Source organism: Aegilops tauschii, chromosome 3, assembly GCF_002575655.3.
Source record: "Aegilops tauschii subsp. strangulata cultivar AL8/78 chromosome 3, Aet v6.0, whole genome shotgun sequence".
NCBI lineage: Eukaryota > Viridiplantae > Streptophyta > Magnoliopsida > Poales > Poaceae > Aegilops > Aegilops tauschii.
In genome coordinates, this window is record NC_053037.3 from 586,806,013 (window position 1) to 586,878,101 (window position 72,089).

Here is a 72,089-nt window from a genome sequence, read left to right on the forward strand (position 1 = left end):
TTTAAATTTCATGAACATTCTTTGAATTAGATGAATGTTTTTTATATCAGTTAAAAAAATGTTCACGATTTTAACAGAATCACAAAAAAAAGTAAAGTAAATGAAGAAGAAGAAAAAAATAGAAAAAGAAAAGAAACTAAGACGAAAAAAGAATTGAAAAAAGCAAAAAAATATTAAAACATAGAAAAAAAGAAAAAAAAACCGGTTTGCCAAGGTGCTAGAACCTTCGCAAAACCGGACATGATCTACCTGCGCCGGCCCACTTATACGCAGAAGGGTGTGGGGGGTACCCACGTCGTTGGTTCGCGGTGAGCTGCGCGCCGAATAGGAGTGGCCCTCCTAATTAGCGCCTTAAGCACTATTTTTCGAAACCGGAGGTCACATGAACAACACCTGGGCCAAACAGTTAGGATAGTAACTCATCTGTGCTCGTCCACTCCACCTCATTCCCTTCTTTCCCTCAGAAAAAAAAAATCTCTGTCGCTCCTCACTGTCCAGAAAAAAAAACCATTACCTGTTGGTTCTGGGGAAAACATATATACTTTTTTTTGGAAATTCATGAACAGCTGGTTTTCAGCAGAAAAATTTGAAATTTTGAAAAAACAATCAATGAATTTGATTTAAGTTCATAGTGTAATATATTTCATGAAATCTAGAAAAAGTTCAAGATTTTACCATGAATTTGAGTAAAACTTAGGAATTAAAAAACCTTAGTTTTTTGGAAAAATAGTTCGCAAAGTTGAAAATTTTCATGGATTTTGTAAAAATGTTCATCAATTTTGAAAAAAAAATGAATTTGAAAAGAGGACACCACTTTTGTCAAAAGAGTTAATGAAATGTCTATCGATTTTTAAAATAGGTTAATAAATTTTGAAAAACAAAGTCCACGAAATTGAAAAAAGTTGATCAATTTTTTAAAAAAGTTCACAATTTGCAACAGAAATCATTGATTTTTTATAAAATGTGCATGGGTTTGATAAAGGTCCATGCATTCTTTTAAAAAAGGTGCAAAAAAAAAGAAAAAACTTCACTAATTTTGAAAAAGTTCATGAACTTTGAAAATAGTTAACTAGAGAGTTAGCAAAAGAACTAAGAAAAAGTTCCTGGTTTGAAAAATGTTCACAAATGCATTTGGAAAACTCAAAAAAAAAAGAAAAAGGGAAAAACAAAAGAAAATGAAAAATAAAATAAAATAGAAAACCGACTAAAAACCTGCCAAAATACCAAATGAAAAACACACATATTGGAATAAACGTGCTTATTGATGTGTTAATGATATGCTATCACGTACAAACATTCTCTCTTCTACTATTCGTCATGAACTGCTTGGTTTTGGTTTTATCTGTCCTTCCCTTTCTCTGCATTTAAAGCATGAAGAATTGCTAACTCAAAAGTTTTATTTCTAAGCAGGCCACAATAATATATGACACGTCAATTTTAATGTGTGGCCAGAGTTTAGTTTAGACTCAGCATGTCATATTTAGTCATAGATATCAAATGTGAACTTATTGAACTTCGTTTTAGTAGGTAATCAACTTACCGACTCATTTCTCAATGTTGGGCAATGCCATATAACCAGGTTGGTCTACTCAACTTACCTTATTGTACTTGATTTTCCATTTTTATTTTCTCTAATTATTATTTACTATTTCATGCCTTCCTCTTTGTTGTGGTGATAATTTGATCAAATTGTAGGTATACTTCGGTTGTAGAGGGAGTGAAACCGGTTTCTGGATACATCCTTTACGTGAACATTTTATCAGCACCTATTTTTTGAAATGTGAAGTTACAATACACTCATATCTCAGAAGCTTTGTACAAAATTGACAGATTATGTGCACTGTGAATGTTTTAAATATGGTCTTTATTCATTCCATAGCTAGAATTACAACATGCTCTTGGCTGGAGAGTGCTTGGTGCATTTAGAAAGCAGACCATGCATAATATCATGAAATGGTCGGCCGCTACCATTCCAAAAACCATATAATTACGCCTTGGGCAAATGGCGGGGGGACGTGCCATGAAGCTATAATCTTCCTAAACTTTTGTTGAGGGGTTTTCTGTCTCACTTCTCATTGTTTGATGCCAAAATTTAATGAACAAACTTGTCATACATTAAACAATTGAAACTCCTTGTTCACAGACAAGAAGAGATGATGTTCGAACCTTTAGAGATGGCGTCTTGACCATGATGAGATGTCAATGGCCAGAAGGTCCTCATCAGTGCCACCGGATTAGAGGGATGGCCTGACTGGGGCATCAATGCCCCGCCTCGCTACTGGCAGCCGTGGACTATAGTCGAGATGCAAATTAAGCTTCTGAATTGGATTGCACATGTAGGAGACAGAAGGGAAGAATGGGTGAACGAAGAGATGGTAGCAACAATGTCTTCTTTATAGTTGTGTGCATCAGTCGATGAAGATGCCGGGGGTTATCTCCTTTTTGAGAAAACTAAAAAGCAATTTCCTTTTTTCATGTAGCAAGGAAGAAAGGGTTGCATTTCAGTGCTTGAAAGAAAAGAATTTGTCAGATGGATTATTTCCATATGCCCTGGTTTGGCTCCTAGTACTAACATACTTTGGAAGCTTCAAGAAAACTAATAGAGGGGCAATGTGTCCGTTATAAGGGCAAGTCACACATACACCTTGGAAGGTTGGTGACCACATTAGCTATCTATCCAATAAATTTGAATTAACATCTTGTAGGGAAAAAATCACAACATTAAGGTGCTTCGATTTATGGTCTTTGCATAGAATAAATATATAAAATAGATATCCATCCATGGCTTACCTTGGCAGAACCTCAAATTTTAAGGTACCTCCCCACTCAGTTGTCAATAACATAAATCATGTTCTGCATCTGACTTAGTAAACTAATAAATGTATCCATCTGCAACATAGTTCAAGGGGGTGTTTGGTTGGGATTAACTTTGGTTTATAAGCCAAAAGGAATGTGTTCATTGGTCTATTGCCTTTGGCTTTTGGTTTGTATAAGCCGAAGTTAAGCCCAACCAAACACCCCTACATATGCAAAACACAAAGCAAAATTGCCAGATTAGGAATGGAACCTGTCCAACACAAACGTGTAATTTTATTGACAGGAAAGTAGGATCCATCTTGCAAATAAAATGTACACTACACACTAAACCAAGAAAAAACATGAAGAACCAAAACAACACGACATACAGATGCACCTTTTGAATTATAGAGGAAACATAACCAAGCATATTAACCAGATCAATTATCCACATGAAGAGAGGAACTAGAAGCGCAAATTGCGGAAGGATAACACCTACTCTTTCTTTGACTTTCACCTAGGGCACCGCCCTAGCGCCATGCTGGCAAAGCGATGAAGTTGTGTCCCTCAACCTCTACCTTCTACTCCAACGCTCGTTGATAGTAGGCGCCTCCCCACGGTTGTTCTTGGTTGGTGCGGAGTTGGAGTCAAATGATTGAGGTGACACACTGCCATCATGGACGTGCAGACTGCAGAACTCCACCCTAACTACCGTGCATGTACGCTATGGGGCTCATACCGACTCATCCACAACCCCATGACAATGGATATCAACTATGCTTAGTATTAGAATTAGGGCTCACCGAATTTGGAAACGAAAACATTCATCGTTAAGGTTCGTGTATGTTCCTTTTTTTCTTATATGTTAAATGGTTGTGTTGGGTCATAATGAGTTGGAGTTCTTTTAAGCTAAATAGGCCAATGCCATGCGTTGCAACTAGGACACATGTATATATGGGTGTGATACATTCAGGAGATGTTATAAAGAGTCACCTCAACCAAAAATTTGTCCGTGCCTTGTAGGGATGACAGTTTTGCCCATCGGTATGGGTACCTATGGTTACTCTACCCAAAAACAACAGGCATGGACAAGACTTGGCAAGATTTTGTACCCATGGGTAATGGGTATCCATACCCGCAAAAATATGTGAAGGGCATGGGTATGAAATTGCGTCCATGGGTAACCCAACGGATACCCAGAAAACTTGAAAATAACGCATATGACATGTGAGGTCAACATCCAACTCCGATGGCCCAATGCTCAATCCCTTATTCCCTAAACCAACCATAGCTCATAGGCCCGCAACCACCAGCTCGCCACTCCTCCTACGTCCTATGTTACTCCTCGAAACGATCTAATCTCGACTCATCACCAACGGATTCTTGTCCAAGTCTCGGACCAACGACCCCTAGTTCCCACCGTTGCCTCGCACTGTGTCGGGCTACCACAAACCGCTTATTGTACTCCCTTGCCGCCTCCAGTAGACCTCCCACCGGAGGAGACCACGTTGGTGTACTTTAATTTTAGAATCATTTCTCTATTTTATCAAAAAGTAAATGCTATATATTGTACCAATTGGATACCCATTGGGTATAGCATACCTTATGGGTATGGGGATCAGTGTCAATTTATGCCAATGGGTATTGAAATGGATGGGTATAGAAAGTTTTCATGGTTATGGGTTTGGGCGGAAGAGGGTTGTACCCACCCATACCCTACCCACTGCCATCCTTAGTGCCTTAAAACGGGAGAACAAATTATACTCACACTACTAAAAGAATACATATGCAAGGCATGAGAATCAATCTTTGCGGATGTGGTAGATATAGAAGAACTTCGGAAAATTCTTGAGCGCAAACATCGGCCTATCTTCGTGTGCTTTTGCTAGGCAACCGGTATGAGCTTACACGGAAGTTTCACTAATTCAGTTCACACACGTGTTGCTTAGCGTCGGGCGAGCAGTCGGGAAGCCGTGGAGTGCGGACGAGCATAAGTGGGCGCTGCATGCGGATCATGGCAGCTTGTTCGGTCTTGTGCTGCCAAGGTCATAGGCTGTTGAGTTTGCGTGTGCATGCAAATTTTTAGTGCTGATTGGTTGTAGCTAGTTAGCTTGGTGCATGTAGATAGAAGTAGTTAGTGCTACTTGCATAAGTTGTTAGCCCCGTGGTGTACTCTAGAGAGTTTCTAGGAGAGAGATGGCCGTCGTGTGTGCATATAGGTAGCTAGTTAGTTGGGCTAGCTAGTTAGTGCGTCGTGTGAGTCCTTGTAATGCTATAAAAGGGCGTGTGGTGTGTCCCAGAGTATGGAGCAAGATGTAGTCTCCCTCGGGACCATGGCGTGTCGCCGGCCGGCAGGAGAGCTTCTCTGGGTAGTGTAACGGTGTGTTGTTGAGTTTGTGTTGAGGAAAAATAATGTCGTTCGTGTGGCGCGGTGTTTGCCACTGGAAAAGCTTTGTGTCTAGTGAGAGTGTGTGTGTGTGTGTGTGTGTGTGTGTGTGTGTGTGAGAGAGAGAGAGAGAGAGAGAGAGAGAGAGAGAGAGAGCCAGAATCCGTCCTGGGTCTATCCCAACATGGTCCCCATGCGGAACTTCCAGCTGCCAAAGTTCACCGCGTCGTACAAGATGGAGGCCTCGGGCTGCGCCTGACGTTGGACATAGCGTTGACGACCTCTCAGAGATGCTGGAGGAATCGACGGGGTCCCTCGTCGTGTCCAACGTCTACTCCCTGTCCCTGTTGGAGGTGAACGAGGAAAGGACCGAAGCGGCTGCAACGACCGTAGTAACCTGTATTACTGTTACCTGTCTCGCGGTGATGAGCAAGCCGTTCGAATGCTTGTCTTCGTCGCCGACCACCCTTTTGTGTTCTTGATCAAGGAGGATCTCACCGGCATCGTCGTGTTCGCCGAGCAAGTTGTCGATCCTTCGTCGTGATTTCAATGCTGGCTCGTATTAGCCTTTAGAGTGTGCCTTTCCCTTGTACGGTTGTACCCACGGTGATGAGCAGGCTGGTCGAATGCGTAGACTTCGTCGCCGACTACCCTTTCGTGTTCTTGATCAAGGAGGAGCTCACCGGCGTAGTCTTGTTCGCCGGGTAAGTTGTCGATCCTTCGTCGTGATTCCAATGCTGGCTCGTGTTAGCCTTTAGAGCGTGCCTTTGCCTTGTAAGCGCGGTGACTTGCATTACATATGTACTTATGGTGAGCTGACCATGGTATCTAAGTAAATTATGTGGAGTAAAAAATTTGATTTGGTGAACTCTCTTTTGAGCGAAGCTCGTCCGTGTGTTGGAAATATTTTTAATGGACAACTAATAAAGTGCTACCTCTACTCATAGATTAAAATCATGGGCGAAACAGTTGCTTTCGGGGCGTGATCCTCGTTTTGAAACGGCCACGTGATCTGCATGGCTTACGGAATCGCGTGAGATCGCAGTACTTTCGCCGAAGATGACGCCATTCCTTCCTTATCAATCACAGCCAAAATTTCTGCCGCAAATTCTGTTCGCCCGTGATTTTAATCTAGGAACCTGATAAGTGCACCCACACGTGTGGCACGAACACATGGCAACTTTGAATATTTTTATGGCAATTTTAGTGGCATAAGGATGACAATTTTAGTTGTCAGGCATGGCAATTTTAGTTGTCAGGCATGGCAACTTTCTTTTCGGATGACAAGTTTTAATTTTTTGGGTGTTTATTTTTTATTTTTGGATGGCAATTTTAGTTTTAAAAAAGATTAGGGCCGGAGTGCTTTGTGGCACACATGCGGCACGAATCATTTGGTTTAATCTATGCCTCTAATCCTAAATGAACATAATTCTATTAGTTTCCTAGTGAAATATTTCGAAGTTAGAACATCACAAGTGAACATCAAGTTGAGATGAATAGATTTTCATGGTATATGATTTTACTATACTTTAGGAAAATAGGAGATACGTTGCCCTCTTCCTTTGCATGAGAGGAAGAAAATATTCAGGATCAGACTAAGGTGCTACTTCACGAGACCAACATTACAAGTCGGCAATGGGCAAAACGATCAGAAAAGCACAAAAAAGATCAGCCAGCCATCAAGCAGCCAGTGATCGAGTATGAGGCAGCAGGATCTGCCTCTGTTCCTCATCTGAGCCCTCCAAAGTTTTTACGTTTATCTTCGCTTTGCGAGATGATTTATTTCCACATGCATCCCATTCACACCATTCGCCCCATCACAATTTGAGCTACGTGAAAAATAGAATTGGTGCAATACATCTTTTATAATGGGCAGGGCAGGTCACGTTTAGAACAGGGCAGGTTGGTGACAACATTTGCTCTCCATCTATTGAATCCATAGACTTAAAGTATAGTAGAAAAGAAAATCGAAACATTAAGGTGTTTCGATTCATCTCAACATAAACAAATTAAACATGCCAAAAAAGATAAAGCACGAAACCTTCGCATGAACGTGTTGCGCCCTGTCCAACACACATACCACCCTGGTGCAACCTCGTCGTTGTCGCTCCTCATGGTTGACCGGTCTTCGGACTCTTCTCAAAATCTACTAACAATGGAAAAAATGTGCCTAATAGTTAGCAAATGCGAACGTTTATTATGAGGCATGCTACGAGTCGGTAGGCTAATCTTTTGAAAAGACCGTCCGGGCTATGAGCCATCCGATCTACGATGATCACCATGTGATCGTACTTTGTGCTCTTAATCTCTGTGTTCCCTCATTGCAACAAGAGCCAGAATTGCAACAGGATCCTTGATACAAAAACATCTCCGCCTCGTGATTTCGGTAGCCACTGCAAGACGACTCTTCTGCGGGGCTGAGCTCGATTTGGTAGGGAGGTCGAGCGCTAGACCTCACCGTCGCCACCAGTGTCTTTGGTCAACCCCTCGGTGCTGCGGGGCATCTTCATGACGAGCCCCACAACCTCCTGTCACCTCCCGTCGTCACCCTGCTACGGCAGCCACTGTTGTGGGCCAAGCCATCGTCCTGGAGCTCCCCTTCCACCCCCATGTGGACTAAAAGCTCCATCGTCCCCTTCTCCCGCTCTTCTGGCAAGCACCTGTGGCTGGGACGACGCTGGTGAGGACACGAGTGCGTTCGTGGCACGTACCCAGTGCACACAAACAATGTGTTTGATGCATTCTGTATGAGAGGAGGAGAAAGGAGAAGAAAAAAAAGAAATAGTCAACATGTGCACGTGTCATTTTCTTCCCAAGTCAGCTCCTGACGAGCATGATGTAAAATATAATATGTTGGGAACTGCTCGACACCCTAAACGGTGTGTGGCTCTTTCATTATATAGAGGTATCCACGGGGTACAATACAATGTTACAATATATCTGTACAGAGGCTACGTATATACAGTCTAACACCCTCCCTCAATCTAAACTGTGGCCTGAAGTACAAAGCAAGTTAAGATTGCGCCTACAGCCTACAAACTGTGGTTGTGGAAGAGGCTTCGTGAAGATGTCAGCAAGTTGATCCTTGGGTGAGATAAACTTGATACAGAGTAGCTTCTGTGCAACACGTTCCCGAACAAAATGATAGTCAACCTTAATGTGTTTTGTTCGGGCATGAAACACCGGGTTAGATGACAGATAAGTAGCACCGATGTTGTCACACCACAAAACTGGAGGCTGAGCCGGAGAGACACGCAACTCTCTCAATAGAGACTGTACCCATATGATCTCAGCAGTTGCATCAACAACAGCTTTATACTCAGCTTCAGTACTACTGCGAGAGACTGTGGCCTGCTTACGAGCATTCCAGGCGATCAAGTTAGAACCAAGGAATACCGCATATCCCCCCGTGGATCGCCTGTCATCAGGACTACCATCCCAGTCTGCATCAGAGAAAGCGGAGAGCTCACACGACGGTGCAGGCTGAAGAAGCAAACCATAGGAGGCAGTAAGACAGACATGCGCAAAATACGCTTCACAGCTGACCAATGAGATGTCCCGAGGGCATGCAGAAACTGACACACACGATTGACTGCATAAGAGATATCAGGCCTGGTAATAGTAAGGTATTGCAGACCACCAACAAGACTGCGATACTCAGTAGCATCATCAGACGAGAGAGAGTCTCCATCAAGGGCAGACAACCGATCAGTGTCAGACATCGGAGTGACAGCATGTTTGCACTGAAGCATTCCAGTACGCCGCAACAAGTCCAGGGAGTACTTCTTCTGAGTAAGAGTCAGCCCAGCAGAAGAGCGGGAAACCTCCAGACCAAGGAAGAAATGCAGAGCACCTAAATCCGTGACAGCAAAGTTATCACTGAGAGCAGTCACAAGGCGATCAGCAGCAGCATCAGAGGAACCGATGAGAATGATGTCATCAACATAAACCAGGAGATACATCGTAACCTCAGGACGCTGGAGGAGAAACAATGACGTATCAGCAGTGGAGGGAGTAAACCCAAGAGCCCGAAGAACAGATCCAAGGCGAGCATGCCATGCTCGAGGGGCCTGCTTGAGTCCATATAGCGCCTTAACCAGTCGACAGAGATGATGAGGACGTGCCGGATCAACGAAACCAGGCGGCTGACGCATATAAACCTCCTCCTCTAGAATGCCATGGAGAAAAGCGTTCTGCACATCAAGCCGACGAAGGAACCACCCACGAGTAACAGCAAGAGACAGCAATAATCGAATGGTAGTAGGCTTGATGACTGGACTGAACGTGTCTTCATAATCAAGACCATACCTCTATTTGAAACCCTTGGCGACTAGCCGTGCCTTGTATCGTTCGATGGAACCATTAGCATGTCTCTTGACTTTAAATACCCACTTAGAATCAATGATATTGACACCCGATACTGGAGGAACAAGACGCCAGGTGTCATTCTTGTGAAGAGCCTGAACTTCCTGTTCCATGGCAGCACGCCAGTGAGGGATGCTCAGTGCAGCCTGAAAGTGATGAGGCTCTGCAGTGGCATCAGCAGTAGTATGGGCCATGCACGCAGCAAGCCATGCAACCGTACCATCCGTGCATTCCTTCGGACAAAAAATGTTATGCTGGCTCCGTGTTCGAGGACAAAGAGCAACCGCAGGCTGCGGCGACGAGGCCGGCGTGGGACCAGGCGAGTCCGACTCGGAGGAGACCGAGACAGAGCCTGTCGGCGAACTGGAGACGGAAGCAGGGCTGGTCGGGGCAGGTCACAGCACTGCCGGGCCAGTCGAGGCGGCGGCCGGCGAGCCCAGCACCAGTCCAGGTGAGGCGGCGGCCGGCGAGCCCAGCACCGGCCCAGGTGATCCAAGCGAGGCGGGCGCACGTGGGTCGGGCGAGGCCAGCGCCGGCCCAGGCGAGACGACGACCCGCGAGCCAGGCGCGGGCGCACGTGGGTCGGCAAGCCAGGCGCAGGCGCACGTGGGTCGGGCAAGCCAGGCGCGGGCGCACGTGGGTCGGGCCAGCCGGGCACCCGCGAGGCAGCCTCCACAGGCGAGGCGGTAGCGGGTTGGCGGGCACCACCCGTCATGCATGGCGCATGCATGTCCGGAGCGGGAGTCACGTCCATGACCTGTTCATCGAGAAGCTCGAGACGGGCGTCGCGTCCAATACCTGCAGCATGATTAGGAAGCAATGCAGGGGCATATACAACATCCACAAATTGATCAGGCGAAGGTAGACACAGGCACTGATGATATAGGAGTGGTAGAGTGAGTCAGAAGTGCATGAAAGGGGAACACATTTTCATCAAACACAACGTCACGAGAAATGTAGACGCGGTTTGTTGGAACATGTAGGCACTTGTACCCTTTGTGGAGGGAACTATACCCGAGAAAAACACACTTCACTACTAGGAAAAGGGCTATAGATGATATGGCCACTAATGGCGCACCAGACATGTGGTGTGCCATTACTATATACTAATGGCGCACCATGTGTTGGTGCGCCATTAGTAATATATTACTAATGGCGCACCTGGTGTTTGGTGCGCCATTAGTAGTTTTGAAAAAAAAATTATTACTAATGGCGCACCGTGGTATAGTGCGCCATTACTAGTTGACATAGTAATGGCGCACCACACCCACCGTGCGCCATTAGTAGTTTTGAAAAAAAAATAAAAAAATTTGTTAGTAATGCCGAGCCCTACCTCCCCTCGCCCCGTCACCCCCTTCCCTCGCCGCCCCCTTGCCCCACCTCCCCTCGCCCCGTCGCCCCACCGTCCCAACCACCACCCGCCGCCGCCGACGCCACCCTCCACCGCCCCCTGGCCCCACCGCCCCTTGCCCCGTCGCCCCCACCACCCGCCACCGCCCCGGCGCCCCGTCGCCCGAACGGCGCCCCCCTGGTGCCCCGCCGCCCCCACCACCTGCACGTCGGCCCCTGCGCCCGCGCCGCCCCGGAGCCAGGCTCGCCGCCGCCCCTGCGGCCGCCGCCCCCGGAGGCAGGCTCGCCGCGGGCCCCCTGCGTCCGCCTCGTCCCCCCCCCCCCCCGGAGCCAGGCCCGCCGCCGCTGCCCTAACCGCGGCCGTCCACCACCACCTCCTGCCCCCGGAGCCAAGGTGAGCATTTTTTTTGTTTTTTTCTACTGTTTTTCTTTGCTGTTTAGGTTTAATTAGGTTATTGATAGGTTTAGGTTAGTGGTTGGTTTAGGTTAGTGCTAGATTTAGGTTTAGATAATTAGAAGAAGAAGAAAGTTGAAAAAAAGAAGAAGAAGTAGAAGAAGAAGAAGAGGAAAAAGGAAAAAAAGGAAGAAGAATAAGAAGAAAGTTGAAAAACAGAACAAGAAAGGAAGAAGGAGAAGAGGAGGAGGAGGAAGGAGAAGAAAGAAAAAGGAGAACAAGAAAAGAAGAGAGGTGGAGAAGAAGAAGATGGAAAGGAAAATGAAGAATGCATAACCAAGAAATATAACCAAGAAATCATACAAAACATTAAAACAGTGGAAACTACGGCAAGGTTTTGACATCATTAAACCCACCCACATGATTGAAATAAAAAAACATAACTCTGCATATGCAAAGACAGAAGGCATAACAGAGAAAAAAATCATTATAAAGAAACTAGTTGCTGACATTAAGCTTGCACATTCAATAGGTCACACCTTTACTGCTGAGCCGGATATAGCGTTGGAACTCTGTTTTGGGGTCACTGCCATACTCCATGACATCATTAGGCTGATGGTTCTGAACCTGTAGAAAGCAATATAATTCATACAGACATGAAAAAAAGGCTCAAGCAGCACTCCAGAATTAATTGAACATGGGGAGGAAATTGTCAGGGCCAACCTTGGGTAAATCAGATATTGCATCTTCGAGGACGAGAGCTTTTTTCAAGTGTTTATTTGTTACTTCCTCATAAGCAACAAGACATCTCTGAGGACAGAACATCATTTTAGTAGGATGTAACAATCATTAGTCTTCGAGAAGAATGATATTAAATAACATAGTGGCCTGTGATGTATTTTCGTACCGAAAATGCATTTGGCACTAGTCCTCGCTTAACAAGATCATGGGTGGGAAGCGGGAACTTCGGAAGTGCATTGGTGTAGTTGATTATCTTCTGCTCAAAATTTATGCTGCTATAATGTTGTATGATAATGTTGTAAGGGTACTAATTGGTCTCTTCTGCTGCTTATCAGAGATGGGGGGAAGCAGCCACCGCCGCTCTACCTCACCGGAGTACGAGTTGGATGCTTTCGAGTTCTTCAATGTCATACTTGGGACTTCAGTATCAGCCACGAGGCAGGTATATAAAACGAGAGATCTCCCCTTCACCCATCTCATTATGATAACTCTGTTGTTTGCTACATCACTCCTTGTCCCAAATTGCAGAGGCTGCCTGACACTTTTATGAACATGCTGGGTGAAGATCCGCCAGATAATGTGAAGCTCCGACAGGCCGGCAGCGGGGTTCGCAGGCTGTGGGACGTGGAGTTGGTGATCGAGGAGGGCCACATGTACCTGTGTCGTGGCTGGGAGAAGTTCTACAGTGCCTACGACCTGCGGACCGGGTACTTTCTTCTCTTCAGGTACGACGATGACGCCACAATGCTCATCGTGAAGGTTTTCAACACGACTATGTGTCGCATGCGCTACGCTGACGACGAAGATGCCAGTGCGTTCTGCCACAGGCAATGGGAGCAGCAGCAGCGACACTGGCTATAGCCAAAGCAGCAGGGATTATGGCTGTAGCAAAAGCAACAGCGATTCTGGCTTTAGCGAAAGCAGCAGCGATTCTGGCAGCAGCAAAGACAACAAGAAGGATGATCCGGACTGGAGTGGGGGAGAAGATGAGCAGAGTGGGGATGAGGAGCTGCAGGATGACGACGGGCATCAGGCTGAGGATGACCTAGCGCTGGTGGTGGCTGACCAAGGGCAAAAGATGGTGGTGGCTGACCATGGGCAAGAGATGGTGGTGGCTGACCATGGGCAAGAGATGGTGGTGGCTGAGGATGACCTAGCGATGGTCGTGCCCGTCCTGCCTGAAGGTGGCCTCGCGATGGTGGTGGTGCCTGACAATGACCACGCACCGGTGGTGGCGCCGGCGATCCCACAGCTGGGCGACATGACCACGCCAATTGTGGTAGAAGACTACATCCCACAGCTGCCTCCACCGCCTCGCCGCTCTTGGCGCATCAGGCTGAGGAAGGAGAAGGAGAAGAACAATGAGAACTGAACTATGTCAGGTATGTCAGATCTCCAAAATGATATATATATATATATATATATATATATATATATATACTTAGTTACCTATGTTATCTCTAATATGCTTAGTTTCCTATAGGTTAGCTCCAAAATTACTTATGTTAGCACAAAATGATCAAGTTTACATAATAAGCTTATAGTCATCTTCTTATTCTTCTTCTTTTCCAAAATGACATGTGTTAGCTTCATTTTACCTAAGTTGGCTCTAATATGCTAACTTAGAGCTTATATGCTTAGTTTCCTATAGGTTAGCTCCAAAATTACTTATGTTAGCACAAAATGATCAAGTTTACATAATAAGCTTATAGTCTTCTTCTTATTCTTCTTACTCTTCTTCTTTTCCAAAATGACATAGGTTAGCTTCATTTTACCTAAGTTGGCTCTAATATGCTAACTTAGAGAGCTTATATGCTTAGTTTCCTATAGGTTAGCTCCAAAATTACTTATGTTAGCACAAAATGATCAAGTTTACATAATAAGCTTATAGTCTTCTTCTTATTCTTCTTATTCTTCTTCTTATTCTTCTTCTAGTATTCTTCTAGTGTTCTTCTTCTTCTAGTATTCTTCTAGTCTTCTTCTTCTTCTTCTCTTCTTCTTCTTCTTCTTCTTCTTCTTCTTCTTCTTCTTCTTCTTCTTCTTCTAACTTCTTGTTTATCATTTTGCAGATTTGATTTAATTCACGGAAGCTTGCATGGATGGAGTGCTTCTTTTCCATTTGTGTTTTTATTTTGTATCAATGTGAAACTTTTGTGAATTGATGGATAACGGTGTTGGATGAACAATGTGAAACTTTTGTAATATGTAACGATGGAACTATGTGTTGGCTATGTATGTATATATGATGAAATTTGTGTGTTGGATATGATTGTTATATGGATGCTTGTTGTATATATATGTGTTGGATATCTCATATGTGAAATAGTGACCTGAGATTAAGAAAAAACGAATTTTTTTAAAAAAAATTGTTACTAATGGCGCACTTCCATGTGGTGCGCCATTAGTATACCAGATACGACTGGCGCACCTCTGGGATACTAATGGCGCACCTGTGGTGCGCCATTACTAAAATATTCTAGTGGCGTGGTGCTAGTGGCGCACCAGTAGTGCGCCATTAGTAGGCAAAACTGGTGCGCCACTAGTAAGCCTTTTTCTAGTAGTGCTTCTTAGACCGAAACTCTAGCTTACGCTTGTTATATGGACGGAGGTGAGGCCAACATGCACACCCAAACACTTTGAAGAACGTGTAGTCTGGGATTTCATTGAGCAAGAGTTCAAGCGGGGTTTGCATTTTCAGAAGTCGTGAGGGAAGCCGATTAATAAGAAAACAGGCTGTGGAGAAAGCATCACTCCAGAACCGAAACGGAACGGATGCATGAGCTAGTAAGGTTAGGCCAGTTTCAACAAGGTGACGATGCTTACATTCGGCAATTCCATTCTGCTGATGTGTATGAGGACATGACACGCGATGCGAAATCCCAAGTTTGTTAAAAACGAGTTGAGGTTGTGGTATTCACCACTCCAGTCGGATTGAACATGGATGATTTTCTGTTTAAGGAGACGCTCAACGTGTGCTTGAAACTGAATAAAAACATCGAACACAGCAGACTTGTGCTTAATAAGATATAGCCAAGTAAACCGACTATAAGCATCAATAAAACTGTCATAATAATTGTGACCACTAACGGATGTCTGGGCATGACCCCAGACATCAGAAAACACAAGCTCAAGAGGATGTCTCACAACACGACTAGACTTTGAAAACGGAAGTTGGTGACTCTTGCCCTGCTGACAGGCATCACAGACAGTTTCGGCAGTTTTATTGGACACAACTGGTAGCTCATAATGATGCAACACATGACGAACTATGGGAGCTGCAGGATGACCAAGGCGTGCATGCCAGTGAGTGGGCGACACACGGACACCACTGAACGCCTGAGGAGAAGACTGCATGGAGGGTGTGCGCGGCGCATCAAGTGCGCACAAGCCATGGCGAAGAGGACCGCTAAGCAGAACGGCCCTCGTATCCCGATCCTTGATAAAGAAACGAAAAGGGTGAAACTCAGCAAGGACATTATTATCACGTGTAAGTTGAGGAATAGACAACAAACTACGCGTAGTAGAGGGAACACAAAGGACATTGAAAAGATGTAGTTTGCGAAATTGTGTGCAATGAGAGAAGCCTGACCAACATGAGAGATGCGCATACCTGCTCCACTGGCGGTGTGCACCTGATCATGACCACGACATGGCTCCTGAGTAGAGAGCTTGCCCATCTCGCCGGTGAGGTGGTTAGTAGCTCCGGTGTCCATATACCATGTCGGATCAATGGAGTAGGACGGAGTGCGACCATGATCATGACTCGTCACGGCGGCGGCGGCCTGCTTGCCGTTCCCTCTACCATTGTTGCCGAGACCCAGAAAATCTTGCTTGTAGCGACGATGACAGCGAGAGGCGATGTGGCGCTCAAGGCCACACAGCTGGCAGGCCTGCGGGGCACCGCAGGAGGAGCAGCAAGCAACCGGCCAGTTGCCACCCGTGATGGATGGCGCATTGCCACGCGAGGCCGGCTGTGAAGACGGTGCCAGCTTGCCACCTGAAGATGATGACCGCAGAGGTTTGCCACAAGTCGCGGCATTGGCGGAGTCGAAACCCGGTGAGACACGGCGCGCCTTGATGCGCTGTTCGCGGCCAAGGAGTCGGGCATAAAGCTCGCGAGGTGGAAGTGGATCATCACAGCCATGAATGTTCTCAACGAGATTGTCATAATCATCATCAAGCCCGTTAAGCACGAAGGTGGTGAACTCCTCGTCCTGCAGAGACTGGCCAATCGAAGCCAGTGTGTCGGCGAGGCCCCTCATCTTGTTGAAGTAGTCCGTAATGCTGAGGTCACCAAGCTTGGTCTCACCTAGCTCGGTGCGGATAGAGTGGGCATGTGCCTGAGACTGAGAGGCGAAGCTGGTGTGAAGAGCCGCCCACGCCTCCCGTGACGTAGCGGCGAAGATGACCAGCGACGAGACGCTCGGAGCGAGCGAGGACTGGATGGCGGAGAGGATGGCTTGATCCTGGGCCACCCATGCATGATACGCCAGGTGCTAAGGGGCGGACACGGGATGGATCCGTCGACGTAGCCCTCTAGGTAGCGACTCCGCAGAAGAGGCAACACCTGGGCACACCAGGACAAGTAGTTGTCCGGCGTGAGTTTCACCGGTAGCAGGTGTGAGAAGTAAAACGGCGACGGCACTGCGGCCTGATCACTGTGAGCATGCGGCGGTGCGTAGAAGCCCATCGACTAATGTGCAGCCGGTCCCGAGTAGGACGGATAGAACCCGACAGAACCAGCCGTCGGGGCGCCATAGGACGCCACAGCTGGCGCCCCATACTGTAGGGCAGCCGCAGCCACATGGGGCGGCTGCGATGGAGCCGGGTAGGCTTGGGGCGCCACAGGGTAGAGGTGCGTCGGGGGCACCGAGTAGGGCTGCATAGCAGCAGCAGCCCCATGAGGCGACGGCGACGACACCGGGTAGGGTTGGTGTGGCGCCGGGTAGGGTTGGTGGGGCGTCGCGCCGTAGTGATGGGACGACACGTCGTAGTGGTGCGGGGCAGGAGGCGCATCGGAAGGCGGCGCCATCCAGGACGACGGCGGCGGCGGCCCACCATGAGCCGTGGCAGGAGCGCCGCACGAGAACAGATCACCCGCCGCTACGTTTGGCGGGGCGACGTGATCGCCAGGGAGGCCCGATCCGATCTGGGGACCAGGCGATGGAGGAGCGCCATGGGCCATCGCAAGGGGGCGCGAGGCCAGGAACGGCGACCCAAGGGCCGGCGCAGCTACGGGGGGCGGCGACAGAGGTCGGCGTAACGACGGCGGCGCCGACGGTAGAGGCAGCGGAAGCCATCTTAAACTAAACTGATACCATGTACAACATAATATGTTGGGAACTGCTCGACACCCTAAACGGGGTGTGGCTCTTTCATTATATAGAGCTACCCACGGGGTACAATACAATGTTACAATATATCTATATAGAGGCTATGTATATACAGTCTAACACATGACCCATCTGTTCAAAAAGTGTTCAGACGGGCAAATCGGCCGATCAGTGTTTTCTGCAAATCAATTATGCAATACATGGAGAATTTTGCCAAAACTTAGTGACTAGATATTTTTCTGGAAACCTATCCACAAATCTGATAGTGACTTGCAATTAACTCAGGGAGGTGATATCAAAAGGCCCGATTGAGATAGGTGAGAAGAGTGTGATGAACAATTAGATGGAGGGAAACAGGGATAATGATGCAGTGGAGGGACTTATTGAGGCGGAGGGTGGGAGCTTCTCTGGGAAGGAGATGCTGGACTTACCATCGCCTTCAAGTTCATCATGAAATTGTCGCTGGCACAACTCAAGCATGCAAGTTCATGATAATTTGGCAAACTATAAATTCTTGCATGTGCGGTAGTGCGCGCACAATAAAATAAGGTCCGTGGGTGGATTTCAGGGTGGACACGGTCCGGGCCGGTCCGGTCCCTCACCGAGCTGCCGGCGGTCCGGACCGGACCGGACCGAGCAGCTTGGCGGTCCTGTTTTCAGGGACCGGACCGGCGGCGGCAAAGCCCGGGCCGGACCGAGGGACCGACCATGCCGAGGTGGCAGTGACCATGGCGTCGGCAACGACGGCGAGACGCGGCTATGGGTACTAATCAGAGGGGGAAAGAAAGGGGAAAGCTGCGGTGACTCACGAAGAACTCGATGGCGGGGTCGGGGTGGCCGGGGAAGCAACGACGGAGAGGAAATCAACGACGAAGGACGGTGCCCGAACATGGAGTTGGAGGATAATGGCGACGGCTTCGGGGCGAATCCAGTCGATTCCTTTCGCGGGGAAGTAGATCTCAAGGTTGCGGATCTCCTGGACAAGGTTGTTCGCTGCGGGGAGGCCGGTGGCCGTGCGTGCTGTCCGCCGGTGGCCATGCGTGCTCTCTGCTGGTCACCTGTGTGCACCCAGCCGAGCGTGCGCTGGTGTCCAGCTCGAACGCAAGGCGGCACCGGGATGGGAGGGGAAGGATACGGACGATGGCGACGCCGGAATGGTAGGCAGGGAGGGGGAGGAGGCGGCCAGCAGCGGCGCCGGATGGGAGGAAGAGGCGGCTTGGGGATTGACTAAGCGAATACTAAAACAGAACGACACCCGCAAAAAAGGAAAGAATAAAACAGAGCGTACTCGTGCGTGCGTGGGGCTGGGACTTTTCTCGGTCCGACCGAGCGGACCGGTCAAAGCCCGGACCGGACCGACGTTTTCTCGGGCCTAATTTGACGGCCCGGACCGGCTGCTTTTTTTACCGGGCCTGGACCATTCGGTCCGGTCCATAGCGGGCCGCGAGCCGGGCCGAAAGACCGCTCGCTACGTCCAGGCTGAGGTGGATTTGTCAATCGATTTCATAGTCTTGTTACAGTTGGGGCTTGGGTCATATCCGAAAAGAACTGAGACGGACGACGCGGGAGGCGATCTCGATCCAATTTCTCTGCAACCTTCCTCTCCGATCTCCCTCCCTCGCCGCTGCCGGAAGACGCCGCGGGGCAAAGGCCGACGGTGGCAGCGGGAACCTGGTGGTCCGCGGTGGCGGCGAGCAGTGAGCAGCAACGATGGGAAATTCAGGGCGGCACATCATCAATCTATGAGCAAAGATGGATGTACGTACTGCTTGCAACGGCTGTTGCAGACTTGTAGTAGCGACAACAGGCAGCAGCAGTACACAAGAAGTAGCAGCGGCCACAGCTGGGCGAGGACCACCGGACATGGGCGTCATTGCAATCTGGAAGGCGGTTCTCGTTGCATCGTGTTGCCACATCGTGTGGTCAGGGCAACGCACCACTCGCCGGCAAGATGGAGCGATTCCCTTGCTGGAAGTCGGCGAGATGCACTGCTTGGCAGCAAGATGGAGTGGAAGGCCGCGTCGCCGCTCGCCCGATGGGATTCGATCTGGTGCACGCGTGCAGTAGCGTTGCCCCCGAGCGGCACACCGGTGGCTTCAGGCACGATGGCCGTTTGGGCCACACACGCGTCTGTGGTGTTGGTGGTGTCTGCTCCTCCCTAATGCGTGTTGTAGCTGTACTGGCGACATATTTCTTTTTGATAAAGGGTGAATTTTATTGACTCAAAATGGAACATCAAGAGGATACAAACAAATGAGCACACATTCGGCATCTGCATAGCTAAGATGCACATAGCCAACGCCAACGCACGCACAAAAAACACGCCGGCAAATAGCGAAGTCATACAAGACCAAAGCTATGCGTAGGCGAGGAAAAAAGAAAAAAAAGCTCCAAAGCGATCCGAGCACGATAGGCAAACTATAACAATGACCATATTTGCACCAACAATCTCATGACACCACGCGGACGATGACGTTCTTCAACAACAATACCTTAAGGAAGGGAGGGACACTCAAGTGTCACCATCACCGGATCCAGCCATCCAAGACTAGAATCTAGGTTTTCACCCTGAAGAATCAGTCTGAGCATTCCGAACAATGCCTTCTACAAGATAACGACGTAAAAACATCACCATTGCCAGGTATACCGACGACATACTTGACAGAGTTAGTTCACGTCAGAAGCCGTGATCCCTTGATTTGAGGTTTGTCAGTGTCATGGCAGCCATCCGTATACCCGTGAGGCGGTCCTTTGCTCAGACTCGCGGGTGGCGTGCTGTGAACCTACACTACTAGTGAGGGTGGCGAAGCAAGAGACGGCGTATGGTGGTGTCGTTTGATACAGATCTATCACAAGCTGCCACTTGTGACGACGGTGCGGTGCTGCCAGAGCGTCCAGAAGGATTTTGGCGATGGCGATGACCTTTCACCTTTGTCAGCGATATTATCGCGCGTGCAATGTTGCTGGAATAGCTGAAAGTGGAAGCGACAACACAAGATGACTTCGGTCTTGGTGGTGCTTCTCAGGTACCCGGTCTCGAGCTCCGGGTTGAAAATCCTAGGTGTGACCCTGGTCTGTTATACCTGACAATGGCGATGGTTTCCATTGTTACTTTGTTGAAGACATTGCTTGGATCATGTTCGGACTTTATCTCCAGGGTGAAAGCCCGTGATCTAGCCTTCAGTGGTTGGAGCAGGCGACGGCGACGCTTGTGGGTCGTTTCCTTTCTGAAGTTGTTGCTTTTGGAGAACATTTATCGTAGTCCTTGTGTTGTTAAGCGGTGGTTGGTGCCAATGGCCGTTTTAGTCTTTCCTCATTCACTGTTTTGGTTGCTTTGTTTTTTTTTTCTTCATCCTAGGCATAGCTTTCGTCTTATATGATTTTGCTATCTGCTAGCAGGATTGTGTGTGTCTGTTATAGTGTTGGCTGTGTGAACCTTAGTTATGCAGAGGCCGGGTATGTGTTCATAGTACATGTATCCCCTTAATGCTACATTATGAATCAATAAAAACCTCACCACAGCTACTGTCCAGAAGAATTTTTGGCTGTGCTGGCCGGTGAGAGCGTCTTCTTAGGCCGAAAAGGAAGGTAGCTCCGGACCCCAGTGGCTGTTCCGATTCCGGTGAACCAGCCGGAGCTAACCTCCCCAGCTGACATGCGGAGCTCCCTTCGCTGGAACGAACACTGAGAATGGAAAAAGAGGAGCAGGGCACCACATGCAGAACACCAGCGAGGAGAGCACTGGGAGGAAGGTGGGAATTTCAGTGGCCTTTCTTTGATGTGGTTCTGACTTGTGAGTGGGGAGGGGCAAGTGAGTTTGCAAGTGGGAGTCCAGTATATGGAGATCCAACGAGGGACGATGTGTAGAGTAAATAAAAAGTGCAGACGACTCATCGGTTACATCATTAGTTTCTTCCGTATTATCCACTTCACATTTAGTTTTCTGCGTGTGTGGTGGTATGCTGGGGGAGGCGAACAAAGGCGAGCAGCGGAGGAGACGAATAGTTTTTTTTAGTACAACGAAGAAGATTAATGGATATTATTTTTAGAACTTAGAAGATGAATAGATACACGGAAAATTTAGTTACATGCACCAGCAGCGTAGGAAGGTTCTGGGCTGGCACTTGCGCTCCATTTCTTTAGCCCAGATAATACACCGAAGGAAACTGAACAGGGAGGTGGAACAGAAAGTTGAACGCCGTGTACTAAATAGCGATGTCATCGTGAAAACGTTTTTTCATGTAGGACTTGTTTCATGATTTGGATACAGTGCATGTGGAGATAAATAGGATAGTGGGAACGAGTCTTTTTTCTTTTTGAAATTCGGAACGAATCTTTTAGGTGTATAGGATGAGGTATTCTAATTTTGTTATGTAATTCTTTTTCTCGTGAGTGAAAAAATGATTTGGTGAAATATCTTTCGAGGGGAAACTATCCGTGTGTTGGAAACATTTAATATAGACAATTAGTAAAGTGCTACCTCTAATCCTAAATGGACATAGTATATTACTTTCGCCAATAAAATATTTTGAAGCTTGAACTTCACAAATGAACATCAAGTTGATAGTAATATATTTATCATGATCAATGCTTTTACAAATTTGTGTGTGATGTGAATTAATGGCGATATATGATTTATTTATTTTTTGAAAACGACAAAATATAATTCAAAAGCATGTATCAACTTCCTGACTGACTTAAAATTTGATTGTTGTGATAGAATAGCATACAGTTACATTTGTTCTTTGTAGCCATTGCACGGTATTTTATTCATCCTCATTTTCCCAATTAACCCCGAATGTGGTTGCCAAGATAATGATTTTGGTGATCAATGCGGCGGCCTACACAGGTGAAACCTTACACTATTCCCCTTTACTTTTATTGTCAAAACCTAAGTTTTGATTGTGATTTTCAATGAACCCTCACGTGTTTTCTTCTAAAGTTATGTATGTATTTTTTTTTCTTGTTTTGCTACTATGTTGATCCTGCTTCTACTGCTATCCTCAATATGGTGCTACCTTACCGCCTAAAAAAATTAGCAAAATAGAGATGTTCGTAAATCTAGTTCACAATGGGAGGGGAACTTTTGGTCTATGAGTATTTATAGACCCTATATGGAAAAATATTAGTAATTATAAATAAAGCCAAAAAAATCTGAAAATATTTTTAAAATGAATTTGACCTTCCATTGTACTTGTAAGAAAAATTTCCCGAAAAGAAAACCCCCTATTGACTTCTTTTAAAAAGATGAAAATTTCGCCCAAAATAGTGTGACTAGTGACCTATAATACCCAATAAATTTTTTTGCCCTGAAGTCAGTGGTAGGTTTTTGTTCGCGAAAAGTTATATACTAGTGCAAAATAAAGTCAAGTTTATTCCAAAAAAACTTCTAAACTGTTTTGACTTTTTTGTATTTCTAATATTGTTTGTCATATAGGGTGTATATTCACCCAGGAACCGAAGGGTATTTCGGGTCACAATGCTACAATAGTGTAGGAAAATAGGAGCCATGACACCCTGTTCATTGCATTACATCAGAGAAAGAAAATGTTTACAACTAGTTCGAGTGCTACCCCTCACCATGTCGGAACCGGCAGAGCTTCCATCCATGCTACTGCTCTTCGTGCTACGTCGCAAGACTAACATTACAAGCCATCAATGGCCAAAACGAACAGAAAAGCATAGAAAAGATCAGGCAGTCATCAAGGAGTATTGGGCAGTAGGATCTGCGTCCGTTCCTCATCGTAGCCCCCCACAGTTTCTACGTAGGTCTTGTGTCAGCGAGATGGTTTGTTTCCACATGCATCCCATTCACACCTTTCACCCCATCACAATTTGCATTGCTCCCTTTCTCTATCCGTGGGTTGGCTATTAGTATTAACATATTTGTGAGCTACGTGAAAAATAGAACAGGCGCAATGCGTCTTTTATAATGGGCAGGGCACGTCACGCTTAGAACAGGGCAGGTTGGTGAGAGCATTTGCTGTCCATCTATTGAATCCATACACTTAAAGTCTAGTAGAAAAGAAAATCTCAACGTTAAGGTATTTCGACTCATCTCAACATTTAAGAACTAAACATGCCGAAAAAGAAAAGTACGCGAGGATGGCATGAATGCGCTGCGCCTTGTCCAACACACACGCCACCCTGGCGCAACCTCGTCGTTGTCGCTCCTCACGGTGGACCGGTCTTTGGCCCCTTCTCGAAATCTACCAACGTTGGAAAAAAATGTGCTTAATAGTTAGCAAACACGCACGTTTATTTATGGAGCATGCTATGAGTCGGTAGGCTAATCTTTCGAAAAGACCGTCCGGGTTATGAGCAGTCCGATCTATGATGATCACCATGTGATCGTACTATATGTTCTTATTCTCTGCGTTCCCTCATTGCAACAAGAGCCGCAATTGCAACATCACCCTTGATGCAAAAACATCTCCGCCTCGTTATTTCCGTAGCCACTGCAAGACGACTCTTCTACTGGGCTGAGCTCGATTAGGTAGGGAGGTCGAGCGCTAGACCTCACTGTCCACTCCAGCATCTTTGCATCAATGCCCCGGTGCCACCTCTCATTGCCACCCTACTCTGGCAGCCACTGCTGCGCGCCATCATCCTGGAGCTCCCCTTCCACCCGTGCATCAATTAAAAGCTCTATCGTCCCCTTCTCCCGCTCTTCTGACAAGCACCCGTGGCCCGGGTCGACGCCGGCGAGGACTCGAGTGCCTTTGTGGCACGTTCCCAGTGCACACAAACAACGTGTTTGATACATTGTGTATGAGAGGGAGAGAAAGGAGAAGGAAGAAGAAATAGTCAACACGTGCACATGTCATTATTTCTTTCCCAAGTCAGCTCCTGACAGCAGGACCCACCTGTTGAATAAGTGATCAAACGCGGCAGATCTGCCGATCAGTGTTTTCCGCAAATCAATTACGCAATACGCGGCGAATTTTGCCAAAAATTAGAGACTAGATATTTTTCTGCAAACATAACCACGAATGTGGGTGCGACTTGCAATTAACTCAGGGAGGCAATACGAAAAAGGCCGAATGAGAGAGGATAGAAGAGTGGGATGAAGAATTAGATGGAGGGAATGAGGGAGAATAATGACACAGTGGAGGGGCTTATTGAGGCGGAGGGTGGGAGCTTCTCAGATAAGGAGATGGTGGACTTACCCTCGCCTTCAAGTTCATCATGGAGTTGTCACTGGCACAACTCAAGTATGCAAATTCAATTTTTTTTTTCGAAACGAGGCAAAAGCTTTGCCTCATCCATTAATTAAGAAGGAGTTTAGAGTTGCTTTTACAAGAAAAGCGAAAGAAAATATTACAAAGCCACTACTCTCCCGGCATGATTTGACCCAAGTGCTTAGCACCCGCAATTACCCAAAGGTTGGCGTCGCTCTTAATGTTGGAGAACAATACAGACGGAAGCGTGGATTTGTGACGAAAAACCCGTGCATTTCTCTCGCACCAAATGGTCCAGCAGGTCAGCATAGCAAGAGAAGCCATCGCCTTCCGGTTGGGCATGCTGGAGTTGGACATGTTGAGCCAGCAGTCCTTGATGGAGCGCATCGTGATCCAGGAGGAGATGTCGAGGTAGTCTAGCTTGAGCCAGCCTTTGATCAGGCCCCACAGTCTAATGGAGTACCGACACTTGAAGAAGATGTGGCTCGCCGTTTCCAACGTCTGCTTGCAGAGTGGACCTAGGCCGCAGTTCGGCCACCCTCTCCTCTCCAATCTATCCGCCATCCAGACTCGGTTTTGGATTGCCAGCCAAGCAAAGAATTTCATCTTAGGGGGAGCCCATGCTTTCCAAACGGCGAAGCCCATGGGCGAGCTGACCAGCCCAAGGAGTTGCGCACTGTACGCGGATGTGGCAGAGTAGATTCCGCTGGCAGTATGCTTCTAGGTGATGGTGTCCTCGGCGTCCACCGCGAGGGGGATGGCCCTCAGCCGAGCCCAAAGCGTGACAAGCTGCCGGATGTGCTCCATTGTCCAGTTGTTGGGAGCTTGATTTTGGACAGCCACGCGCCCGCATGCATGGCCTCCTGTACCTTCCATTTCTTCCTCGTGGAAGCCTCGAAGATGAGAGGTGCTATGACGGAAGGTTTCTCGCCATTAACCCATGGGGAGTCCCAAAATGGGGCGCATGCCCCGTTGCCAATGGTTATGCGCGTCGAGGCGTAGAATAGATCACGGTCAAGCTCATCACAAGGGTTGTCCATTCCAATCCACATCTTGGAAGGTTCAGACCACTCGAACCACAGCCATCTAAGCCGTAGGGCTCTCGCAAACGTAGCCAAGTCCAGGACGCCAAGCCCTTCGAGGTCAGTCGGCCGACAGACTGATTCCCAGTTAACCTTACACTTGGCCCCAGTTGTCTTATTAGAGCCCGCCCATAGGAATGCCCTCTCCAATTTTGTGATATTCAGCAGGGTGCCCGATGGAGGCCTAAGGGCGATGATGTGATAAATGACCTGAGAGGTTAGCACGGACTTGACAAGCGCCCCGTGCCCAATGGCGGTAATATTCTCTCCGTCCCACGGCACCAGCCTGGCCGCCACTTTGTCCTCAAGGAATTGGAAGTCGCCTCGCCTTAGCTGCCGAACCGATAAAGGTAGCCCCAAGTACTTGATGGGGAAAGCTGCGCGGGAGGCCGGCAAGGCTGCAAGGATGTGGTCGAGGTTGATGTCTCTACATCGAATTGGGACGACCGAGCTTTTCTGGAAGTTTGTGCAGAGGCCCGTGACCTTGCCAAAGTAGTTTAGGATCTGAGCGAAGTTGTCGATATCTTCCTTAATAGGAGCCATGAAGACCGCCGCGTCGTCGGCATATAGGGATGTGCGGAGAATGGCACGACGCCCTCGAAGCTTGTGTAAAAGTCCATGATGGGTCGCGAGGTCGAGCATTTGCTGCAAAGGGTCGATGGCAATGACAAAGAGCAGAGGAGAGATCGGATCTCCCTGCCGAAAGCCGTGACCATGCCTGATAATAGGTCCTGGGACCCCGTTGAGGAGGATTCGCGAGGAAGATGAACGGAGCAAGGCCGTGATCCACTCCCGAAAGCGCGGAGGAAATCCCCTCCGCTGCAGGAGGTCAATAATGTACTCCCACTTGACAGAGTCAAACGCCTTGCGGATGTCGAGCTTGAATAGCAGCGCTGGAGTTCTGTTTTTATGGAGGCGGCGGGCAAGGCCCCTCACATACATAAAGTTGCCATGGATGCATCTCCTCTTGATGAAGGCACTCTGCGCGCTGGAGATGAGGACGTGCATGTGAGGGCCAAGCCGTAGGGCAAGGACCTTCGCGATGATCTTGGGGATGGCATGGATGAGGCTTATAGGTCTCTAGTCAGCTATCTCCTCCGCCCCATCTTTTTTGGGGAGAAGCACGATGTTCGCAGCGTTGAGCCAGTGTAGGTTTGTCGAATGCAAATTGTTGAAGGAGTGGATGGCTTGCATGATGTCAGTCTTGATAGTGAGCCAACATTTCTTGAAAAAAATTCCAGTGAAACCGTCCGGGCCGGGCGCTTTGTCATTGGGCATCTCATTGATGGCAGCTCTCACTTCCTCCTCAGATATGGGGCTGTCGAGGTCGGAGAGGTCATGATTACCAAAGTCGAGAGCGTCCCAGTTGAAGTCCATGGGATAGGAAGTCCCCCGCCCCATCACGCTGGTGAAATGCTCGTGCATCAAGGCCTCCTTCTGCTCATGTCCAGTGACCCAGCCACCGTTATGCTTAATTCTATGGATGTGGTTCTTTCTCCGGCGTGCATTCACCCTTCGATGGAAAAACTTGGTGTTGGCGTCTCCCTCCTTTAAGTTTGAGATCCTAGAGCATTGCTTTCTCCTCGCCCGCTCAAGGACCGCAAGACTGACCACCCTTCTCTTTAGCTTTGCCCTCAAGTCTTTCTCCCCAGGAGAGAGCTCCCGGTCTTCTTGGGCGACGTCAAGGCGGAGTATCACCAAGAGGGCCGCATGCAAGTGAAGCTTCGCCTTCGAGAAAAGATTTCGACTCCACTCCGCTAGCCTGACACTAACTTTTTTCATCTTGTGGAAGAGTCGCAGGTACGGCTCCACATGAGGGCACACATCGCTCCAAGCCTTGTCCACCACTTCCTGGAAGCCCGGCATGGACGTCCAAAAATTCTCAAACTTGGAGCAACGCGGTCTCCTTGGTCCACTATCATCCGCGAGAAGGAGAGGGCAGTGGTCCGAAAGCGAAGTGGAAAGAGCATGGAGCACGTGGGTGCCGAAGGCAAGATCCCAATCCGCGTTGCAGAAAAATGAATCGAGCTTGCAAAGGGTGGGGTTGTCTCGCTCGTTGCTCCAAGTGAAACGACAATTTTGCAGGTGTATCTCGCTGAGTTCGCGTGCGTGGAGGGTGTTACGAAACCGGTTGATGCGGCCATGGTTGATGTTCCGCTTATTCTTGTCGCGCGCGCGTTGTATTTGGTTGAAGTCACCCAGAGCGAGCCATTTGGTCCCTGGAGGTGGCTTTTGAGCCAGGAGCTCCGCGAAGAAGGCGTTCTTGCAAGAGGAAGCAGTAGGGCCATAGACCGCCGTGATCTTGAAGGAAACCCCAGACTCGCGGATGAGGACTGTGGCCGATAGGCAGTACACCGAGAGCACAATATCAGACACAGCCACAACGCCGTCATCCCAAAGCAGCAGGATGCCGCCCCTAGTGCCCAGTGCCGTCCGGTGGGCAAAGCTTTTGAGCCTGGCCCCTCCCAGGAAGGAAGCCGTAAACTGGTCCAACACCTCAAGTTTGGTCTCCTGTAAGCAAGCCAAATGACACGAAGTTGCAGCGATAGTCTCGTGAACAGTGGCCCGTCGGTTTCGGCAGTTTAATCCCCTTACATTCCAACTAAGAAGGTTAATTGATTGTCCTAACATGATAAACTAGAGACCCTGACAGCACAACAAACGAACACAACCTAGGTGCTGGATTGCACCTCCTCCTCATGGTCCAGCGCTGCTGCGCCCCCATGACCAATGAGGGCCTCCTCCACCGCAGCAGCATGCGCGTCGTCGATCTTGAACAGGCCACGGAGAGCAGTCATGACATTGTCAGGCAGCTGATCCTTGAACTGACGCTCAAATTGGTCGAGAGCCCGGGCGGTGACGTCTTCGCCGTTGCGGATGATGCCAATAGTGCGGCAGACCAGCCCCTGCGCTTCCTTTGCCATGGAGGTGGCGAAGCCCACCTTGCGCGCCTGAACGCGGGCACTGGTACGACGAAGCGAGAATCCCCCACTCTGGGACGTGATAGCAACCCCGGCCAGCGTTTTGCGTCTCCTTGTTGGTGCCTTGACCGGGGAAGACTGAGGGGTCGGAAGTAGAGCCCGTTCCCGCTCCCGGAAAAGGGCCTCCATTGGCGCGGCCACCGCAGCCACCCCGCCAGCAGCGAGCGGGGTTCTAGGAGGGGTCCTGCCTGGGAAGATTGGAGGAGTTGGCGATGGTGAGAACCCAGCAGCGCGCGGCAACGGCGGTGTTGGGAGCGACAGCCGCAGAGGAGAGCACAAACCGGCCACCAGCGCACTAGCCCCCTCCACCTTGACCGCCACTGCCGCGTCCCTGGCAGCAGAGCGGGCATCAGCGCGCCTTGAACTTGACGAGGACGGCAGCACCAACGTAGGGGACAGCGATGGAGAAGCCTGTGGCGTCAGGTTGTCGTTGGAGCGGTTCCGTTCGGAGCGTGGCGAGGGGTGACGAACGCGGGAACGGCCACGCACAGGCGGAGGCACCGCAGCGTCCACGATCGGCATGCCCTCAGTCGCCCGCACCGAGGTGTTGCTGGCAGCACCCGAGCCGGCCAGGAGCGCCGGCGACGGCTCCGACCCGCTTTGCCTGCGCCTCCCATCACGCCCATCGTGCCGATCTCCACGGCGATCATCACGTCGGCGCTGCTCATCGCGCCGCCCTCCGTCTTCACGCCTGTTGCCATCCGCTCGGGATCTGCTCCGGATGATCCTGCCCGCCCAGGACCGGCCGCGGTCACCCTATCTGCCGCGGTGGTCGTCGTGGTCCTCATGATCATCATCACGCCGCTGGCCCCGCCCTCGGGCAGCAGGGGAGCTGTGGCTCTCCCTCGTCTGCCGCTCGCCGTCGATGACCCCCTTGGTCCAGTCGAGGGGGTGGCGCTGGGCGTTCCTCGGGATGTTGCCGGCGGCGTCCGGGCTGAAGTCCTCGATCAGCTCAAGGTGGATCAGCACCCTGTCCTCCAGCCCCTCCAGCCCCGGCCCAGCAGGGGTGGCGCTGCCGATAGGCTGCTGGCCAGGCCTGTCGACGATGGTGGACCACATAACCTTGGGGATGGCCGACGGATTGGTAGTCCAGGCCCACAGGCTCATCATCGAGGCGTCCTCCTTCTGCAGAGTAGCGATGTCGAAGTAGTGCAGAATGGTGTTCTCGCCCAGGATCTTGGCGATCTCCTCCTCTCCCCAAGCGTGCAGGGGAACATTCTCCAAGCAGAGATGGACGTGGTAGTGCATCTTGGCGACCTTGGAGTGGGCGTTGGCACGCCACTTGGTGGCATGGATGTCGAGGTTGCGGTGCGGGAAGCGGCCCCTGGTGGTGAGGTCGTCGCGGTGGTGGGGGTGCCGAAAGGTGACCAGGAAGTCCTCCGGGAAGAACGGGACGACGTTGAAGTAGCCCCTGGCGATGTTGGTCTCTGCCTCGATGGCGCGCGCAATCTCCTCCGCGTTGACCTGCGGCCGGTTCCCCCCCAGCCAGATCAGGGCCGCCTTGGAGGCGAGAAGGGCCGCCTGCAGCTCCATTGCTGGGGTGGAGAGGAGCACCACGTGCCCCTCGCTCGGACGAGAGGCCGCGTCACCCAGGCGTGGCATGGCGCCGTGGTTGGCCGGGAGCGGCGGGGGGCCTGGTGGGAGGACGACGGCCAGATTGGTGGGCGCAGAAGCTGGAAGCGGGGGGACGACGGGCGCAGGGGCCGACAGAGGGGAGCGGACAGAGGGATTATGATGAAGAGGCTGTTGCTGAAGCCGGAGCGAGCACCCGCGAGCAAAGTGGCCCTGCCGGTCGCAGTAATTGCAGCGCACCGGGTCTCTGCACTCCCAGACGAAGTGGCCGGTGCCCCGGCAGTTGAAGCAGAGCAAATCACCCCTTCTCTTGAAAGCACGCGGCGGAGGTCGCTGGCGATTGAATGCATCTTGCGACCGAAGCGTCGGGCGCCTTGAATGCAGGGGAGGGATGGCCGGTGAGGAGCGCCACCAAAACGGAGGCCTGACCACCTGCCAGCCCGCGGCCAGGAGACCCGGTGGAGAGGGGGCGCGCCGCCCAACATCAGCATGGGTCGGCGAGAGACTTGAAGGCACCCAGCCCGGATTCGCGGGCGGAGTGAATGCCTCAGCCACCGCGCGGCGGGAGGCCGCCAGCTGGGCCGCACCCCGCGCCGCATCCGCGGCCTGGCACCAGAACGCAGGCGGCGTCTCAGGCACGAAGGACACGGAGGCGGCAGGCGCGGCTGGCCGAGCAGGCAAACCCAGATCTGGACCGGATCCAGCCCAACCCAGGCGCGGCGGGGGCGAATCGAACCCCGGTGGCAACAGCAGCGAGCCACCCGAGCCACCAGCGGATGGAGAAGCGGGGGGCAGCGGGCGGAGGACGGCGGTGGCGGTGGCTGCGGGCGCCGGAGCGGCGAGTCGCAGGAGCGTGGGTGCCATCGCTATTCTCTGTCTTCGGTTGCTGCCGTTTGTATGCAAATTCATGATAATTTGGCAAACAGTAAATTCTTGCATGTGTGGTAGTGGGCACAATCAGATAAGGCCGGTGGATGGATTTGTCAATCGATTTCATAGTCTTGTTATAGTTGGGGGTTAGGTTATGTAAACACTTTCCACCACAGCTCCTGTCCAGAAGAATTTTTGGCTGTCCTGGCCGGTGAGAGCGTTTTCCTAGGCCGGAAAGGAAGGTAGCTCAGGACCCCAGCGGCTGTTCCAATTCCGGTGAACCGGCGGGAGCTAACCTCCCCAGAAGAGGAGATGAATAGCATGTTTAGACGAAGAAGATGAATAGATACGTGGAAAATTTGGTTACATGCACCAGCAGTCTAGGAAGGTTATGGGCTGGCACTTGCGGTCCATTTGTTTATCCGGGATAATAAAATGAACGAAGTTGAACAGGGAGGTGGAACAAAAAGTTTAAGTCCTTATAATAAATAGCGATGTCATCGCGAAAACATATTTAAACAAGGGCCCTATTTGATAATGTGAATAGGGTGCATGTCGAGATAAATAGGATAGTGGGAATGATTCTTTTAGGTATATGGGATGAGGTATTCTAATTTTGTTTTGTTATTGTTTTTCTTGTGCGTGAAAAACACATTTGGTGAAATATCTTTCGAGTGAAAATTATACGTGTGTTCGAAAAAAATTTATTGACAATTAATAAAGTGCTACCTGTCATCCTAAATTGATATAGTATATTAGTTCTGCCAATAAAATATTTTGAAATTTGAACTTTACTAATAAACATCAAGTTCATAGTAATAGATTTATCATGATATATGATTTTAGTAATTTGTGTGTGATGTGAATTAATGGGCGATATATGATTTCTTTTAGAACGGCAATATATAATCCCAAAGCTTGTATAAACTTCATCGCAAAAAAAAAAACACTTGTATCAACTTCATAAAGGACTTAAAATTTGATTGTTGTCATAGAATGGTGTGCAGTTACATTTGTTCTTTGTAGCCATTGGACAGTATTTTATCGATCCTCTTAGGTTGTTAAACATTTTCCCATTTAACTCCGGATGTGGTTGCCAAGATAATGATTTTGGTGATCAATGCGGTGGCCTACACAGGCAAAACCTTACACTATTTCCCTTTACTGTTATTGTCAAAACCTAAGTTTTGATTGTGAATTTCCATGAACCCTTACCTGTTTTTTAGGAGTAAGAGAGGAATATGGACCCCCTCATTTTCTTCTGAATTTATGTATGTATCTTGTCTTGTTTCGCTAATACGTTGATCCTGTTTGCTTCTACTGCTATCCTCAATATTGTGCTACCTTACCGCCTGAAAAAACTAGCAAAATAGAGATGTTCCTAAATCTAGTTCACAATGCTACTATACTGTAGGGAAATAGGAGCCATGATGCCCTGTTCATTGCATTGCATCAAAGAAAGAAAATGTTCACAACCAGTTTGACTGCTACCCGCCCTCGCCATATCCGAATCCGGCAGAGCCTCGATCCATGCTCCCGCTCTTGGTGCTACGCCCCAAGACTAACATTACAAACCATCAATGGCCAAAACGAACAGAAACGCACAAAAGCAATCAGCCAGTCATCAAGGACCATTAGGCGGCAGGATCTGCCTCCGTTCCTCATCCGAGCCCTCCAAAGTTTTTACGTTGGTCTTTGCTCTAGGAGATGATTTGTTTCCACATGCATCCCATTCACACCATTCGCCCCATCACAATTTGCATTGCTCTCTTTCTGTATCCGTGGGTTGGCTACTAGCTAGTACTAACATACTTATGAGCTACGTGAAAAATAGAACAGGTGCAATCCATCTTCTATACTGGGCAGGTCAGGTCACGCTTAGAATAGGGCAGATTGGTGAGAGCATTTGCTATCCATCTATTGAATCCATACACTTAAAGTCTAGTAGAAAAGAAAATCTCAACATTAAGGTATTTCGATTCATCTCAACATTTAAGAACTAAACATGCCGAAAAGGAAAAGCACACGAGCGTGGCATGAACACGTTGTGCCTTGTCCAACACACACGCCACCTTGGCGCAACCTCGTCGTTGTCACACCTCACGGTGGACCGGTCTTCAGCACCTTCTCAAAATCGGCAGAAAAAAATCATGTGCCTAATGATTAGCAAACGCAAACATTTATTTATGGGGCATGCTACAAGGTCGGTAGGCTAATCTTTTGAAAAGACCGTCCGGGCTATGAGTAGTACGATCAATGATGATCACCATGCGATCCTAGTGTGTTCTTATTCTCTCTATTCCCTCATTGCAACAATTGCAACAGGACCCTTGTTGCAAAAACATCTTCGATTTGCGGCCAGCAACGCCATTGCAATAAAACCCTTGTTGCAAAAACATCTCCATCTCGTGATTTTTGTTACCACTGCAAGAAGACCTTTGTTGTAATTGCAACAAATCATAGTTCGGCTCCTACTTATTTCCATTAAGCAGCGGGTACGACAGTAAAAGTAGCTTGCCTAGTGTGACATGGACCAAAATTAGGATGTGTCTAGATCTCAGTCGACTAAGACTTAACGAAATCTCAGTCAACAAATAAAACGTAGTATAAAAAAGAACAAAGAAAAAATTAAAAGAAATTTTTACACGGATCTACATGTAAGATCTAACGGATATAGCATCAACTGAGACTTCGTTAAGTCTCAGTCGATTGAGATTTAGCAATCCTGTCAAAATAAACTACAGCCAAGGTATGGTACGTACGTCAAATGAACGCGACGCGGCGCAATCTCTCCGTCAAACACACGCGCCACCCTTCCTACAAAACCCAAACCCCAGGCCGCCACCGACGACAAACCCACCATGGAGCTCGCGGAGCCGTCCGGTCCGAGACCGCCTTCGGGCTGCGCGTGCTCCAGCACCTCGCCGCCGAGCCCGACGCCGGCGGCAAGAACCTCGCCGTGTCCCCGCTCTCCATCCACGCCGCGCTGGCGCTCCTCGGCGCGGGCGCCCGCGGCGCCACGCTCGACGAGATCGTCGCCCTCCTCGGCCCCGCCGGCGGCCGCGCCCACGCGCTGCTCGCCTCGCACATCGCCATGCACGTGTTCGCCGACAGCAGCGACGGCGACGGCGGGCCGAAGGTGCAGTTCGCCAACGCCGTATGGGTCGACGCCACGGCGGCGCCCCTCAAGGCCGACTACGCCCGCGTCGTCGCCCAGCACTACCGCGCCCAAGCGCGGCAGGCATCCTTCAGAACCATGGTAACTCGCCTTCTATCTGACCTCTAGACTCACCTTATTATGAGCTCGTCTGAGTTTTTTGATCGAACTTTCTTTCAGCCGGAGGAAGCGAGGCCCGAGATCAACGAGTGGTTCGAGGCGGCGACGGCGGGCCGGATCAAGGAATTCCTGCCTCAGGGCTCCGTGGGGTATGACACGGCGGCCATCCTCGGGAACGCGCTCTACTTCAAGGGCGTCTGGGAGAGCACGTTCGACGCCCGCCTCACGCGGCACGACGCCTTCCACCTGCATCCCGCCGGAGGCCAAGTCCACGTGCCGTTCATGTCGAGCGGCGAGCGGCAGTACATCGCCTGCCGCCCCGACTACAAGGTCCTGAAACTCCTCTACGCGTGCGGCAGCGGCGAGCACCGGCGGCGGTTCGCCATGTACATCTACCTCCCGAACGAGCGCCACGGGCTGCAGGCCATGCTGCACAGGCTGGCCTCCAGCCCGGAGCAGCTCGAGGCGGACTCCATGGCGCTGCGGAGCACCGTCGCCGTGGGCGCCTTCAAGGTGCCAAAGTTCACCATATCGAACAAGACGGAGGCGAGCCGGATGCTGCAGCGCCTCGGGCTGTGCCTGGCGTTCAGCACCGCCGCCGACTTCTCGGAGTTGCTAGATTTGGAACGCATGAAGCCGCCGAAGCTGCCGCTCTACGTGTCGCAAGTCTATCATGAGTCCTTCGTGGAGGTGAACGACGAAGGGGCTGAAGCGGCCGCGGCGACGGCCATCGTTGGCATCTTTTGGTAGTTGTTCGGCGGGCTGGAGCAGGCCGGTGGACTTCGTCGCCGACCACCCCTTCATGTTCTTGATCAAGGAGGAGCTCACCGGCGTCGTGGTGTTCGCCGGCCAAGTCGTCAATCCTTCGCTCTAGGTTCTTGCTTGTTCGTAGTCATAGATGTGTTCTTCGTAGTCACGGAAAATTTCTGGTAAACTATTGTGTCATTGGAGTAATATGTTTGAGAGATTTTGTGATTTATAGTATTACACATTGAGTTTGACCTGACCATTGAAAGGGATTGACATCAATCTGCACTCATGAATCATGCATGCATCTATATTTTTCAAATGAAAGCTACATTCTCTTGATAATCCATCGACTTACTACTAACCAAATGATAAACAACACATCTAGGTTCTCCTTGCAGAGTAGATCGATATATCCGATTGTCCTAAAAGAAGTACTCCTACATGCTACAACAGAGCATGTACTGCTGTTGCAGGTGAACACTAAAGAAACAGGCATCAAACAGATGTCATAGAAAGAGCATGTCCAATCTCTTGAGCGGCCATCATCCGTCAATAATGCATGTCTGTCTGTCCATGAGAGCCAATAGATGTGTCATTTGGATCCAGGTAGAGGTTAATAAAGTGGTACTTCGAGCTAATCTTTGCGTCTTGCCACAAATAGTTTGCCCATATCTTCAGTAACAACGTTACTCCTGGCAAAACCAAAAGGGCAAACATTATTCAGGGGCACCAAATGCTGAAATAGATGACGCGGAAGAAGTTTTCTCAGGAAAATTGGCAAAACACAGTTCACTTGAAACAAGGATCATAGGTCGCAACATCGTTTTAAGTAGATGAAAACAGGACTAACCTTCCACTAAGCTGTGGTGGAACTAATGTGCTCGCAGCAGCATTCCTGGCACCACGAGATTGAGCTGACTGGGCCCTTGGAAATTTACTACGTGGATCTTGAATAGCTGATCCATTTGATTCTCTTTTCCTTGATGAACTTCCCACCATACCAGCAGAACCTCTGTTGGGGAGAGAGGGGGAATCAAAAAGATCTGCGATGTCTGGTAGGTCAAATGATGGTGTGGGCAGGGAGACATTCCTGGACAAGAAAACACAGAATACCAGCTTAAGAACTCAGATAGCATAGCAGAACCTAAAAAGAGATGCCTACAAAATATATGCAAGTCAATTAATATGAGATACAGCAAGGAGATACAAATACACTTGACATAGACTTCAGCTGAAAGCAAATTCAGCTTTGAACACATGAAATGGCTAGGAAGTTGCTGAGACTTTTTGTGAATCAAGTATGAACATGTAATGGCATAGATCAAAAGACTTAAGAGGAAAGTTAAGCCAAACAGCCTGCCTAAATGAATCCTGCAAGGTTATAATTAGCAAACTGTGTGTGCACATTCAAACAGAGAAAGAATTGCACATACACGGAAACATCCTGCACATGATTCTCACAAGGGGCAACTGTGAACAAGCAACTGCAGCTTGTCAAACACTAAAACCATGACCTCTGTCAACTAACGTTCAGGCAGTACAACAAGAGGAGCGCAAAAGGCATGTGTCCAGTGAATCACTGGTTGAGAAATTAAGTTATATTACGACATTAAGTTGTAAGAACAGCCCATTTAATTGTGAGGGAAGCACACCATAAATACATTTATGGCTGCAACCTATTACTTCCTCCGTTCCTAAATATAAGTCTTTTTAGAGATTTCAAATGGACCACCACATACGGATGTATATAGACATATTTTAGAGTGTAGATTCACTCATTTTGCTCCGTATGTAGTCACTTGCTGAAATCTCTAGAAAGACCTATATTTAGGAACGGAGGGAGTAGAACATTTAGTTCAAGGGTGCTCAATATCCAACAGAACTATATAAAACTATCAATTCAGTTTCTTGAAATTTAAGAAGGAAATTCCCTTTATAATCATCATCCATGAGCTCTCCATGAAATATATTTTCCCCCTGACAAACCAACACAGGATATGCAGGTTTTCCTGCATACCAGGATATGCAGGAATCGTTATAACAGGAACCCAACACTTGACAGAAACAATTTCTGGTATCATATATCAGTAATTCCGCTGAGGTGTTGCAATTTTCTATAACGTCACAGGACGCTCCCTCTGGGTTCTGAAGCTGCAAGATCCCCACCAGTCGGAGCAACTGAACGCAGCATGAGCGTGCCTGCTCGATGGTTCGCTACTGTGCTGCTAGATGGTTCAGATAAAGCCTCCATCAGCACATACAAGCTAGGTACAACCCTGACTTGAGCTGCTAGATGGTTGGCTACTGTGGCGTGGTGATTCGGTATCATGTAGCTCGAGCTCTAGCGCATCTACACAGTTCTACTCGGTGGCCACCCACCCACGACATCAGCAAGTCAAAATCTGAGTCCAAATCCAGCAGGCGCAATCACGGCCTCCGGTAAGCAATGCCCAAATCGACAACCCCCTATCAATCCCCGTCCGAACAATCGAAATCCTAGAGAGAGAGGCGGCACGGGGGGCTTACTGGCTGGGGGCAGGCGGCGGGGCGGCAGGCCGGGGCGTGGCGCGCGCGGACGGCGAGGGCGACGGAGGCCTCGGCTGCGGCCCGATGTCGGGAGAGGGGCGGGGAGGAGGGGCCGGAGCGGCGGCGGGGGCGGCGGCGGCGGCGGGAGGTTCGCCGGCTTCGTCCTCGTCGGAGGAGGCGTCGTAGGCGACCAGCGACATCGGGTCCGGGTGCGGCTCGGTCGGTGCTGCGGTGCTTCTTCGGTCGGGTTGGTGGCTCGGTTACATGGACGGACCGGTGCTCTGCTCTTTTGGTCCGGTTGACTCGTGGGCCGGTCCGGTGAGCTCGTGGGATCCAGCCCGGTTGCTGTGATTCGAATAAACTGCTATCAGTTCTAATTTGTCTCAAAAAAAAAAATGCTATCAGTCTGAAAAACGAGGAACAGAGTGGAGTATATGTTTTCCATAAAATGAAGTAGATCTTAGACTGTCAAAAGAAACACAAAACGCATCTTGGTCGTCTTGTGTGCTCCCCCCTTCTCTTAGCATGCGCTTTGTGGCATCGATTTTTCCTAGTCGGTTCATGGAGGAGCCTATTCCCTTGGTTGGTAGAGTCGCTGCTCTGCGGGCCTGGCTGCAAGGTGGACATTTATTTGGTTCTTGTCTGTTGCTGCTGCTTTACACAATCGTCCGATGAGGTTATTCATTGTTCAACTCCGTGGGGCGGTTTCCCGCTGCCACTGCCCTCTCTTCGCTCCTGCCTATTCTCAATTGTTCTCCATTCTTGGTGAGAATATGGCAGGTGAGCTCTCGCTTGGTGGCCGATTATGTGGTTGGGCGCGCCTAATTCTGCAGTTGGGCATGGGTGCCCTCGCCGGTATGTGCGTTGCTAATGCTTCCTTCCCCTTCTAGGCTCTCTTCTTTGGCGTGGGGTTATGTATGTGTGCTCAAGGCTCCGTTTGTGAGTCTTCTGGTTTCTTTAGGTTGTGTCTCTCTCACATATTTGGGGTTAGATACATAGGTGTGTACATTTAGGTTAAGATTAAGTGTTTATTTGGTTGCCTCAAGGTGAACACTAAATTCACAATGTTGCATTTGTGTGTGTAGGGGGGGAGGATATAAAATGCCCAAGTCCTTCATGATTATCAGGAGTGAGTTATTAATACATGTGCCCCTATGCCTAAGTTGCCAATGATGTGTTAAACCTCTGCTTTTTCTCCGAGGGGTTGTGCTGCTAATACTGATTTGCTTGTCATTCATGTGTACTCACTCCTCTTCCTCCTTAACAGCCAATTGTAATGTAGCCTTAACTAGCGAGCTCCGTCTCAGCTCTGGATAAATGAACTCTGCCACTATACCCTCACCATCACAAATCATGTCTTTAGTTATCCTGGTAATGAGCTGACTACAAAGATTCAATCATGTTATAAGCTCCTCTTAATAATGACATGACTTCGAAGATCCAGTCATAAGTCGCAGAACTGTTCTGTAATTTGGAGTACTATGATGGTCTTAGAATTATTTGTGATTGCCAGGGACATGATGATGCTTTTCTTGGGATAGAGAAAAATGAAACAAGTTTGTGAGGTGTAACGCCCTTGCCGCTGGCCACGAAGGACCGCCGGATTTGGGGCTCACCGCCGGTGGATTTGGTGAAGAAGGGGAGCCGGGGTTGAGAGAGATGCAGACGCAACGAGAGAGAGAGAGAGAGAGAGAGAGAGAGAGAGAGAGGATAAGCTCAGAGAATGAGATTCAAATTCAATTCCACGATACCCGTACACGCCACCCCACTCGAGCTTATATATCCGCTCGTTACAATCGCGGGCCTTGGCCCAATCACTCACGCAGCCCACACGACTATCACAGCCCAACTTCTATTCAAACCTCCCGCCCTATGCTTCCGCCTTGTCACTGCGGTTACGCCTTCCTGGCTGCTTCACAGCCAGCGTCAGTAGCTGCATACTGACATTGCCCTCCCCTTGAGAACCAGCGTGTCCCCATGCTGGTGCATCTGGAAACTTGACCTTGAGTACCTCGTAATCCTCCCATGTCGGCGCCTCCACTAGAACGTTCGACCACTTGATCAAAACTTGCAAATGCGCCGCGTTTCCCTTTTTCACCAGCCGGCGATCTAGAATCTCTTCAGGTGTCACCCCTAGCACGGATAGACCCAAAGGTTTGGGTAAAACCGTAAACACGGGCGTGTGATCTGGTACATGAGACTTCAACTGAGAAACATGGAAAATTGGATGAACTTGACTGCCTTTTGGTAGCTCCAACTTGTATGCTACAAATCCCACTTTTTCCAATATCTTAAAGGGGCCGAAAAACTTCAGAGCCAATTTGGGACATGGTCGATTGACCACTGACGATTGAGCATACAACTGCAACTTCAGATACACTTGTTCACCCACCATGAACTCTCTTGGTGATATGTTCTTATCTGCATAGTGCTTGTACTTGACCTGAGCTCTATGCAAATGCTCTTTCAGAATAGCAGTGTGTTCTGTCTGAGCCAGTATCCACCCAGAAACATTAGGACTGAGAGATTTTGCTGTGTTTGCCAACTGACCAATGTTTGCTCGTGGCCATACAGGGCTTTGTAAGGAGAGCGCCTAACGAGGAATGAAACGTGGAGTTGTACCAGAATTCTGCTTGAGGTAACCACTGTTTCCACTTGGCAGGACAATCATGTACGGCACACCTTAAGTACATCTCGAGACACTGATTCACCCGCTCGGTCTGACCATCGGTTTGTGGATGATATGCTGTACTCATTTGCAATTCAGTGCCCCACACTCTAAACAACTCCTTCCAAAAAGAACTGGTAAAAACCTTGTCTCTGTCAGATACAATAGACAGAGGTAATCCATGTAGTCTCACTACATTCTAAAGAAATGCTTTTGCCACTCCTGCAGCAGTGAAGGGATGTTTGAGAGGAATAAAGTGACTGACTTTAGTAAACCTGTCAACCACCACCAAAATGGAGCTATACCCCTCAGATTTGGGCAGTCCTTCAATGAAATCCATGCTGAAAGACTGCCATGGCCCTTTAGGTATTGGTAAAGGTTGGAGCAATCCAGGATATTTGCACAGTTCATGTTTTGCTTGTTGGCATATAGCACACTGTTTCACAAAGTTCTCCACATCAGTTTTCATACCTTGCCAACTGAAGAGCTGTTTGACTCTGAAATATGTAGGAAGAATTCCAGAATGACCTCCCACACGAGTAGAGTGAAATTCCTGTATCAGTCTGGTTTGTCACCCCACATTAGCTCCAATCCAGATTTTGTCATTGTTTTTCAGAATTCCCTCCTGTAAAGTAAACCCAGGGCAGGCCTTTGTATCCAGTGCCAGCTTCTGTAGCACGTCTTGAGCTACAGGATCCACAGAATAAGAATTTAAGACCTCCTGAATCCAAACTGGTTGTGAAGTAGATATAGCCTGCACTGGAAACAAGTGAGCCACTCTAGACAGTGCATCTGCCACAGTGTTTTCCACCCCTTTTTTGTACTGAATTGTGAACTGTAGCCCTACTAGCTTTGTCATTGCTTTTCTTTGCAGTTCAGAAGTTAACACTTGATCTCCCAAGTGACACAAGCTCTGGTGATCTGTTTTAATCATAAAAGGGCCTCTGGACAAGTAAGATCTCCACTTGTCAATAGCCATCATAACAGCCAGAAACTCTTTTTCATAAATGGACAGTTTCTGATTCTTCTGGCCTAAAGCTTTGCTGTAATAAGCCATAAGGTGTCCCTCTTGAGCAAGCACAGCTCCCACTCCTGAGTCACATGCATCAGTTTCCACACAAAATTGTTTTTCAAAATCAGGTAGAGCTAGAACTGGAGTAGAGGCCATTACTTGCTTTAATTGTTCAAAAGCAGCCTGTGCCTCTTCTGACCAAAGAAAGGACTGTTTCTTCAACAACAGTGTCAAGGGTTTTGCAATGATCCCATAGTTTTGGACAAACTTTCTATAATATCCAGTGAGTCCCAGAAATCCTCTAAGCTCAGTTACATTGCTGGGTACAGGCCAATCCAACATTGCAGCAGTTTTTGATGGATCAGTTGCCACTCCCTTGTCAGAGATCACATGTCCCAAATATTCCAATTTCTACTGCCCAAAAGAACACTTGCACTCCTTAACATAGAACTGATTTTCTCTTAGAACAGTTAGCACTTCTCTCAAATCTTTGAGATGATCTTCCAAAGTCTTGCTGAACACCAGGATGTCATCCATAAATGAGAGAACCTTTTTTCTACCAGGAAACAGAAAGTTCATGTTACACTGAAAAGTGCCAGGAGCAGTTGCTAATCCAAAGGGCACAACTCTGAACTGGAATTGGCCATGATGTGTTTTGAATGCTATTTTATATTCATCTTCAGGTATCATTCGAATTTAATGATACCCAGCTCTCAAATCTAGTTTAGAAAACCATTTTGCTCCAGCCAATTCATCAAGTAATTCATCAATGACTGGCAAGGGAAATCTGCTTTTTACTGTCAAAGCATTGAACTTTCTATAATCTACACAAAACCTCCATGTTCCATCCTTCTTTTTCACAAGTAACACTGGAGAGGCAAAAGGGCTCAAACTGGGTGTAATGAGACCTGCTTTTAACATCTCATCCACTTGTCTTTCAATTTCATCCTTTTGTAAGGGAGAATATCTATAAGGTCTACTGTTCACTGGTACAGCCCCAGGAACCAAATTGATTGCATGATCAATCTATCTGCGAGGAGGTAATGGCTTTGGATCACTGAAAACATCGGTATATTGTTGAAGCAGTTCCTTAATAGGTTCAGGAAAATCCTGTTTGTCTTCCTTCTCATATACAGGATGAATTAAAGCCACTGCCATAATATCATTGCCCTTGTCCCATTTCAGTAACTGTTCAACAGGCATCTCCTTCAGTTCTGGTTTCTGACTGGGCAACACTCCTTGTAATTTCACATCTTGTCCATTATAATCAAACTGAATCCATTTTTCTGCCCAATGACACTTCATCACTCCCCACTTTTCCAACCAATCCATGCCCAAAATTATGTCATAGCTGCCCAGTTGCAAAACCTTCATAGGACTAGTAAAGTTCTGTCCCTGTAGCCACCAAGTTACATTAGGAACATATTCAGTACACTGTAGCTTATCACCATTTGCCACCTTGACAGATAAAGGTTCAGACAATTTTTCTGATGATAACTTGATCCTTTCCAAAATAGCCTGATCTACAAAAGTGTGTGTACTTCCAGAATCTAACAACAGCAACACTACTTGATTTCCAATAAGTGCTCTGAACTGTATAGTTTTTGGATGAGTTGCACCTGACAGGGCCTGAACAGAAATAGTAGCACACTCCTCCTGCTGATCATACAACAGTGCATCCAACACTGCATCAGAGATGATCTCATGAGTATTTACATCTTCCACTGCTTTCAGATGAGCAGCTTTCTCAGTTGCAGGTGTGCAAACATGACCAGGGTTGTACTTTTCCCCACAACCATAACATAGGCCATTAGCTCTCCTATACTCCTTAAGTTGCTTAGCTTTCCAAAGCTCTCCAGGTGCAAAACTGCTTCTAGAGTCCTGTCTACTTGTGAAATTCTTTGCATAATTGGTTTTACTGCCCTTGTTTTGCTGAAGTAACCTCTCCTGAACTTGAGCATATAGTGCAGCTTGCTGAACAGATTCAGGCAACTGCATTTCCACCGCAGCTCGCAACTCTTCCTTTAAACAAATGATAAATCTTGTGACCAACAGGGTGTCACTCAATTGAGGTTCATACAACCTGATGCTATAAACCAACTATTGAAATTTGCTCTTGTACTCCTCAACGGTGCCCCACTGTTTCAACCTGAGTAAGGACTGCAGCAGCTCTCTATGCACATTCACATCAAATTCCGCCAGCAATGCCTCACAAAACTGCTCCCAATTCGGCCACACTCCCTTCTGTCTCATTGACTGAAACCAATGTGCAGCGTTGTCAACCAGATTCAGAGATGCTGATGCCACCCGGAAACTGTCAGGGATATTGTACAGTTGGAAGAATGCCTCACACTGATCGATCCAGATCCTTGCTCCCGTACCATCAAATTTTGGAAAATCCATTTTGGGCATCCAATTTCTCTTTCCAGTCGCTTCCTCACACTGCACATGTTCTTCCTGTTCCACACTGGGATATGGGTTGTGGTTCTGTACCTGGGGTGCCCGATGCTGAGTCCTTGCCGTCGATCCCTGAGATGTTGGAGCCGCTCCCAATAACCCATCTGGAGGCGGGGGAACTTGAGGTACAGCCCCTCCCCTCGCAGCGCCCTGATTGCTCTGCTTCATCGACTGAACTTGCTCTTGCTGCACCTTCCCCAAAGTATCACAGGAGAGATTTACCTTCACTTGCACCTGATCCAACCGCTTAGACTACTCCTCCAGCTTCGCATCCAGCGCCTCCAATCGGTCGCAGATTTCGGCCACTTTCGTCAATTTGCTCTGCTCCGCACGGATCTCCGCAAATTCCTTCAGCATGCGCTCCTGGAACGCCTCCATGCCGCGCTCGAGGTATTTGGTCTGGGCACTGGGTTTGAACGTCGTCGTGCCGTTCCTCTCTGAAGCAACCCACCTCAGGTCGGGGTTTACACCGATCGAACCCTAAGGTGATCGAAGACCGTCGCCTCGGAATTACGCTCTCGAGAAAGCGGAAGCGGGCCACGGATCAGTCGCTCTGATACCAGATTGTAACGCCCTTTCTGCTGGCCACGAAGGACCGCCGGATTTGGTGAAGAAGGGGAGCCGGGGTTGAGAGAGATGCAGACGCAACGAGAGAGAGAGAGAGCGAGAGAGAGCGAGAGCGAGAGAGAGAGAGAGAGAGAGAGCGAGAGAGCGAGCGAGCGAGCGAGAGAGAGAGAGAGAGAGAGAGAGAGGCTCAGAGAATGAGATTCAAATTCAATTCCACGATACCCGTACACGCCACCCCACTCGAGCTTATATATCCGCTCGTTACAATCGCGGGCCTCGGCCCAATCACTCACGCAGCCCACACGACTATCACAGCCCAACTTCTATTCAAACCTCCCGCCCTGCGCTTCCGCCTTGTCACTGCGGTTACGCCTTCCTGGCTGCTTCACAGCCAGCGTCAGTAGCTGCATACTGACATGAGGATGATACCATGCTGCTACTTACTCTAATTCAGTGTTTTAGACTTTTTGTTACTTTGTAGGAACAGACGAATCGGCGGAGGCTCTCTCCTCGTACTCCCGGTCCTATCGCTTCTCCTCCGGTGCGCCGCCTCCCACTCGTCTCTCATCACTCCCTCGATCTGCGCCGGCGCCGCACCGACCCGCCCCGATTCCTTCCCTCCCTGCCGGCCAACTCCTCCTCTCTCGATCTGCAGCACTGCTCCACCTCCGGTCCCTGATCTGGCCATCCCAGGCTCACCCCTCGTCTCCCTCCGTGGCTTGCGGCAGATGGATTTCAAGTTGCGCTCCTCAGCAGCAGCAGCTTGCGGCGGATCGATTCCCTGCCTTCTTGCGGCAGCGGCGGCCGTGGAGGAGTAGAGCAGCAGCAGGGGCAAGAAGTGGCTAGCAGGCAGCGGAGCAGCAGCAACAGAGAGCAGCATCCATAGCAGCAGCAACAGAGAGCAGCAGCATAGGAATTGCTTGGTGCGTACGTTGGATTGATTCAACTGAGAGCTTAATTAGTATAGCAGCAAGCAGCATCTAGTTTTTCATGATTTTTTGCTTGATGCGTATGTTGAATTGCTGGGTAATGATTTTTCACCTATATACTGTGTGTTGTGTTAAATACGGAGTATAAAATAGTGTGGATTCATGTTTGATTTATTCATGAGTATATTTATAAATTGTTGGTGTTGCAAACAAAATTCAAATGTTTCTCACAACTTGACTACTCTGTTGCTGATATGATACAAAGAGTAACTATTCATGCTGTTGCAGAAAATCATTTCATTCGAGCTCCAGAACCAAACACTAGAACGTAACCATTCCATTCCATCTCTAATACTCATAACCAAACATAGGAACGGAACCAACCCATTTCCGTGGAATGAACCATGACATTCCGTTCCACTTCGTTCTTGAACCAAACACACCCTTAGTTACCATGTTTGATCATACTATGGAATCTGTTGATCTCAGAACAGCAGAATGTGACGCTATTTGGAAAGAACAGTGGTGGCGTTATTTGGGATCATTTCACACATCGGCCGTGTTAATTAGTTAGGGTGGGTTATAAACTTTGAGCCTGAGTTGCTTGTTGAAGCACACTGTCATAAGTTTGTGAATTATGAAGTATCAGAAGCAGTCTTGAAAGCTACTGCTCCATACAAATATGTTATGACTGATCTCACAGTAGTCTTTTTTTGGCTTCTCAGTTCCTGTTCTGCCCACATGGACAAATTAAGTTCTTTTTCTGGCTTCAGTTAGTACAGTAACAGCTAAGGATCCCAATTGTAGCTGCAGTGTATAAATGATGCTACCACAACAAAGGAATGTTTTTGCACTGCCTATTCACTCAAATACATCAGTTTTGAAGTGATGCCATTACTGCAAAAAAAAAAATGTCACATACCTCTAGATGTCAGCTGCGATACTGTATAAACTTCAGTACTGTTTTGTGTCGTGAGATACTCCAGACGCAAACAGAAGAGGAATAAAATCAAATCGAATGAAGAACGGAGGAGTCTGCACTCTGCAGGGCTTGTGTTGGATCTGATGCTCTTATCTTGGTGCAGGATTTCCGAAGACGTATGCTATCGTCCCTCTTTGATTGGCATTGGTAAGCTGCACCTTGATCACCTCGGAATCTCCCAAAAAGTTGTGGCTCAAGAACAGCCAGGCGAAGGTGATAAGCTCCCCTCCTCTAGCCAAGTGCGCCGCGTGCAGCTCCGGCCGGGACTTGGTGGCCGCATAGATGAGCAGCTTCGTCCATATGTCTACCAACTCCTGCAGTGTTTCCATGCTTGGCTCGATGTTGAAGAAACCTTCAGAATCCTGCTGCTCATCTATAAGATGTGGAAACAAGTGTGCCATTTTCTCCAGCGTATATAAGGCGCTGTCATTGAGCGGCAGCATCGAAGGGTGGGTGACCAAAAGGTATGCCATGTAGTTGGATAGTTTCCGACATACTTCCACCAAGACAATGCAGCTCGTACCTGTGTCTGTCTCCATGTCCGAAGGAGGATGAAGAGGATATTTTCTCAAGTGTGCCTCTGTGATAAAATGCACTAAGGCAACCTTTCCACCAAAATCTTCACGAATGTCTTGTAGCTCTTGCACTATGCCGCCAAGTTTTGGCCAATGCCGGGGATCTCTGTTGATCTCAGCATCGAAGTCAGTAATTCCCTTCACAACACACTCCATCGTATCCTTATCTGCCTCCACGTGCTCGGTGTCTAACAACCTGCTCATCCAGAACAACATTTTATCCTCTTTGACACCAACCAAACTCACCAAGCTTTTGATCACTGTGGTCATTGCTCGTCGACCATATGACCTTGGCTGGTCGCTGCCTGCATCCAACCACCTGTGGAAGTTGTACTGCCCAATTGAATTTAGATATGGCTTCCTCTCCGGCCATCCAATGCCACTGCACAGGAGAAACCAGGACAACTTTGCAAGCATGCTGCACCTTCGCATCTTCAACCACGCCCAGGACCATGGTGACATTATCAAAATAAACATGGCACATACTTCCAACAAAAAGCATCCTACGAAGAGCGACCAGGTGATTGCAATGTCGGCTCTATTGTACCTCCGTTTGTCGCTCGTGAGGAAGAGCACCAAGGCAACCAGAACAGACACCTGAGAGATGCATCGCAATATGATGCCACTCCTTGTTCTGAGCACACAGGACTTAGTATACAGGTCATCGTACATCATGCCAAGCTCGAGCCTCATCCGCTTCACCCAATTGCTTGGGGTTTCTTGGATAACATTACCGCTATCACCTGATCGTGCTGTAAAGATTCGAAAGACACGTGGCATACGATGCAGGACAGCGCAAACAATGTGAGAATAGGGATCCTCGGCAACCTCTCCCGGCACCTGTTGCTTGTACTGTTGTCCAGTGGAACCCTCGAGGGTTTCAAAGCTCCCACACTTGAGAGACCATACCCTTTCTCCATACTTGATAATTCCAGCAGCAAACACAAAGACATCTGAAACTAGAAGCTCCACGCCGTGTTTGTCAATAGACTTCCAGAAAACATATAAAGCTAGGACAACTTGCATAAACAGAGTCAGTAAATGTCTCAACCACAACTTGTTGTCCTCCATGGCGAGAGCAGTAATGGTGTCCTGTCCACCAAGATGGATGAGAAGAAATGGTGCCCAGAAGAAAGATAGTCCGGTGGTCGCATCCTCATGGCGTGAGAGATAGCCCAGGGTGTAAACTGCCACTAAGTCCGCGCCCAGATAAGCTATCCATGTGAAGAACCTGAGAAACGAGTTGATGGTACGCCGCCGAAGGCTGCCAGCGAAGAAGAGGAACATTTGTAGCATGAAGCTAAGGAGCACAAGCACCTGGATTTCCCACTCATAATATAGTTTCATGATACTCCCCATCTAGATTTCCAGTGTCTCGAACCACGTACCTGTTGGACAGAATAGTTTCATCATATTTTCCTTTTTGCTGAAGCAATCAGAAGCTTTTAGTACGACACACTTGAAAAGTAGCAAGAATCCTTCTCAGTAGTATATCTGCTACTGCTAGCACTTGAAAATAGATATTATGTCATTTTAGTTTTGCAAGCGTAAACTCAAAAACAACAAAATAATAAATTACCAAATCCAGTTAGTCAGTGTGGGGAAGTAGAAATTCGTACTTCAATCTTTAATTTGTACTGGACGTAAAAGGGAAATGCAAATCAGGGATGTACTTTCAGAAATTCGCAATGCGCAGTTTTCTCAAAAAAGAAAAGAATCGAACATTTCAAAAAATGAAAAACTATCAGCGACAACGAATATGGGCCTGGACTAAGGCGGCCTTCTGTGTTTGGTCGTTTCATTGGAGCACGCAAGGCTGGGTCGAACCAGACCAGGTGAAACGACCGGCCCGAGGGCAAAATCGTCCTAAAACAAATGACGTGTGGGCCCAGACATGGAAAAGGGTAAAAATGTTTATTACTGCAAGAGCAAGAACAAGAGGGAAGAGGTTGTTGCTCTGTCTTGGGCATGGTCGTCGGGTCAGGAATGAGAGCCGGCCGTCGCCCACCGTCGGAGATGGCCACAGCCGAGATTTCTTGACGCACTTGTCCCTCTACCCGTTCTAAAGAAAAAAGTAACTTGCTCCTCTGACCAAAAGCAGAAGCAGAGTGGATCCTGGGGAGGAGCAGAGCAAATGATGAGTCGGGCGAGGCCTAACCTGAAGAGCGGATCGGTCCGGCTGGAGCTCAATGGCGGCGGCCACTGGTCCGGGTCTCAGGTGGACGGCTAGTGCGGAAGGGGAGCTCAAGCTGGCTGTCTCTTCCAGGAAGCCAGATCTAGTCCGGAGGGGGGAGGCAGAGTGGACCGTATTTTCACAGCGTATGCGTCTTACACAAGCGGAAACGGATTTTCAAGCCTGGGACCGGTTACGTATGGAAATGGAGCCGCCCCCTTGCTTTGCTTGGACATGGTGCCGGCCTAGAATGGTCCAGCAACCAATGGCCTCATATTTTATTGGGCAACATGCTCCAACTCATTTAAATGATAGGTCTGCACTAGAATGAATATTAGAGCATTTTCAATAGTTGTAAGATAGGTATTGGCAAATTTGCCACTTAAAACATAGCGATGATGTGGCATATAATAAATATGAAGAGAGAGCAAAGTTGTATGTAGATTAACCAACAACCTTTGCACAAGCTCCAAGGCGAAATAAAGAGCAATCACATTTATATTCTCATCATTCATTGGATAGCACTAGTGCAAAACCGGGCTTTAGCGCCGGTTCGTAAGGGCCTTTAGTGCCGGTTCTACAACCGGCACTAAAGAGTGGAGACTAAAGGCCCCCCTTTGCTACCAGTTCGGCACGAACCGGCGCTAAAGTGCCACCACGTGGCACGAGCCAGGCCCGGGTGCTGGTAGACCATTAGTACCGGTTGGTAGCACCAACTGGTACTAAATGTTTGGGAGGGTTTTGGTTTTAATTTTTATTTTTTTCATTAATTTTGTGTTTTCCATTTAATTCTTTTTTATTTGCTGGTATTTTACGATACTACATATTGTACACGTTATGCATATATATAAATAGATTTTCTCGTAGAACCGATCATACATATATATATATATCTACTCCTAATGGAGCAGTTGGTAGTCTCGCTTTCAGGTTTTTTTTAGTCCCACCTTTCATGGTTTTTTGGTACCTCCTCCCACCTCTGACTTATCCACCAGAAATCGAAAAAACCTCCTCCTGTGGCCCCAACCCGCACCCATCCACGTACCAAAAAATAGACCTACGAAGGTTAACCAACGAAAAAAGACCTACCAAGATTAACCAACGAAAAAAAACTTAATGGAGGAGTTGGTAGTCCGGTACGGTTTATTTTCAACACTTTCCTAATGACAAAAGATCACGGATCTAACTTTCCTAGCTTAGCCAAATCAACGAATCTCTTTCATAAATGCAATTTGCTTTAGGAAACAAATAATAGATTCTTTCCTACCTTAGCCAAATCAACGGATCTCTTCCATTAATGCAATTTGCTTTAGGAAACAAATAATAGATTCTTTCCTACCTTAACCAAATCAGTGAATTTCTCTCATTAATGCAATTTGCTTTAGGAAATAAATAATAGATTTTCAGGAAACAAATAATGGGTTTAATACGGTTTATTTTCAACACTTTCCTAATGACAAAAGATCACGGATCTAACTTTCCTAGCTTTGCCAAATCAACGAATCTCTTTCATAAATGCAATTTGCTTTAGGAAACAAATGATAGATTCTTTCCTACCTTAGCCAAATCAACGGATCTCTTCCATTAATGCAATTTGCTTTAGGAAACAAATAATATATTCTTTCCTACCTTAACCAAATCAATGGATCTCTTCCATTAATGCAATTTGCTTTAGGAAACAAATAATAGATTCTTTCCTACCTTAACCAAATCAATGAATTTCTCTCATTAATGCAATTTGCTTTAGGAAATAAATAATAGATTTTCAGGAAACAAATAATGGATTTAATACAGTTTATTTTCAACACTTTTGTAATGACAAAAGATCACGGATCTAACTTTCCTAGCTTAGCCAAATCAACGAATCTCTTTCATAAATGCAATTTGCTTTAGGAAACAAATGATAGATTCTTTCCTACCTTAGCCAAATCAACAGATCTCTTCCATTAATGCAATTTGCTTTAGGAAACAAATAATAGATTCTTTCCTACCTTAACCAAATCAGTGAATTTCTCTCATTAATGCAATTTGCTTTAGGAAATAAATAATAGATTTTGAGGAAACAAATAATGGATTTAAAGAAATTCATAGGTAAACCATCTCTACTACTTATTAAACAAGAAAACATGTACATCGCTAAGTGTACCCAGCCTAACGTACACATAACAACATAGCTCAATTATAACCACACGATCAGAATCACTTAATTTAATCTAATCCAGAGCCAAAAACGCGCTTAGCAATTTACCTGGGCGGACGAAAACTCTGCCGTACCAAACGTTCCGCGCGCCCCGCGTCGACCTTGGTACATCGTTTCCTAATCCAAGGAAAGGAAAACACAATCCGATTTCGAAAGATCCCTGAATGCAGGTGAGCGACGCGGTCAACACGGGGAGGCGGCGGCATCTCGAGGGAACGGTGATGGCCAAGTTGTGGGCTCCGGCGGGGCTGCTGTGGATCTGGCGGATGGCAGCAGGATCGGGTCGACGACGGACGGCTCCGGCGAGAGTCGGAGGGACGACGGCGCCGGCTGAGCTCCTCCATGGCCTGCTGCGGTTCCAGGGAGAACAGAAGGAAGGGAGGGGAGGAAGGGCACGGCCAGCAGGCTCTCACCTCTCTTACCTCCATGCCGCCGTCGACACGACCCCCGAGCCTAGACCACGACCCATGCGACGGGACCCCGCTGATGCCGGCGGCGGTGCCGGGTTCCATGATCTATTCGACTTCATGTGTCGAATCATCAAGTCCGCACCAGCACTCCACCGGGCCCCTCAGTTGGATCGGCGTCCGTATCAGCTCCTGCGTCTGCAAGTCAAGGGGTAGGCTGCTCGATCGCATCTCCAAGAGTCCCTCGCCGCCACAACGCCTGTAGTCACGGACGGCCGTACCTGTCGATGGGAGCGGCTGAGCAGGGGACATCCCGCCGATCCGATGGCGGAAGGGCGAGATAATGGGCAAGTCTACCTCGGGTTGAATCTGGACACCAGCGAGCTCCTTGCAGTAAACCAGGTGCTGGACTTTTGCGTTTTGTTTATCAGGTTTGCACTGTGTGAATCACGCCGGTCCGGCTCTCACCCCTCTCTGACCTCCATGCCGCAGTTGAGCGCTCCTTCGAAACAAGATTATCGTGTCCAGGTATACAGTCCGCCACAAAACTCTCCCGTGCAGTGGGCGTACAGAAGGTACCTTCCTCTCCTGATTTTGTATATGGCAGTGTAGTACTATGTGGTTAACTGAAAACGAAGAGTAAGCAAAATAGTTCCTGTCAGAACAACTGTAGCCGGCATCGCCGCCGTCGCTTATGGAGCTCCACACCATTCCCCAATTGTACGAGAGCATGTTCAATCTTCGCCATTCTATACTATGTGCAAATGGTCAACTCTTTTCCAAACAAGAAGATATGAGGATTAGGCATATATGCCCCATAAGGTAGCTATATTCATGTGTTGTAGTGTGGATTATGGTCACGCTCTGTCTTGGACTGCATATAGCTAGGTTAACAAAAATGGATACTCTGCATATTTTTTGAATTTTTAGTAAGGTCTACATGAATAAGGTTAGCAGTAGTTCTGACTTGGGGCACTGGTTAATTCTTCACATGCAGGAACATGGAGAGATGGTGGGCTCCAAGCCCATGGTGATTTTATTGTGCTTGCAGCTTGAGATGTACTTGGTCCAAATGAAAATCATCATTTTGAAGGGTTAGTAGATGATGCACGTATATAGTTAGATCTTAATTTTGTTTATTATTCAAAATGCTTGTACCCACTAGATTTCATTTTTTTACCTTGAAGGAGTATTATATTACTATTATTTGGAATCCACCTTGATCATCCACTTCTATTTTTCCTAGGCAACTTCGCATGGAATTAGGATCACTTAATAAGGTTCTGGTTTCTTTTTCAAATTCACTTGCTTTATGCATGAACCTATTATAGATTTGTTGGTGTTGATTTGCAGTAAGAGCAAATGTAATATTGTTCTCATCAATTTCTTTCATAGCATGTGTAATGCATTATAACATCAGTTTCATTGGATTGGAAAAGGTGATAAACATGCAACCATTCTTACTCGATGATATGAATACTTCAGGAGCAATGGTGGCATTTGTTTGCACATTAGTATTCCATTATGTAGTAAAGGATATGGTCTGGTAGTCATTCTTTATCGTTATAGTTATTGTCAAATGGTGGAATATTGCTGCCTAGCAGCTCTGGTTCATGCGTGTGTGAAAAACAATGTAAAATCATTTTTGTTGCTGTAGAATCTCATGAGTCGTATGAAAAAGAAGGCTAGGATATTTATATTTTTTAATTGTTCAGCTGCTTGTGTTATAGATCTGGGCATACCTTTTGTTTGAGATAAATTTGGGCATAAATTGTCACAAATAAATGGGTGGCGTTGGGTCAAGGTTCAGGAACCCAGGGGCATCATGCTTCTTTTGAGCCACATGGGGAGAATTACATCCATGTATTAGAAAAACTAGGTGCCCGCTTAAACAGAAAAAATACAACTCTTGCTGACCGGGAGCTTCATGGTAGTGGCTAGAATTTAATCAGAGATCCATGTACAGGTTGATTGTTATGAAACCATGCGATGGAATCTTGATGTTGACAATGTCCAGAAATCTGATTCGTCAGAGAAAAAATCCAACCTTAATTCCCCCATTCAGATCATGAAATATTGGGGTTAACAGTTTGCGATGTAAGATGGGTTGAGATCTGCTATACGTTAACTTTCTTTTGTTCAAATGTTTTCTTTTGTTTTGAAACCTTAATGTTTTCTGTTGTGGGGTGACAATGTCTGGGTTTATGCTAACAAGCAAGAAAAAGGTTATATGCAATGAGTTCCCAATCTTGAAATATTGAAATATTGAAGCATATCTTGGAACGACGGAGTTCCCAATCTTCATGGTAGATGATGGGACACTGGATGCTGAAGTTGCTTATTATCTCGCGTAGAACAATAGCATGTCCTTATTTTTTGCTATGTTTTGCCCATGTTGATTACGATGGCATTGTTTTGAACATTCTATCTGTGTTGATAAGAAAGGAGATGATTTGGTATGCCCTCCTTGCAGAGGATCGAGCCTGGTCGGTTGGTTCTTGGTTGGGTGTTGTTGAGACGATCCAAGCCACCAGCAATTCGAGCTTGTCTTCATGGTGTGTAATTATATTTAGGTAGACAAAATCCCCTGATGATAGCCCAAAAAGAAGATTCGGCGTGACATGGAGATAAACTGTTGCGTGCGGTAGGAAAGAGACAAACATATTCAGAAATCCAAACCACCAGGATGACAGTTGCGAGATGGCGATTGGATGGTGCTGACACATCTTGCTAGCGAGGAGGCTGTTTGCCGAAATTGGACTTTGGATTGTTATAAAATTTCAGTTTAGACCAATTCTTGTTAACAATAACATGTTATTGTGAAAACTATTATGAAAAAAAATTGATTTAGATAATCAAAATGATGAAGAAATTCCTAAACTTACGTGCGCTGCACGTGCACCCTTTCCAATTTGAAGGGCTGCTTATCGGTTTTAAATCTTGAAGTTTGCACGGTCACTAATATGACCATGCTATTTTAGAGTGATAACCTTCATTTCAGGCAGTAATGAAACTTGAAATGCCAGTTGACTAACAGTAATAAACACCAAGAATACTGGTTGATGTTAATGGGAATTATGATTAGCGATGATTCATTTTATGCTCTGGTGGAACGGGTCAAGCCGGTTTGCGCGGTGAGTATTGTCCGTTACTTATTTTCATACTAACTACATATATTGTTTGTGCAGGATGGATATGAGTTGAGAAAGCAGTTTTTATTATACTTGCTAAAACATCATGGGAATGAAGCTAAAGACAACTTTCCGTATATTGTGAAAGAATTTCTTAAGCGTATAACCTAGATATTAATAATTTTATGATAGATGTTTAGTTGGAACTCCATTAAGTTTGTTACATGGACATGCCGTTAATTTTTCTTTTTGGCAATTTACATTGCAAAAATGTACTTTAATTATTAAATAATTGTGTCTATGTTATATTGTCCGTACGTGTGAAATTTAACATGCATTATCTTTATATAACTCTTGCAAACTATTTCAAGAGCCCGTGGCAACGCACGGGCATTGTATTAGTATAGGACAGTTTCGGACACCTAGGTGCCCAGGCACCTTGCCTATCCGTCGTTGGATCGTGTTCAGCGACTGATTTGGCAACAAATATAAATGCCTTAATTACTAGTTAATTTGGCAGGCTTTAATTCTTTAATCATCCCATGCATGCATGTCACCTCATAGAAAAGGAAGGAGATTAAAATACCATACTGAATAAAAATTAGCACTTATTGTTTCGTAGAATAAGTCACTAGGTATGTAAATACTCGTGTATTTTACGTAATTTCAGTAGTAGGCATAGACATACACACCACATAATTGGGTATATACATACTCGTACATATACTTTTTTGCATGGTAACCACATACATACATAATTTCCTTACTTGGTATATGCATACCCACGTATGTAAATAAATTTTTTAGTAGGTATATGCATACCCACGTATGTATATAATTTTGTTAGTAGGTATATGCATACCCGCGTATGTATATAATTTAGTTACTAGTTAGAACATAGAACAATTTATTATATACATACCCGCGTATTAGATACTCATATTGAATTGTTAGGAAACAAAAAAAGAACATAGTAGTTTAGAAAATAATTTATTGGGTATATAATACCCGCTTATATGCATAATTTCGTTAGTATGTATTTGATACCCGTATTAGATAGTTAGGAGACAAAAATACGTGTATTAGATACCCATAGTAGGTCAGAAAAAATAAACAATAATACGATTTATTGTATGGCAAGTCTTGCATGCCTAATATTTAAAAATGGAAACAAAATGTAAGAATGGAAAGCCTTGCATGAAGAATAGTTAGGAAAGAAATCAAACAATCATTGTGCAGCGATACCTACCTAAAACAAGCAAGGTGCCCGAGCACGTAGGTGTTCCAGATAATTTACCTATATATATATATAGTGATGATATTCATCATCCAGGGTGCAGAATAAGTTATTCTTCACCCGAGGTAATCTTACGATCACTTCATAATTAAATTACATTTGAAATTTAAATAGTTACATTTCTATTGATTCACTACGTAAAATTTGGTATAAGGAAATAAAAATATAGGTCATAAGACAAGAAAATTTGGAGTTTATGTATATTTTACACTATATTTTTACGTTTGTAATTTTACATAACATAAAATATTTTTTATGGCGATTATATATTTTCTGACGGTCTCTTTTTACGTCAGAAATAAGACAAAACTTACGGAACGTAAAATTACAGTGCATTGGTGGTAAAATAGAGGGGGTGACGAATAACTATTCCTCACCCAGGGTGAAATATATATATATATATATATATATATATATATATATATATATATACAATTTCTCCTACATGTTGCCTTGGTGCCTTCGGAGCACGATGACAAGTGGTTCATGGGGGCGGTAGCGGGTAATAGTATTCTCCTTTGGGATCTATGACCTGGTCGAGCAAAAATCCCGCTATTTCCTCTTGAAGTGCTAGTATGCGCTCTGTTGTTAGGAGCTGCTCCCACACCTCTCTGAACTATTAAGGAGATCAATATGCATGTGTATTAATTGTGTGACTAGATATCGATAATGGTGTAAAAATTGTGAATAGTATTCTGACAAACGTACCCAGTCCTGTCTTTGAGATCTGCTCTTTTCGGACACCATCATGCGAATGTTCTCGCAAACGTAGAATGCACACCAATCAGTCCCCGGCGCCTGCTTCAGGGCCTTTACGATAATTGAATTTAATCAGGTAATAATTAATCAAGCATGATAATTAATTAATGGTATTGAAACAAGAATTAAAGAGATGACAGCTAGCTAGCTAGTACTACTTAATTACTTACCTTGGGTCGATACCAAAACAGCTTTTCTGACCATTTTCCTGGAGTCACCTTGATGAACTTTGCCCAAGCCCTGCCCGCCAGCAAAGAAAATTAATAAAGGGGTTATTAAATAGTTCATATCAGGAAATGACGAACTAAATAGGCCGAGATATAGTTAATAATGATTGAAATTACCTGTTGACTATCCCCTTCACGATGCTGTAGTCACTTTCTTTTTTAAGTAGTGAGTCCAGTACTTCAACTTTAATGTCTAACAAGATCCAGTGGTACCTGGATGCGCATACGTTTGCATGTATAAATTAAGCGGGCATGTGCATAACACTAATCAACTAACCCTAAACCCTATACACTTATTAACATCTAGCTAGTAAGCAAAAACAGAATTTGTAGTACAAGACAGTGTGACTCACTCGAAGTTGTAAGGAAGTAGTATATCTTCATTGATATTGAGGCGCTTCAAGAACTCTAGCATTTTATTCTCTACATCTTGTCTATACCATTCCAATTTCCTTGTGTATTCATTAACGGTATTTGGGTCAATGAACCCAATGCCATAGCGTCCAGTGATTTTCATTTCATAGATCTTCATCCTGCATAATACCACAGAAAAGAATATAGTGAGGATAGTTACAGGTAATGATCGATCAATGAGCACTAAAACTAGCTTGAGACTTAAATTACAGAAAGAAATCACTTACAGACAATAGCAACTGACGAGAGATTTGTCGAGTGCATCTTGATTGAATAACTGAATTAGTTCTCAATACTCAACGGACACAGCTAGCTTATGGAAGTAATGATCTTCCTCGACTTTCACCATGAGGGACTCTCAATTGGAAATCTTGGTAATGTTCATGTACCATTGATGCAATTCATACATTCTCGTTGGGAGGTTTTTGACCTCGTCTGGCTTGACCAAAGGTTGGCCCCGGACGTATTTCCGTTTTATTTCCTCCTCTCTAAGCGGAGACATGGGCTCGATATCGAGGAGTTGTCCAACAGTGATCTTGAGCATTTCAGCCTGCATTATATGATCCTCGGTTATTACCACATTGCCCAGCTGGGGAACGTAAACGGTTTGCCCACAATGATATTGGGCGCGCGTACTCTCATGTGTTGTTGGCACAACAAGCGGGGGGATCGATTGCGCCGCCTGTTCTCCCAGCTGGGGAACGGTTTTCCCGCATTTTTTGACAGCTGCTTGTTGGCTCGAGCTCGAGCTCGCTTCTTTCTGTAGTCGTGCTCGATGTGCCTTCCTGATTTGGCGCTCATAGTCTGAGTCAACAGGCTTGGGAGCTGGTGGTTCGAGGAGGAGTTGGCAGACACGATGTCGGTGGATTTCGAAAGACGATGCAATCCTTTCTCCATAGGATGATACGATTTATGGCCTCTCCCAGTGTGTGCTCGTCGTCACCTCCAGGAATGTCAAGCTGTAGCCCTGAATATGGGTCCACCACCTCATCAACCAAGACACGAGCATAGCCCGCTGGAATCGGGGTGCAATGGAAGGTTACTTCGGGGGTAATTGTAAAAGCAACGGCGTCCGCCACCTTCATGGTTATGTTCTTCATTTTGAAGTGTAGCTCACAGTTAGTGTTCTCTATGATGTCATCCACAGGGTATGTATCCAGCAGTGCGTCGCCCGGGGCGGAACCAACGCTGCTTCTCGGCATGGATGGGACGGTGCTATCCAATGCTGGACGATCATCCGCTTGCTGCTGCCGCTGTTGAGACCCCCTTTCCTGGGCTAAGTGAGTCGATCTGCTGCTGCTGCTGCTGCTGGAATTTGAGTGCCAAGTCCGGGTGCCTTGCTTGTAGGCCTTGAAGGCGTTCTGCGTCCTGCTTCCTCTGCTCCTCCTCCAGCTTCCTCTTCTTCTCCTCCTCCATCTTCTTTCTTGCACGGGTCCTGTAGTCGTCGTTCCATTCCGAAAAACTCTCATACTAGGGAATAACGCCCTTGCCTCGTGTTCTTCCCGGGTGTTCAGGATTTCCCAGGGCGCGCGTAAGCTCGTCGTTCTCTCTGTTGGGCGTGAACACCCCCTTTCGAGCATCTTCTATTGCGTCAAGTAACTTTTGTTCGGCTCCTTTTAGACTTGCCTTCTTTGAAACCAGGCTTGTCTTCGGGTCCAACGCCCCCATGCGCATAGAACCAAGTTCTGCACCTGGGGCCCAGCTCCTAGTAACCGGAGTGACCCCTGCATCCTCCATCTCTTGCTCAGACTTATCCCACTTAGGCATTGCCACCGCGTAGCCACCTGGCCCCAGCCTATGGAACTGCGTCTTTTTTGCGGCATTGGCCTTGTTTTTTCTCGACCGTTCCTTAGATAATTCTGATTCCTTGAATTTCACGAAAGCGGGCCAGTGTTCTCTTTGCTTCTCCAGTGTTCCCTTGAATTCTGGAGTCTTCCTTTCTGCAGCGAGGTAGTTGGCCCATACAGCTTTCTTGTGGGTGTTGAATGCAATTGCCATCTTCTTAAGAGCAGCGTCCTTGACTTTCTGCACATCTGCATCAGTGAAATAATCTGGTGGGGTGAAATGTTCCATCAGAGATTCCCAAAGATTTTGTTTTGCTCTATCGTCGACCCAAGTAACATCTGGACGTTTAGTTTTTGGCTCTTTCCATTCTTGAATGGAGATCGGGAGTTGGTACTTCACAAGAACTCCGCACTGACGAGTCCACTTGTTCGCAATGTTCTTAGGCCTTAGGGGTTCGCCATTAGCTTTGATGGAGTCGCTGTTGTACTTTACACCCTCCTTCAACTTTTTGCCCGGGCCTCGCTTTGTCCTGCTGTCTGTAGAAGCAGATTTGCTCGATCCGGAGGGCTGAAAGAAGAAAGATCGATTCGTTAATATATCTTCAAATAAAAAAAACATGTGATGATCACCAGATGCCTGCTTATATTAATATACCTCGCCGGTAGTCTTTGTTATTTCAAGATCAACATTGTCTGTGTCATCATAAACATTGTCTGCGTCATCATAATCATAATCATAATCATAGTTCATGACTTCATCAGCTCGGTCGTCGAGATTGAATATCTTATCATCACCCTCCCCGGTATTGTTCAGATATTGGGAGCCGTCATCTGCTTCATTCAGATCATCTAGCCTGCGAGGGCTGCGTATGATCTCGAACAATTCCTCTTCTCTCTCTGCCGGTATTGTCCGCCATAGCTTTTACTTAACTAATACAGAAGAAATATAAAACAATTTAGTATTCAAATTACAATGCATGGATGCAATCAATAAGGAAAAACTGAATCATATAGTACATAATATGCATCGTCTCGAATGATATATAATCTCGAGTACATCGTCTCGAATAATATATATAATCTCGAATACATCGTCTCGAATATTATATATCGAATACATCACTGGCTAGGTAGCTAATAAAGATCGAATACTACAGAAGAATCTAGGCCACTCGCGGTTCCTGGGGCGCGGGCGGTGGACACCCAAAGAGAAGGAACCATCACAGGATCATATCTCCGGTCATCTGCCCAAAGAACCTGCCAGGTATTGGAGAACCTGACGTCCATAGCAGCCATGTAGCGATGGACGTGCTCGTCCTCCTCCCTGACACGGTGACGCACCATCTCCGGTGGGGCCGGCTCCCTCTGCACCGAATGTGGCCCACGCGAACGCCACCAAAGGAGATCAGGGTCGACGACGGGACCCGAGGCTGGGTTCCTCACCAAGCGGCGCACCCCTCCAGGTAGCACCTCCCAGTGCCAGCCCGGCGGAGCCCAGTCTCAGACATGGGTCAGCCGGACGTCGTCGCGAACGGGTCGACGGTGAGGATGCGGGCCGGGCATCGTCGAGAACAAATACTATATGCCCGCAAAAAGTAACATTTTTTAAATGATTGGATTGTGATAACTAAAATTCTATATGCAAATTCTAACAATTTGACATTAATCTAATTCATCTAGCTAAAACTAATTCTAAAATTTCTAACATTTCTATATATATAACTAACATTTCTATTGCATTTCTAATATTTCTATAACTAAAAAATTGAAAAATTGCTAACATTTCTATAACTAAAAAACAGAAAAATTTATAATATTTCTATATAACTAATATTTCTATAACAAAAAAACAGATAAATTTCTAACATTTCTATAGATATTTCTATAACTAAAAAACAGAAAAAATTCTATAACTAAAATTTATAACTAAAAAACAATGTGTGTGGGTGTGTGGACATGGCGGCCGGGGCAGGAGCTCACCGGGGAGGCGCGACGACGGGGACGGAGACGGGTGGTGACGACGGGGATGGGGATGGGGCGGCGACGACGGGGACGGGGATGGGCCGGGCGGGGACGACGGGGCGGGGCGCGGCGACGGGGACGGGGACAGCCGGTGCGGCGACGGCGACGGCGACGGCGACGGGGGCGGCGGCGACGGCGCAGAGGAGAAAGAAGCAGAGGGAGAGATGAGAAACTGATTTTTTTGAAGTGTTTTCTTATATATAACACCCCTTTAGTACTGGTTGAAGCCACCAACCGGTACTAAAGGTCTGTTTTGGCCAGGCCAAGCGGCGGGAAGCGCCCTCCTTTAGTACCGGGTGGTGGCACCAACCGGTACTAATGACCGCCCTTTAGTACCGGTTGGAGCCACGACCCGGTACTAAAGGGGGTGCGCTGCCAGGCGAGGGGCGCAGAAGTTTAGTCCCACCTCGCTAGTTGAGGAGCGCCAAGACCAGTTTATAAGCCCCGGTGCGGGCACCGCATTGAGCTCCTCTCAAAAGCAGGCCTTCTGGGCCTACCTCTCCTACTCTGCCTGTGGGCCTACTGGGCTTGCGGGCCTGCATCCTGGCCCAACTACAGGTTGGGTTTCTAGTCGTATGCAGGCCGCTCTGGCCCAGTAGGTGGGCTTTTTTATTTTCTTATTTTTTTGCTTTATTTTTTTTGATTTATTTATTTTTGAGTTGTTTTTTGCTGTATTTAGAGTTTCTTTGTGAATATTTTTGCTTTAGGTACAAAAAATCACAAACTTTCTGTTAGTGCCGATAGTTTTCAAATTTGAATAGTTTAAATTTTAAATTATTTGAAATTTGTGTGAATCACTAGTTTGTGAATAACTTAACTTTGAAAATAGATTTTTCAGTGATTCTTTTTTCTTATGTTTAATATTAGTGTTTTATCATTATATTCAATTTGGTAATGCTTAGGTTATTTAAAAAATGAAATGCCTTTGTAACAGATGAGTTTTCGTCCGAAACCCTGATACTTTGAAAGAGATTGTCCATTTTGTACACGAAGTGCATCCAGTTTTTGCCGTAACCCTCTCTACTTTTTTTGCACATGCTATGTGGGTGAAATTATGATACTATGCCAACTTTCAACATTTTCTGAGTTCATTTGAAATGCTTTTCAATTTCAGGGTCATTTAGCTAAAAAAATCAGTAAATGCATGAAAGAATTTGTTTGCACATAAAATTTCTTCGCGTTTCAAATGCCAAAACACATAACTACCCTAACTATTACAGAGATTCCCTCCTGGGTGTGAAACACGGAAGAAAGTGATGATAGTGAAGCTGATCACATCCCAGATCTTTGGGTGTGAAACTTTTTCTTCACGTGTGTCCCTTTGCGCCGTAGCCATGGAAAATCTTCATCATTTAACTGGATGCTCGGATCAATATTCACTGTGAATGGAGCAATTTCATCAAACTTTTCATAATCTTCTGACATGTCTGTCTTGTCATCCACTCCCATGATGTTTCTCTTCCCAGAAAGAACTATGTGGCGCTTTGGCTCATCGTATGATGCATTCGCTTCCTTGTCTTTTCTTTTTCTCGGCTTGGTAGACATGTCCTTCACATAGAAAACCTGTGCCACATCATTGGCTAGGACGAATGGTTCGTCTGCATACGCAAGATTGTTGAGATCCATTGTTGTCATTCCGTACTGCGGGTCTTCCGTTACCCCGCCTCGTGTCATATTGACCCATTTGCACCGAAACAAAGGGACCTTCAAACCACGTCCATAGTCAAGTTCCCATATGTCCTCTATGTAACCATAATATGTTTCCTTTCCCGTCTTGGTTGTTGCATCAAAGCGGACACCACTGTTTTGGTTGGTGCTCTTCTTATCTTGGGCGATTGTGTAAAATGTATTACCATTTATCTCGTACCCTTTGAAAGTCATTATATTCGAAGATGGTAACTGGGACAGCGAGTACAGGTCATCTTCAATAGAGGCGTCATGCATGGTACGTGTCTGCAACCAGCCGGTGAAGCTCCTGGTTTGTTCACGTGTAATCCAGTCATCAGACCGCTCCGGGTGTTTGGAGCGTAGAAAATTCTTGTGTTCGTTCCATATACGGAGCCACCAAGGCGGAATTCTGTAGAACTGTGTAGTGTGCTTCAGTGAGAGAATGTCCGTCCATACATATTAGTTGATTCCCTCCTAGCGTGCCTTTTCCCTCCAGTCTGCCCTTATGCCGCGATTCAGGAACACCAATCGGCTTAAGGTCAGGAATAAAGTCGATACAAAACTCAATGACCTCCTCATTGTGATGACCATTGGAGATGCTTCCTTCTGGCCTAGCACGGTTATGAACATATTTATTTAAGACTCCCATGAACCTCTCAAAGGGGAACATATTGTGTAGAAATACAGGACCCAAAACGTTAATCTCTTCGCATAGGTGAACTAGGACGTGCGTCATGATATTGAAGAAGGATGGTGGGAACACCAACTCGAAACTGACAAGACATTACACCAAGTCCTTCTCTAACCTTGGTATGATTTCTGGATCGATTACCTTCTGAGAGATTGCATTGAGGAATGCACATAGCTTCACAATGGCTAATCGAACGTTATCCGGTAGAAGCCCCCTCAATGCAACCGGAAGCAGTTGCGTCATAATCACGTGGCAGTCATGAGACTTTAGGTTCTGGAACTTTTTCTCTGCCATGTTTATTATTCCCTTTATATTCGACTAGAAGCCAGACAGTACCTTAATACTGAGCAGGCATTCAAAGAAGATTTCCTTCTCTTCTTTGGTAAGAGCGTAGCTGGCATGACCCTGATGTATGCCATCTTTTCCGTGCATACGTTGCTGGTCCTCCCGTGCCTCAGGTGTATCTTTTGTCTTCCCATACAAGCCCAAGAAGCCAAGCAGGGTGACGCAAAGATTCTTCGTCACGTGCATCACGTCGATTGCGGAGCGGACCTCTAGGTCTTTCCAATAGGGCAGGTCCCAAAATATAGACTTCTTCTTCCACATGGGTGGGCGCCCGTCAGCGTCATTCGGAACAGGTTGTCCGCTAGGACCCTTTCCAAAGACTACCTTCAAATCCTTGACCATATCATGTACATCAGCACCAGTACGGTGGTCAGGCTTCGTCCGGTGATCTGCCTCACCTTTGAAATGCTTGCCTTTCTTTCTTATGGGATGCCTTCTCGGAAGAAATCGACGATGTCCCAGGTACACATTCTTCCTACAATTGTCCAAATATATACTGTCGGTATCATCCAAACAGTGCGTGCATGCGCGGTATCCCTTGTTTGTCTGTCCTGAAAGGTTACTGAGAGCAGGCCAATCATTGATGGTCACGAACAGCAACGCCTTTAGGTCAAATTCTTCCCCCATGTGCTCATCCCACGCACGTACACCTGTTCCATTCCACAGCTATAAGAGTTCTTCAACTAATGGCCTTAGGTACACATCAATGTCGTTGCCGGGTTGCTTAGGGCCTTGGATGAGCACTGGCATCATAATGAACTTTCGCTTCATGCACAACCAAGGAGGAAGGTTATACAAACATAGAGTCACAGGGCAGGTGCTATGGTTGCTGCTCTGCTCCCCAAAAGGATTAATGCCATCTGCGCTTTGACCAAACCATACGTTCCTTGCGTCATCTGTAAACTCCTTCCCGTACTTTCTCTCAATTTTTCTCCACTACGACCCGTCAACGGGTACTCTCAACTTTCCGTCTTTCTTACGGTCTTCTCTGTGCCATCGCATCGCCTTGGCATGCTCTTTGTTTTGGAACAAACGTTTCAACCGTGGTATTATAGGAGCATACCACATCACCTTGGCAGGAATCTTCTTCCTGGGGCGCTCACCCTTGACATCACCAGGGTCATCGCGGCTGATCTTATAGCGCAATGCACCGCATACCGGGCAAGCGTTCAAATCCTCGTACTCACCGCGGTAGAGGATGCAGTCATTAGGGCATGCATGTATCTTCTGCACCTCTAACCCTAGAGGGCAGACAACCTTCTTTGCTTCGTACGTACTCTCGGGCAATTCGTTGTCCTTTGGACGCATATTCTTTATCATTACCAACAACTTTCCAAATCCCTTGTCAGATACACCATTCTCTGCCTTCCATTGCAGCAATTCCAGTGTGGTGCCCAACTTTTTCTTGTCAGCTTCGCAATTCGGGTACAACAATTTCTTGTGATCCTCTAACATGCGCTGCAACTTCTTCTTCTCAAAATCACTTGCGTAGTTTCTCTTTGCATCGGCAGTGGCCCGACCTAGATCATCAGCGGGCTCATCTGATGCCTCTTCTTCAGCTTCTTCCCGCATTGCCAGCTCAGCTTCTTCCCCCATTGTTGTATCATCGTATTCAGGGAACCCATGGCTAGGATAGCTGCCGTCGTCCTCTTCTTCTTCATTGTCTTCCATCATAACCCCTCTTTCTCCGTGCTTGGTCCAAACATTATAGTGGGGCATGAAACCAGACTTAAACAGGTGGATGTGAATGGTTCTTGACGTAGAGTAATTGTGATCATTCTTACAGACAACACATGGACAAGGCATAGAACCATCCGCCCGCTTGTTTGCCATAGCCGCAAGCAGAAAAGTTTGCACGCCATTAATGAGCATTGGTCATCGTACATCCATTGTCGGCTCATCTTCATTACACAACACCGAAAAGACCAAATTAATACAAGTTCATACATAAAGTTCACACAACACTTAAATGCAACAAACAAATAACTCTCTAACTAAAGCATTTAAATGCAACAACAAATGCGATCAAGATCGCAACTAAGGTAACAATTGATCCAACAGCATAATGATACCAAGCCTCACTATCAATGGCATATTTTCTAATCTTTCTAATCTTCAAGCGCATTTTCTCCATCTTGATCTTGTGATCATCGATGACATCGGCAACATGCAACTCCAATTCCATCTTCTCCCCCTCAATTCTTTTCAATTTTTCTTTCAAATACTCGTTTCTCTTTCAACTAAATTTAACCTCTCGACAATAGAGTCGGTTGGAATTTCCGGTTCACAAACCTCCTAGATAAGAATATCTATGTCAACTTGATCGCATAATAATTTGTCATAAACACGAAATGCAACAACTAGTTTTAAAAGAGAATATACCACATCCGAATCATAACAAGGATGAGGGCCGACGGGGACGGATATCAAAACCATGGCACTATGTATAACAAACAATGTACGCGTAAGATAATTATACGAGTAACTATATATCCAAACCACACAAACATCAATTTGGTAATGTAAAACATTCATGAACAAGAGGCTCACCACAAGGTGGTGCCGGCGACGGGACGGTGCGGGTGATCGACGGTGGTTACGATGGAGATTTAGAAGGCACTAAGTAAACCACACCTACATATGCAAACTAAGTGTTATTTTTGACCTCAAATTGCATATAAATCAAATACTAGCACATATATTTCCTCCCAAATTACTAAACCCATAAATTAATCACTATACAAAGCATTGCAAGAGCTAATCTGAGAGATGAAAGGACAAAGTTGCTAACCTTTGTGATCATTTGAATGGATGGGGGCCTTCAAATCTTGACAAATTTTGGGCAAAATGTGTGATGAGCTCGAGAGGAAGAGGGGAAGAACAGAGAGGAGAGAGGAAAGGGGAAGAACAGAGCGAGCTTGGGTGGACGAAGGGTTTATGTACGATGACCTTTAGCACCGGTTCGTGCCACGAACCGGTACTAAAGGTGCTGGAGGGGCCCCGGACTGACAACATCCTGCCACCACTCACTTGAGTACCGGTCCGTGGTGTAGGAGATATGCCCTAGAGGCAATAATAAATGATATTATTTATCTCCGAGTTCATAATTATGTTTATGTTCCATGCTATAACTGCAATGATTCTCGAGTCTGCAATATCCACGAGGCTCGGAGGAAGACTCATATGCACGTGTGGAATAATAAACGGTAAGAAGTATTCCTAGTCTAGCCTCTAAGACTAGCTCAAGTGTTGCATGATGGTTCTATTTTCCTGATCATGGGCATGTCTATGCCAGCAATTTTGAGGGCACAATGTTAAGAGAACATTTGTGTTGAATCGACCCGGATTGATGTTATGCTAAGAGATTCATTCGTCACAAGTTAATGGTACATAACACAGAGATGTGTAATGTTTGCATGATTCCTTAGACCATGAGGGTATCGAGTTTCTTCATGCTTGCTTCATGAACTTTGGGGTTTGTTAAACGTCATCCGTAAATGGGTGGCTATTACGGCGGCTTACGGGTTCATGGAAAAGTGTGTCAAGTAACTTGATAGCTCAAGATTGGGATTTGCTCCTCCGACGATGGAGAGATATCTCTGGGTCCTCTCGGTGTTACGGTATCCATCATCGTCTGGCCAGACACTTTGTGATTTGATCACGGGGATGCCGGAACACGATAACGAGAAAAGAGAACAATACCGGTAACGAGGTAACTAGCATAGTGGACAAGTTGTTGATCCACGGGAATGCCAACATGTCTCACCTCGGGTATTTGTAACATATCGCGAAGCAACAGGAATAGCACACGGCAACTGGAGGTTCACTCGAATATTTATTCGTGTGGGTATAGGGGTCAATATGGGTGTCCACGGCTCTGATGTTGATCATTGATCGGAGGGGTTCCGGGTCATGTCTATACTTCACCGAACCTATAGGGTCACATGCTTAAGGGTCATCTATCTGCTGAATACTAGACAGGGAGTCTGAGAGAAAAGCACCGAAAAAGTTTCGGACACCGAAAAGTTTCGGACAGCGGAATCGTACCGCAGAGAGAGGTCATCGGATAAGTTTCGATGATACCGAAAAGTTGTTTCGGGATACACCATTAAGTCAAATTGGTTTCAGCACATGCCTGATAATTCTTGGAGGATTCCAGAATCATTCCGGAAGCTTTTTGGAATTTTCTGAGATAAAAACCGGAAATGTTCCGGAGCTGCCGAAGCCACTTCAGATGCGTTTCGCAGATGAAAATCACTAAAACCGGAATTGTTTCGGAACGCGTTGAAAATCATTTTAGTGGGTACTGGAAATGTTCTTAGCCCACATAAATATTTTCAGTTCGATCAGACGCTGAAAAATGTCGTCATGAATAGTGAAAATCAGCTTTATGGTTACTTTATGGAAAGCCACCTTTTGGGGCTTTGCTCCAAAAGATCTTGGGGATGACATGGATGGATAGGAGCCATTTTTTGGGCCCCTCATGGGGGTGTGGCCGGCCACATGGGGTATCCCCCCTTGGGGACCCTCTTGTTCCTTGGTTTCACTCCTAGGTCCTTGTGGAAGGACTTCATTCATGTGCATTTTGGGTTTTTTGTGAAACTACCCTACCCCCTTGGGATTTCCTATAAATAGAGGTGGAGGGGCAGCCCTCCACACTCATCCCTTCTCACATACAAGTGCCATGCATGATCTGGCTTCTCTCTCCCTCCCAGCGAAATAGTTTCGTAGAGCCGAAAGGCTGTCTGGGTTCCGGTGGGAACTAGTTCTGGACGGCGAAGCCCTGCCGGATAGATGACACCGTATGTGTGCAACTCTGTAGAGAGATCGTAGTTTCGGTCTTAGTTCGTGAGTGCCTCCCGAAGGGCTGTCCGTGTGACCGTCCGAGTTTCGAAGCTCCTCCCGAAGGGCTGTCCGAGTGACCGTTCGAGTTTCGAAGGTCCTCCCGAAGGGCTGTCCGCGACACCGTCCGGGGGGCTGTTCAACCGCCTCCCGGAGGGCTGTCTGAGGAGCAGATGAGGGTATACATCCTCGCGGTTGGGAGGTTGTAAATCCTAGCTGCGGGGATCTGCACCGCCGATCGTCATCGACTCTACTTCCCGCTGCGCTACGAGTCGGTAACGAAAAAGATCAAACCATGTATGCAGTCTCCATAGTGGTCCTGGGTTGGTGCGTAGGTCGGAAAATTTTCGTTTTCTGCTGCGTTCCCCTACAGTGGCATCATGAGCCGTGCTATGCGTAGATGCAGGTTGCGATCTAGAATACATAGAGATGTATGGGTATTGCATAATATAATTTTGGAGTGGATGAGATCTATTGCTGAAAATTATTTATGCGGGTGACAGATGAAATCTGTTACCCGACGTTCTTGTTGCTTCCCTAGAATTTGCGTTTGCTCAATCTCGAGACAGCATGGTGGAATTTGACAAAGTTCTGGCAATCCGTGATCCTGATTGATCATGGAAGTGCTATCAGTTCTTTGGGTTCTCCCGTAGTCAAAAGAAAGATGAAATTCGCAGATGAAAGGGCATTGCAGATATTATCTGCACGGGGGTCATGCGTATGACGAAGTTTAGTATGGGGCTCGAGATTTAATTATCTCGTGTTTCATACACCCCGAGATGTTAATGTAGCAACTTGAATGATCATACTTGATGATAAAACGTTGGTAGCTGCGGTTTAAGTCAAAACCTTAGAAGCCACGTAAAATAAATTTTGCATAAACCGATTAGAGGCGTCTAACTTGGTTTTGCAGGATGTGCATGTGATGTGGTATAGCAGTGCTCATACTAATTCGATTATGTATGAGATGACTATATGATGTAATTTGATTAACATGACCTGCGTGTCATGATTCGGCATGATGGCTGGAGCCATATGATTGCACTTTAATGACCTGCGTGTCAACCTTGTTGTAATGCATTATTTTGTTAGCTATAGAGATAGCAATATTATCTGGTGCATTGACAAGGTGGTGGCAATCTTCGCGAAGGTGAACACCGACGCGAATGCCGAAGACGAAGAAATGAAATACTTCTCCGTCAGAAAGGGATATACCATATCATGCTATTATGAATTGCCTGAGATGTTTATCCCTTATGATGCACCCTTCTTGATTGCGCGGTAGTCGCTTTTATTAGGGTGATCTCTCACTTAAAATATCAAGTAGTTAGTGTTCTCCCAAGTGTAGCACCGTCACGGCACCTATCTTTTCGGGGTGCGCCATGGATGCATGGGTACGAACGATTAGAGAAGTGTGAGGCGGGTGAGGTCAGACCTCGCAGCAAGATCACTTGGTTGTCTTGACGTTCATGGCAGGATCGTCCTGAGCTCGGAACACACGCATTGAAAGATGAGCAAGAGTCACATAGAGATGTGATCGGCAAGTTGGCCTACCGATTAAAATTCCCGTTATGAGATGATGATTCTATGGCGATGAATTGAAGTCTGGATCTTGTATCACTCAAAATTAATTGTGAGAGATATTGATTTGAGTGGGAGCACACTGTTAAATTAACATGTTTAATTCTCAGTGCAATTAATTATGAACACTGTCTAAGTGTTTCTTGCATAATAGTTATAGAATAATGGCTCGCGATTCCACTTTCCCTGTTAAAATTGAATAGCTATTAAATATCTGGTTAAAACTTTACGATTGGTAACGTAATATGAGGATTGTCCTCAAAAGTGTCGAGAAGGACTTTGTCCTATCACATGCTTTCCGTATCCTCCCGCTAATGCTATGGATCATGTGACTCTCGTCCTTTGATCCAAAAGCTAGAATTCTGTTACGGTCAAGTGGAATATGTTTGCTTCCATGAAACCCAAACTTCGAAAGTTGGGATAGTTATATGATATTCATGGAACTAAAAATTATTTTCAGATACAAACAAAGCAATGTTTGTTTGCAAGTATTAGTAAAAGTGTTTACTATGCATTTGACTGTTGGGAAAGGGATCCAGAAGAACGCCTGTCATTTAATGAAAGGTGAATAAAACAACAACTTAAAGAGAAAGGAAGTGTCCAAAGGGTGTTGTATGACTTACACGCCTAGGAAGTCCGGGGCTAATGCCACTCTTAAGTTGGGTGCTTCTTCTGAGAGTAGGAGAAATACTAAAAGTTAAAATGCTAGAAGTATAAAGGCAAAAGGAAAGAAGACTGGAATATCCAGCTCATGTATGAATGTCATACAAGTTTTTGATGTATAGAAGGCTGGTCGAAGATATAGTTCTTGCGAATTATGGTTAAACATGTTAATCACTAATTCTTGGGTATTGTGAGTTCATCACAAAAATGCCCGCTCGATTGCATTCTGTTGCAACTCGTTGTAAGAACTACTATGGCCTGAAAGACTAGCTAGAAATGAGGTTAAGGTATACACAGGGAACATAGTAAATGTTACTATACCTTCCATCGGTGTATTGCCGTTTGTATTTATTTTCATAATTCATTTAGAGTTTTACAAACTGTATCCCATTGCATAAAGCATCTTGCAAGAAGGTTGTTCATAAGAGAACTTTTTATGTTCGATGTTATGAATAACACAAGGGCCATACTTTCATTATGAATGAGATGTATGTTATGAATATTTATAATAATACAATACCTCTGGGTTTACTTTTCATAATTCATTTTAGAGTTTCATACACTCTAGCCCATTGCACAATGTTTGTTGCAAAAGAGTTGTTCATAAAAACAACAATTGTTGTTAAGTATTATGAATAACATAAGGGCCATACTTCCATCATCGATGGGACGTATGTTATGAATATTGAGGGTAATATGATACATCCATAACACTGACGCTAAATGTCGCAAGACTAAAAGAATACCACACAAGTGTGGCACTACATTTGGTCACATTGGAGAAACCCGCATGGAAAATTCCATTATGATGGATTTTGAAGTCTTTTTGATTTTGAATCATCTGACACTTGCAACTTTCCTCCGAAAAGTGAAGTGACTAAAATACCGTTCACAGGCCATAAGGAACGAACAACAAACTTATTAGTGATCATACATTTGATGTGTGTAGTCCGATAAGTGTTGTTAGTGGTGGATTTATTTATCTTCAGAAATGACTCAAGTAGATATATGGATATTTACTTGATGAGACGTAAGTCTGGATCTTTTAAAATCATTCGAAAGGTTCTAAAAAATGAAGTAGAAGTTATTGT

At 46.7% G+C, this 72,089-nt stretch overlaps 2 protein-coding genes and 1 pseudogene across 2 annotated transcripts; 1 reads left to right on the forward strand and 2 right to left on the reverse strand.

The window, feature by feature from the left end:
- Window positions 1–33,818: 33,818 nt before the first annotated feature.
- LOC109762458 (serpin-Z1-like) lies at window positions 33,819–35,509 on the forward strand (annotated as a pseudogene).
- Window positions 35,348–37,835, reverse strand: LOC109762473 (uncharacterized). The gene is made up of 3 exons (XM_020321335.4): window positions 37,605–37,835; window positions 35,929–36,168; window positions 35,348–35,770 (listed from the first exon to the last, which is right to left on the reverse strand). The coding sequence occupies exons 1-3, from the start codon at window positions 37,802–37,804 to the stop codon at window positions 35,713–35,715; spliced, it is 498 nt and encodes a 165-aa protein (XP_020176924.1). The 5' UTR covers window positions 37,805–37,835; the 3' UTR covers window positions 35,348–35,712.
- Window positions 37,836–46,026: 8,191 nt separating this feature from the next.
- Window positions 46,027–49,201, reverse strand: LOC123493486 (uncharacterized). Its single transcript, XM_045233879.2, has 2 exons — window positions 48,953–49,201; window positions 46,027–48,182 (listed from the first exon to the last, which is right to left on the reverse strand). The coding sequence occupies exon 2, from the start codon at window positions 48,151–48,153 to the stop codon at window positions 46,309–46,311; it is 1,845 nt and encodes a 614-aa protein (XP_045089814.1). The 5' UTR covers window positions 48,154–48,182; window positions 48,953–49,201; the 3' UTR covers window positions 46,027–46,308.
- Between the last annotated feature and the right edge of the window lie 22,888 nt (window positions 49,202–72,089).

Excerpts from the sequence above, each read along its gene's own strand:
- LOC123493486 (XM_045233879.2), bottom strand. The coding sequence starts at position 48,153 with ATGGGGAGTATCATGAAACTATATTATGAGTGGGAAATCCAGGTGCTT.
- LOC109762473 (XM_020321335.4), bottom strand. The coding sequence starts at position 37,804 with ATGTCGCTGGTCGCCTACGACGCCTCCTCCGACGAGGACGAAGCCGGC. Across the intron at positions 36,169-37,604 it reads CCGCCGCCTGCCCCCAGCCA|GAATGTCTCCCTGCCCACAC; the intron begins GTAAGCCCCCCG and ends TTTCTTGTCCAG. Across the intron at positions 35,771-35,928 it reads CCACCACAGCTTAGTGGAAG|GAGTAACGTTGTTACTGAAG; the intron begins GTTAGTCCTGTT and ends TGGTTTTGCCAG.